This window comes from Saccostrea echinata, unplaced genomic scaffold, assembly GCF_033153115.1.
Source record: "Saccostrea echinata isolate AGI-Se365-2 ecotype Australia unplaced genomic scaffold, CSIRO_AGI_Sech_v1 ptg000033l, whole genome shotgun sequence".
Taxonomy (NCBI): Eukaryota; Metazoa; Mollusca; class Bivalvia; order Ostreida; family Ostreidae; genus Saccostrea; species Saccostrea echinata.
The window spans coordinates 32,720,601-32,772,563 of record NW_026889782.1 but is presented as its reverse complement, the minus strand read 5'-3'; the positions used below and the strand labels follow the sequence as shown (position 1 = coordinate 32,772,563).

The following is a 51,963-nucleotide window of genomic DNA, read 5'->3' as shown; positions in this document are numbered from 1 at the left end:
ATCAAATCTTAATACCCAATATTTACTGTTTGGTATTTTATTATACATTTTTAAAAGTTATAAGAAAATTTGGACGAGATATAAAAAAGTTCACTTTTATTTCTCTGAAACATGTTTTTATTCTTTTAATTCTTTTTTTTTCTTTTATTTTCAACAGATGAATATCTAAAAAAAATAGAAATCATAAATCAGAAGAAAGAGACAATTTTTAATCCATGTTGATTATGGGGTTCTATTGACATATTTTTTGTTTATTTGTTTGTTTTTTTTTGAAAAAAAATGTTTAACTTTAAGTGAGAAAACGTATATTTTTGAGGTGGGGGTGGGGTGGGGTGGGGTTGTGGATTGTGGTTGAACTCCTTTTTAAAACAATAATAATTGTTATTTTTCTTTACCGGATGTACCAATCAAAAGCTGTACCTTGTATGTGTTGTAATAAATTGGTAATAAGAAATTTTTCTTTCTTATTTACAAACACTGCCCCATGAAGATACTTGTACGGAAAATAACAATGACGATTTCTCTATTGTAGAGCATATTACAGTGGAAACTGTCTTATCTGACACCTGTACAATCCGTTTCACTGTAAATTCCGATATTGAATTTAATTCTCATTTCTCTTAAACACCATGCTCTTTACACTTGGCAATCCGATATCATCTTTATTCAGAATTCTACCACAATTATTGCCAAGATCAAAGAAATGCCGCGGACATTATTCTCCAATAAATTTGCCTCCCAGTGCATGTCGTATTAGACAGGTTTCATTGTATTAATTATATTCATTTTGCATAATTAGGAACATTTGATGTTCAAGTACTGCAATACCATATACATGTATCCAAGATTATTCTTTTCTAAAGAAATATTCCACATTTTTTGCCATGTGCAATATTTTCAAAGGATGAGAAAATATGATTCATGAATCCACTAAGCAATAATATCTTTGTTGGATTCTCTTGTTCCATCTTGTGTCTGTGGAATAAAATGAAGCTTAAAATTTGACGTCAATGGTACTTCTTTTTCAAATCAATACAAATGTAAATTGTACTATTAAAATATAGAAGAGTTGACGTTCCTACTACGCTCCCATATACACCTCTGTCAACAATTGGTAAACAAGACCTGTTGGGAAAAAAAGTAAATTAAAAATAGTTTTATGTCGTATTATTTATTAGTAAAATTAACTTATTTTTAATGTTTTGTATTTCTCTCTACGTTTTCTTTTTTTTTTTTTTTAAATATAATAATGGTTCCTAAATAACCAAGAAAATAAATCGTTTAAGGGAAAATAGTTTTAAAATAAACTTTCACGATTTGAATTTTAAATATTCACTTATTATAACTCTCACAAGAGTCTTGTACAGTGTGCGCTGAAAGAGTTGTTTGAAGCGCCGCTGAAGACAACTATGGATAGAGAATTAGATTGAAAAGGCTTAACTTTTTAAATATAAAAAAAGTAATGGTGCCATTTTTGTGCGACTGACAGGTCTTATTTATTTATTTTGGGAATACTATGAGGTCAAAGGTCAAATAATCACGTTTTCTAAAGGTCAGTATCGCATTTTGCTACAGGTATTATTTCAAAAGAAACAGTAGAGTTTTTTTCCGCTTTGTGTGTCGAAGTAGCGGCATGAAAAATTTATTTGGACAACGTATTTTTGTCGGGATGAAACACCAATAAATACACATTCTTTATTATGCAGTGTTTGACTTGTCAGATTTCCGAAAGAATTGTAGACTACATTTTCATATAGTCAAATAAGGAGAAAAGTTTTCAAGGAGATGGGGTAAAAAATGGTAATAAGACTTAGAGTAAGTATAATTTTCTACGTAACTTAAGGGGAGATTTGATTGGTTAACAATGTAGGTGTATGTACCCCTACAAAAATCTGAACCCATGTGCCGATAATGAGACGTCAGAATATACATTTAGTCTACATGCTAGCCCAAAAAAGTAAAAAAAAAAAAAAATGAAGCAAATAAGTTAATCAAGATACAACTACTTCAATATCAAAACCCCTAGATATTCTTACAAATGCAATAAATTAATATAAATTTTATTAGAAAAACATAGGTAATCAAAGATTACGAAGCTCACCTCGACGAATATTATCTACATGTAAGGCAAATTTCACATCATATTTTTTTCTAGTTAGGGTACATCCCAAGATCAATATCCATGCAAGTTTGATTTCATTATAGACCTGCTCAAAAAACTTTTGACCTGTTTAGTAATTAAGAAAATGTTGGTCAGTTCCAACATCCAAAGCAAGTCTGGAAGTTTTCATCCTTAGATGCACCAACTATGCAAGTTTAATCATAACAGGCCATAATATTATATTAATAGCTACTCCAAAAAAATTACCCTGGTCACTCATCTGGAAAATGTACTTCAGATTCAGAATCCAAAGCAAGTCTGGAAGTGTCCATCCCTAGATACATCATCCATGCTAATTTGGTTAAAATATGGCTAAAATTCACTCATGTAGAATTTCTAGGTCAGATCCAGCATTCGAAGCAGGTTGGTTAGTGTACATCCCTAGATGCATCATCCATGAAAGTTTGGTCCAGGTAGGGCTTATAGTTACTTGGGAACGAGACTACTCCAAAATCTAAACCTGGTCTCACATGTGGAAAATCTGATCCAGCATCCAAAGCAAGTGTGGTAGTGTCCATCCCTGGATGCATCATCCATGCAAGTTTGGTCCAGGTAGGGCTTATAGTTACTTGGGAATGGACCTGCTCCTAAAACATTAACCTGGTCACTCATCTGAAAAATCTAGGTCAAATCCAGCATCCGAAGCAAGTGTGGTAGTGTCCATCCCTAGATGCATCATCCATGCAAGTTTGGTCAAGGTAGGGCTTATAGATACTTGGGAATGGACCTGCTTCAAAAACTTTAACCTGGTCACTAATCCGGAAAATCTAGGTCAGATCCAGCATCCAAAGTAAGTGTGGTTGTATCCATCCCTAGATGCATCATCCATGCAAGTTTGGTTCAGGTAGGGCTTATAGTTACTAGGGAATGGACCTGCTTCAAAAACTTTAACTTGGTCACTCATCCGGAAAATCTAGATGAGATCCAGCATCCGAAGCAAGTGTGGTAGTGTCCATCCTTAGATGCATCATCCATGCAAGTTTCGTCAAGGTAGGGCTTATAATTACTTGGGAATGGACCTGCTCCTAAAACTTTAACCTGGTCACTCATCTGGAAAATCTAGGTCAGATCCAGCATCCGAAGCAAGTGTGGTAGTGTCCATCCCTAGATGCATCATCCATGCATAAGCTCATCTCAACTTCGTCGAGGTGAGCTAAAAATCATTAGTTATCTCCACATTTAATTCAAATACAACCTCTAGCAAACAATAGTAATATTGTAAACAATATTGAATTATAGTTATCGCGTGTGTTTTTTGAAAGTTTTGGAAAAAAATGTCTTTACCCTTTATTTTTTTTTAAAAATAATTCTTTTTCAATGTACCTTTACCCTTTATTAGAATTTAACACGCTTAATGCATATCTGAAATCGACTAGAATGTTGGAAGACTTTGTTTCCAAAGACATCGCAATCGTTGTCAATTCGAAATTTAAAACCATTTTATATATCTCCCTGAGAATACCTGCATAAAGATTTAGATTCTTAAATTTTTTTGGAATTTCCAGGTGTCCTTGGTTCATGTTCTGTTCACTGATTTATTTTATTTAGATTTTTTTTCCTTGAGATCGCCCTTTGATCTTTTCTGTACCTTTTTTCAAAGTCTTAATTTCAAGAAAAAAATGAAAATATTTTATTTAATCTGCATCTTGCATTGATTTTTTTTTTCAAAATTAATATCTAGGGTATCACAACAAAGAAGTGACATACAAAGATATATGGTGCTAAACTGCACGTATCAAGTGTTACTTAACCCATTGATAAAAAAAGAAGATGTTCTGAAATTACAGGGAAGCTCTTGATATAAACTTTATTAACTCGAATGGATTTTTGATTTGAAAATTCAACAAAAATAATGGAAATTGAAACATAAAATTCATTCCCTAATATATTGCATCAGTACAAATATGTTTTTAAATCTGTAAAGTGGAGGACATTAAAACGAAATGAAAAAAAGTGAAGTGACGAACAGTGATCGATCTAAAAAAAATCTACAATACAAGTTTGTGAAAGGGGCATAAAATATAAACCACTAGAAAGACCCTGTTGACCGGTCACATCCGACGTCATCTTCAAATCATGTTAAATGTGATTTCTTTTGCATTTAAATAATTTTATATAATACAATTTCTTCTTTCCGTTACTTTGAGAATAAAATTTCTGACACTCTTTTTTTTCTTATTTTCCCTTTCCTTTTAGATATAGATGGGAGGAAGATGGATTTTCGACACTAGATATATATATATATATATATATATATATATATATATATATATATATATATATATATATATATATATATATATATATATATATATATATATATATATATATATATATATATATATATATATATATATATATATACATACTCTATTCAACGTCCCCTTTTGTTTTGTTTTCATAAATTTAATATGAAATCATTGGAACAAATCTTTGTTTAACATGCTTTTTGATGAGCTTCTTTTATATTTCACTTTCTGTTTGATCAAGTTTCGCCTTGATAAGAAATGAAAATTTTTCCGAATTATAATTGTAATTAAAAGTAATAGTATTGCTAATAATAGTAAATTATTGTTATCTATAGTGTATATGCTTTGATTGAAAATTTTAGAAACAACTTTCTTTCTCGTCTATATTGTTTTTAAAATAAATTCTTTTTAAGAGTACGCATCCCCGTCGATGAAAGATGGCACAATCAATACTTATCTGAAATCTACTGGATTGTTGGAAGACTATATTTCCTAAGAAGTCGTGAATATTGTCTATCAGAAATCTAGCACCATTTCTAATATCATCTTTATAATACCTGTGCGACTATTCATAGTGGTTTTTTTTTTTTTTTTTTTTTTTTTTTTTTTTTTTTTTTTTAAAACCAAAACATATTATTAACATTTCCATGTGTTCGTGGGTCATGCCCTGTTCTGATATTTGTATTGTTTATTTTTTTTAATTTTTTTTATATTTGATATCACTCACTGATCCTTATCTTCATCTTTTTCAAAGTCACAATTTCAAAATAATACTACAATAATGATAACAAAAATACTATATTGAACTATTGTTAACTATAGTTTACTATATTATTAAAGAATTATTGTATCTTCACATATTCCATCCAAATTTTACATACCTGTTATCTAATGTAAGAGATTATAAGCTTTGAAATATCAAAAAAAGTTCCTGAGTAAAGTTTCATAGTAAATCAAAGTATCAAAGTTTTCACTACAATTAACTATGGTAAACTATTATTAACTATAGTAAATTTTTGTTAGGGTAATTTAATCTGCACTCTCATTGATTATTCAGGGAATGAACATCGAATAATGGACATGATATGATATCCGGTGAGAATCTGCACATTAGAGACAGGGACCACAATCCGTTGCCAAGTTCAACAGAGAAATTCCTACTTAACAAAATAGAATCTTTTACTTTTTTGTATTAAATCTTAACCTTTCGTGGTACAAATCTAGAAATTTTAACTTTACATATAGATTTATCTCTCTTTTCATATAAAATGTAACAGTCCATGATGTGAGAAATGAAAGTATAATTGCTCAACATAGTTATCTCCCTTATCGTATTAAGTGTTACTTAACTCTTGAATAAAAAGCGATGTTCTGCAAATAGAGAAAAAGATCTTGAAAACAAACTTAATAAACTCGAATGGATTTTTTATTTTAAAATTCATTAGAATAATATAGATTAATTGAAGCATGCATAAAAATTACTCCCTAATATTTCAATTTCTAATTGTTTTCTCTGTTTCTCCTCTTTGAAAGTTAGGTTAGTTGATTTCTTGATCATTCAACCGGAATGTTAATTTCGCCAGGTGAAAGGTCAGGTGCCTTATATGCATGCCATTCTCGAGCGGGTGTGATTATGTCTGACGTCAGTGGGCGGGACTATTGAAATTGACATGTGAGGCCTCGTGTATTTTAAATCTTTTTGATTTATATTTACAATTTTTATTTCATATGTAAATGGAGATATAAGGAATCACTGTCTATTTTGTTGGGTATGCCTAGGACATCAAACGATAGCTGGAAACTTGGGATAATAAATGGATAACGGGCTTCGCTCGTTATGCAAATTATCCCACGTTTCCAACTATCGTTGATGCCCTGGCATACCCAACAAACTAGACAGTGATTCCTTAAATATATCATATCAGTACAAATTTTTTCTTAATATTTTCTTAAAATCATTACAGTGGAGGACATTCAAGCGCAATGAAAAAGTTGAATTTAACAAAGAGTGACCGATCTAAAATAAAACTACAATAATACAAATTTGTGAACAGGGCATAAATATGGACCCTCGGAAATTCCCTGTTGACCGGTCAAACCCGCCGTCATCTAAAAAAATGTTCAATGTAATTATTTTTTAATTTCAATTCAAATACACATTACAGTTTCTTCTTTCCGTTGATTTTGAAAACTTTTAACACTTGTTTTTTTCCAATTCAGATATAAATGGCGGATTTTTGACACTAGATATTTACTATGTACTATTAAACTCTCTAAGACATATTCTAGTCAACCATCCCTTTTGTTTTATTTGTTTTCATAGATTTTATGTGGAATCATTGGATAATGTTTCGTTAAACTTCCTTTTTACGAGCTTCTTCTATATTTCATTTTCTGTTTGATCATGTTTCGTCTCGAAAAGATGTGGAAATTTTCCAAACTGTTACATTGAAGCCACTCTCTGCAGTTATTCCCTTAAAAAACGGGGTTTATACATAGGGTAGTGTTCATTTGAGGATAATGAAAAAAGGTTAATATAAACAAACAGTGTTCGATCTAAAATAAAACATCTAAAACAATACAAATCTGTGATCAGGTCATTAAATACAGGTCCTTGGAAATTCCAGAGGTGCCCGGAGTTTATCCATTTCATTGCATTACGCGCTTCAATACGTTACAGCTATTTTTACAACTTGACATATGTCAAATAAAACAAACCTAACCAGCATTTGACAAGTTAAATCTACGTTCTCATTACCAAAAAATCAATCTATCGACACAATAGCAACTGTGTCAAATTAATGCATCAAAGTATGAAAAGTTTATTTAAGTATAAAGCAGTGAAAAAATATGACTATTTTTCTAACGTTGTGTGTATTTAAGTTCTATTTTTGTACATTCATTTTATTTTGCCTCAATGGTCATCTAGAATAATTCGATCAGCTATATGAATCTGGAATTTTATATCCATTTTATTGCATTACTGCTGCGCGGCTCCGGAAGTGAACCGACAGCGAAATGATATCAATGTGACCGTGTTATATACAGAAGATGAAAAGAACACAACTGGTACTAGGGTTCAACTATTTGTTGGATCCTGTTCCACAGGAATAAATCGATCAAGCAAAGAATATTTAATTGGCCCTATAAGAAATAAAACACAATAAGTATATGGAAGCAACTAACATATTCAATTACTAGTATATGTAGTCCCCATAGATCGACATAGATTTTACTTAAAATAGATTTAAACAATTTTAGATACTGAGAATCCATGAATACGATAAAAGGGAAATAACTTTTACAAATTACAGAATTACCAAAATTGTGTTCAGATATGAATTTCCGTAAATATGAATAATTTATCAATATTTATTAAAAACGTACAAACAAGTTATAATTGCAATAGCGAACCAGTTTATGGAATTAGGCTTACTATGCACACAACAGGTATTCTGTCACGTATTAACATGTACAAATATGAACCTATATACAAACAATAATCACAGGTTCAGATGTGATAAACCTCAAGACGGTGGCTGATCGTAAAAATAATAAAATATACTTTTAGGTTACAAAATCTACTTATTGCGTTGCATGAACTTTATTTCAAATCTACACTAATTCTTTCGATTAAAGATATCATATTACGAGAAGATAGAATGATAAAGTAGAAAAAAAAGATAAAAGTTACTGAATGTGGTCTTTATATAGATCAAGGGAATTCTCTTTGTAAAACACATAAATTGTACTGGCCAATGGAGAAAAATTCTCCACGACCCGTCACGTTAGCTGTCTGTCTGAAAAGTGAGTACAATACCCCCGCGCACTATACTAAAGAACAGAAATTTTACTGCCCAAACCCTTGGCAACTACTGCAACATGTGTCAAAGTTCGACATGATCAGCCAGCCAGTAACAAAGTGGAAGAGGTAAAAGTGCAATGATGAGAATCACGAATGATAACTATAAAACACATCTGATAAAATAAATTATTATTCTTAATTTATTATTATGATAAACCCACCCTGTTACATCAATTTGACAGCTTTCTTTATTTACGAAGTTATTCGTATATCATGAAAGCTCACAATTCCTGGAGGGAGTATTTTATGCATGCTTTTTTAAAAAATAGTAGTAAGTAAGTCATACATCCATTTGTAGATGTATTTTTTACACTGTACATTTCACACAGAATGAAACTTTGCCATTAAGTCAACTGAATGTTCACTGAAAGTACTGGAAAGGTCACTAAATGACGGAGTTCTGGGATTTAATCACCTTACAGTAATCTTACAGTCACCTACAGTAAACTGAATGGCAGAGATTTATTCCGTGTTTTCCATTTCTGAAACAAAGATAGAAAGATAAAAAATAGAAAAAAAGTTAATACTTGCTGGACCTATCATAAAAAGTCATTTGATATTTTAATGAACTACTTTGGTTTTACACTATATGAGCTCAGAATTAAATGAAAATACTGGAATTTTTATTAAGATATATAATATTCTCATCACTTTAATCAATTATGGAAGATCTTTTTTGTCTCTTTTGAAAAATTTTAACACATTGAATTTTTTTTGTTATTCAAATTTATCTTTTATTAAAACTTCTCGCATTTTATTAATTTAGTTAACAAAACATTGTTCTTTAAAAATTCAATTTTAATTTCGGGTCGTATGATGAAATACCACCTCATTTACGTTCATTTTCAACACATTTGGGATTTTTCATGCTATAAAAGCATTATTTAAATACTCACCGTTCACGGTAGCTCAGTCGGTTGAGCGTTAGCTCCGTGATCGGGAGGTGGCGAGTTCGAATCTCGGCCGCGACAGACCTACGTAGATAAAAAATTGGTAGCAACTGTTCCTTCGCCAAGCGCTCGGCACTTTGAAGTGAAAGTTGCGGGTCCTTCGGATGAGACCTTAAAAACCGAGGCCCCGTGTCACGACAGGCGGTGGAACGATAAAGATCCCTCACTGCTCAATGGCTCTGAGTGCCGAGTAAATGTCAAAATTTGAAGCCCTTCACCTGTATATGGTGACGTCTCTATATCAGTGAAAAATTTTCGAATGGGACGTAAAACAACATACAATAAATACTACTTTAAAACAAACAAATGGATTCACAGATGCAAAGCCGGTAGGCATGGAAAAAGATCAAGGACTCTTATATGTGTGTACTGTGACGTGTATTAAATTATCAGTATCTCTTTGGTATTTTTACTAAACTTTCTTATTTATATTCTAAAAAATATGGAGCTAATGAACAATATTTAAGCTCAAAGGTCCATTTGAACAATGCAAATCAGAGCAGAGAAAAAGACGGACCTCTAAAACATCAGAGGTAGGATCAGGTGCCATGGAGGAGTAAGCATCCCGTGTCGATCGGCTAAACTCGCCGTGTGCTTCTTGTCATGATCGGTCAAACGAAAAATTCTAAAGACAATTGAGTTAGAAAATAATGACCTTATAATAAGCATGAAAAAACTCATTCAGCAGTCTACTTAATGGTAGTCTGTATATTGATGAGACGTTCATTATATCGACCATATAACTTGCAAAATGTTGACGTCAAACGAGACTGTTGATATTCTACATTCATCAACTTGTTTGTCAATAACTTGATTTAGAAATTGTTCGTACGTAGAGCATGCTCTTGCATATGATAAATGGCTATTGATAAAAAAAACGTGTTAGAAATAGGGCCATTCCTGAGTGACGTTAAAAATTGTTCAAAACCTAATTACCTATTAGGAATAAAAAAAAAAAAAATTAAAAGTCAATTATATATTAAAAACGTTTTAAAATACATGTTAGAAAAGGAAATGAGGGACCACAAGCTAACATGGTGAGAACTGGAGAGGGATTCTCAAGACAGAAAGAAGTGGTGAAGTCTTGTCCTTGCCCTTTGTGCCCACAAGGATAACAAGTACTAGGTCATAGTTAATGGTATAAAAATATCGATTTTATGATTTCATATTTCATAGGAGTTCCTATATATATATTTAAAAGTGAATTATTCATGAGAGTGTTGAAATACTTCAATAGAAATATTGTTGTTTGTTGGTGATATTTAAAAGAAACGACGAGTTCCGAAAATTTTAATAATAATAAAACAAAAGATTGAACTTTGCAAATTGACAGAGGTTCTTGAATTATAGCTCTGTGACATTTAAACAACATTTTAGTATACCTTGTGATTTACATAATTGCATTTTTAATGGATGGAGGACACGTTCTAAGTTAATTTCTTCTACAGAGTTAAATGACAGAGTTTGCATGTTTCTTCATATCATTCTTTGTTGTGTATATTTGATGTCAAATATCAAAAGATGACGAAGCAGGATGACTGTATTCTGTATTCCTTTTAACAAGAAAAATATTAAGCTTAGTGAAAAAGTCGCCAAACTAAATAAAAAAGCAAAAAAGAATATTTGTAGAAATGAATATCTTTAATCCTTTTGATTGAACAAAACATCTCTGAAACTTAACATGCTGTACAAACGAAATAATAGATGTTTAAAACGGATAGCAACCAATCTCAGTGTCCATTTAAACACTGACCTAAAAAAAAATCGACCAATCATTTCTTGAGGTGATGATACGAGAAAAGACTAGTCTTATAATCATTGGCTTAAATGTGACCTAGGTATTAGTAACGTCAAAACGTATAACCTTTGCAACAATGGCTTACGGAATATAAATGTTTTTAATTTAGACCCATTTAAACGGTGGATGAACGCTGAGTAAAGAGGGTAAAACGAAAAAAAAAAAAAAAACCGCCGAGTTAACGGTCTTTGAATGATGAACTCCAGTTTATGAACAATTAGAAAACGTTGAGCGGAGCACAAATGATAGTGCAAGGTGAACGGTGAACGCACGATGAGCGATTTATATGGACTGTCCTTACTCTTTGTGTATTCTAAGGGTATGTCCTATTTCATTTTTCGAAAATAATTTATAAACTAAGCTAAGAACAATTTTCTGAAGATAATTAATCTCTGTACAAATTCTATGCATTTTTTTCATTTCATCAGAATCTGAGGGAAGTACCACCAGACCGCGGCTTCTACTGCCGTTCCCAGTTCCTTACTATAGATTTAAACTTTATAAAGAGTTATAAAGAGTTTAAAAACAATTGAACTTTCGATATTTGTACAGAAATACCATCAGTAATTTGCCTCTAGTTATACCTCATTTCTATAACATTAAATAGGGTAAGACTTGCACCGAAGCCGTTTTTTCGGTGTTCTTTATAACATTGACCTCATAATATGCATGGTCTAAAAGTTGTCCTGGGTATCAAGCATGTATTAGATAGTTAGTTTTAGCCTTTTCTGTATTAAAGATATAACCCTTGTATATTTTAATTTCTTTTTTTTCATAGAAACATCAATACCTAGTTATAAAGCAAGAGAGAGAGAGAGAGAGAGAGAGAGAGAGAGAGAGAGATGGAAAGAGAGAGACACCGTCTTAACTTCATACCCACCCTGCAATTCATGTATCTGTAACAAACAAGTTTTCATCATGTGTAATATACACAGGCAACTTTGCCACATATGAACCACATATGTGTCTCATATGTGAATCATATGATTGGTTTCATATGAGAATCATAAAAAAAGGGCATCATATGTGAATCATATGAAGCAAATCATATGAAGCACACATGATTCACATATGTGAATCATATGAAAAGAACTTCATATGATTTGCACATGAAAAGTTTAAGTGTGTTTCAAGTCATTTACATATGAGAATCATATGAAAGGGGCATCATATGTATATCATATGAAACATTTATGTGTTTTTTTTTTCATATTTATCAAAAGAAAATACACACTTGTACACATTGAAAATCAGGTATTTCTGCTATAGATGAAATTTCAATACATTCCAATGATCTGTTAAATATCTTAATATTTGAAAATGCTTGCACAATTTTCAAAAATATCTTCATCAACAGAAATAACTAATTTCACACAGTGCAACACTTTAAACAAGAAAGTATACAAACAAGTCAGTAGCATTTGTCGATACATGTATTTTACATATTCTAAAATGAGTACAAATTATTTGAAAGGATTTCAGCAAAGTGATCAAGGAGATGAACATGTATACAAGTACCAATGAATAAAATAATTAGATCATGTACTTGTATAAAAATACCATATGACATGGAAGTGTCCTTCCTAAACTTGAAATATGTGCAATAACATTTGTCAATATATGTAATCTCTATTGTAAATTTATGACAAATCATAAGTAATTCAGATTACATGTACCTACAGCATACCTACAGCACATTTAACACAGATGATGTCTCGATCTAACAAACAAAGATACATATATACCGTACATATATATAGTTTTTCATAAAAATGTTTATGTATTTATGTATAAAGCATGAAATATAAAATGTGAATACATTACAATGAGATTTTACAATCAAAATGATATTCCAGTATACATATAAATATAAAAAGCCTTGCATGTCAAAGTCTGACAAGATTAAGTACATCCTCCCCATTCATAATTATTCCAGATATTTCCTAATTCTTTTTTCTTCTTTCTCTGTCAACTTTTCCCATTTGTCCTCCCTCTGATCTTCCATCACCATATTGAAAATTCTTTGAACTGTACCCAAAATGCAAATCCACCAATGTCCCCTTTCTGAACAATTTGGTTGTGGCAAAGAAAAAATCTCTAATTTTTTTTTTTAAATAATTAGCATTAATAATAATAACAAAAGGTTCAGTGACCACATTGTTCACCTAAGCAACAATGGCAAACTCACTTAACTCTGACACAGGTGGCTTTTGTGAAATACAATACAAAAAAGTGCTGGAATAAATTGCAAAAGTATTTTTTTTATATTTGTTCCATACTGATCAAATTTACTCAAGATTCCCTCCTTAGGCCCCACTATTGTAGCAATGTAGAATTTCTTAAAAAGACTTAATATTTTCCTATACACAAGTATAAATTACTATGTAAAACTTTGCATCCCTTCAGGGGCCCCACTGGTGGTTTAGTGGTCATTGTTTCAACAAACTTGAAACAACACTGCATATGGATGTTTACAAAATAATATCAAAAATTGTAGTGTGGTAGTTCTTGAAAAGCAGATTTTTAAAGACTTTACCATATATAATCTATAGGTTGAACTTTGAACCCCTACTGGTACCTTACTATTGGTCCTCTTTGCCAAGTTCAGTTGAAATTAGTCCAGTGGTTCTGGGGAAGAAGACTTAAATGTGAAAAGTTTATGCCAACAACCATGATGATGGACAACGGACAATTTTGATCAGAAAACTTCACTTGAGCCTTTGGCTCAGATGAGCTAAAAACAAGTACTTTCATTTAAAATTAAAGTATTTGTTTTTAGCTAATCTGAGCTGAAGGCTCAAGTGATTTTAAAGATGAATATGATTGGAAAAATTGTTTGTGACATCCAACAAACAATTTAACATGAATTAATTTTCTATCATTAATCATATTTACCAGCAAAGATGTCCTTCCAATAAACAAATATATATCTCAAAATTTTAACATTAATGTTTAACATCAATATTTTTACATTTTGAAAATGTTGAATGCTTACTGTTTTCATACTAGCATCAGTGTGAAGTATTCCCTCTCTGGATTTGTTAGCATAATTGTAAGAGGAAGGAAACATTTTCATCAATACTTATGTAGAGACTTAATGGAGGGACCCTCTACATCAACTTCTTTGTTACCCATCACCTAAACCTTTTTTTTTCTAAACAATTCAATTCACAATGTATAGCTTAAATGGATTGCAATGCAAACTTCTGTTTTGACGAGGTAATTCAATTTAGCAATAGACTTTGATACTTCCAAGAATGATATGTAACATATATAAATAAAATGTGTGCACACCTTTGCTCTGATCCGATTTCTGTAAATATGTGAATTTAGTGGAATCCAAAGCTAGACATAACCCCCATAACATTTCATGTCCAGCCAGCCTTCTTTGCCAGATTGCTGAGCATATCCTGAATGAATAAAGCAATGCATTCATTTGTTTTAATATACATCAAACACATACATTCTTCAAGAAAAAATGGTTCACTATTATACATATTGACTATAATTTTATTAGTTTCATATAATATGACGTACATGCTCATGCAGTGCATCTACTTAAATGCTCAATTCTTGCAAAATAGTTAGCAAGCATTTATATTCATCATACCTGTACTTCTGTATCCTTAAAAGAAATCAAGGGGTTGATGCTAAATCTTTCTTTAAGCCAATTGACAATCTCTCTGCAAATTTTTAATTTATAAAAAAAAATAATTGATATATTATATTTACTACTGGTAATGTTTTAAAACAGTTGTTGACACCCTATATTATTTCCAAGACATTTATTTCACTTTTGGAAGACATGCTTCATAATAAAAGCATAAAATTTTAAAATCAATAACTTTTTTTCAAAAATTTTCACAATTGAATTTGGAATGTTCAAATAGTATATATAATTCAGATTGCAAAAAATTAAATAGATTCCATTTTATTAATGAGAGAGGCTGACTGTATATTGAACCTATATAAATTATAAAACAAATATTCACACAGTAAATATTTTCTAGACATATATCTAATCAAACTAAAAGTTAAAAGAAACTACAAAAGAGAGTGAGTACAAGTCTTTAGGTAAAATTCTATAGTGTTGAAAAAAAAATCTATAAATGTCAAATTATATACATGCATGTAAATATAAATCAAATGAAATTAGCTAATGTATACTTTCAATACAATACACAAGTAATAGTACCTTGAATGTCTGATTAAGGTAAAAGTCATTATCCCCAGAAGATATTGTATAGTTTTATAGTTTTTCATAGTTTTTATAGCCAGCAAGTTCTATAATCTATGCCTTACATATTTTCATATGTTTTCCTGCTTATACTTAATTATAAGTGTGCTGGATTTGTTCTGTAGAAAAAAAAAGAGTTGGGTTAATTTTGTTTTTGATATATGTTTAAGTCATTACTTATATATACTGTGATGATTATTGTATTTATTTATTTATTTTTACCTGCATTGTGATAATGCATCGTCTTCCAAAACAGCTTAGATTTCAAATCGTCGGTCAAATCAGCTTCGTGTTCAATCGTCAGTCTAAGCAGCTTTGGGGTTCAAAAAAAAAAAAAAAAAAAACAAAAAAAAAAAAAAAAAAAAACAACACTGTGACTCGTACTGAACTCCAATTCTCATTAATTTGATGAAAGAACCGATTGAATAATGATCTCAACAAACATTTTACGTTAACTGCTATACCAGGTTTCTACTTTCACTTTCATATCGAATATAAATATGCAAGCGTAGCTATTAACAAAAGGGAAACAAATCTGAAAAATTAGTGATGCTATATTGCCTTAACATTCATCGTTAACAAATCCAAAATTATGCTACTTATTAATCACTAGGTTTATCGGCTTTTTACGAACTGCATTAATTTAACAATTACGTACATACAAGTGATGAGAGTACTAGAAAGTTTATACGGATCTGTAACCGTAATGAAATGATCTAAACACAATGAACTAGCCTTTAAAAATTCTTTTAAAACGTATCTGACATCACTTACTTTTTCCAACACCCAACTCTTGTGCTGCAGTAGTGACGTCAAATATGACGTACACTTTCATCTGATAAAAACCGAAACCGGTCCGTAAATAAAATGTGGAATGATTTTAATTTTCATAAAATAAACCCAACCATAACGGTTTTTGGATAAAATACAAAATAATTTATTCTTGATGAATTTTGTTTTTCAAGAAAACAAATTTTGAATTTTATGAAAGGATTTTTTTTGGGGGGGGGGGGGGAGTAACAGAGTACTTATTCCTTTTTTATCCAAGCTTCTTAAGGAAATGAACATCTTGATTCTTTTGAATAAATATACATTTAAATTTACACATCTTGATATATGTTTTTGAAATGATGAAGAAACATGAATTCGATATACAAGTATTTCTTTCTAAGAATTTTTACTGCCCGTGTAAAGACGAATAATGACCCTCATAGAATAATGACCGGGGGGTCATTTTTCAACGACAAAAAATGACCCCCAAGCCGTAGAAAAAATTAATTTTTTGTAGAAAAAGAGATCTAGGGGTCATTTTTTTTTTATATGTGCTTCCTATGAAAAATTGACCCCTCCCCCGTTGAAAAATGACCCCTTTTCCAACAGAGTGATAGAAAATTTATAACAGGTGATTGATGCCAAGGTTTGAACCTCAATGTTTAATTCTTCTTTATATCCTTTTTGACCAACACTGGACGAACGCGCAAATAAAATGCAATAAAACAGCATTACATTTACATGCATATTTCTATTTCTTAAGCCTATTGCGTTCTCAGCACATACTGAAAACCGCAAAATGGTTACTATTGGTTATAACTCTTAACGTAATCTCCCTTTATGGCTGTCTTCTATTTGTTTCATATTTGGATATTTGACTGTTTATAGACATTCATAGCTAAATAAAAGACAAGCGGGATGTCCTTGCTTTTCAATGGTAAACATGTCTCTCAAAGTATTCAGCCTGCTTTGAGTGCGAAGAACTTTTTTTAAAAAAAGTGAAGGAAAAAAATGAATGAGATAAATTTTCGGAAATAAATACGGAAAGTTATAAAATGAAATATTTAAGGAATGTTTTAAAGTTTTATGTGAGTTATTGGTGTGTAAATCACACAGACTTGTCACGAAGGCATATTTCACGAAGCGCACTAGCGCTTCTTGAAAAATATGTCTACATGTACGTGTCAGTCTGTGTGATTTACACACCAATAATTCACACTAAACTTAAAAAAAATCTTATTGATTATGACGTCACAATAAACGTTACCATGAGTATATTTTAAAACATCATGAAGAAGAAATGAAAGCGCTTATGTTTTACTCGTTCTCTGTGTTTTTATATGTTTGAATATTTTTCATATTTATCACCGACCACTGTGATTTTTCTTGGATTTATCTATCTATCTATCTATCTATCTATCTATCTATCTATCTATCTATCTATCTATCTATCTATCTATCTATATATATATATATATATATATATATATATATATATATATATATATATATATATATATATATGTTTTTTGAATGACGTAAAAAGTCGTGTGCAAATGAGGTAGAATGTATTGATATGACATGATATCTCGTTCGAACGACATACTGTGGATATATCTCCCTAATGAAAAAAGTAACGAACAGTGATGATTTTAAAATATCCACAAACAATACAATTCTGTTAAAATTCTGTTGAAATGGCATAAAAAAGGACCCCCGAAAATTGCAGAGGTGAGATCAGGTGCCTAGAAAGAGTAAGCGTCATCTGTTGACCTGTCACACCCGCCGTGAGCTCTATGAATAAATCAGGTAAACGGGACATTCCGTTGTCGAATTTAGTATAAAAACAAAGGCCAAACAATTGACCCAATTATAGGTTATATTTGTTGACAGGGTCATTGACGACCATTGAATTTACGAAATGCTAACTTTAAACGAGGTTGTTGAAACACCTGTAACATCAACTTACATGTATCTGTAAGTAGCCTGCCTTGATTTAAAAATTAATCGTGCTCTTGGGTATCGAATAAGTTGGTAAACGTACATGTAAATATCCTATGCAAATGATAGCGGAATATTACAACATAAATAAGGAAAGTTGACGATGGAAAAAGCTGAAGTTATCCCGTTTGTCAAACAATTTAGGTTTTATCGTCCATAATTAGTAGAACGTCCAAATATGAAGCAGACTTGGAAAACATAAGAATGACATATAAAATATCTGTATGTCTGAACTATACACAATCGTATAATGTGCATTTTTATTTACAAACAGTGATCTATGTAAATTTATTTTTAAATATATAGAAGTAATAAAGAAGAATCCCAATATAATGTACATTCAAGTCTGGTCGTCTGAGAATAGGATACATACATGTAAGAGGAATAATTTAAAAAAAAATCCACTTCAAAACAGTGATACATTTGTCAAAACAAAATATAGAAACATTTCAATACAATGTATTTTGAAGTAGATAAATGTTTCCAATTTATCATTAAAGACAGATCATTTTTTTGACATTCCAGGTGAACATAAGGATTAATTTTTCCTACATTGAACTAAAAATAGATTGAAAACAATTCTGAAAAATTATTTCACCTGCATCCGAATTCCACTCAAGTGAACATAATATTCAGGTACAAAGAATCGGGGAAGTGTGAGGGATTGTCCCCCACCCCCACTTTTTCTGAATGTAAATATTAGCAATTTCTACTTTGAAAATGTTCATTGAAAGTCTTGTAACCACCCCCTCTTTTTTATACAGTATATTTAAAAAAAAAACTCTCCTACTTGAGAGGACAAGGTGAACATAATATTCAGGCGCATAGAATCAGGGGTGGGGTATCCTCCCCCTTCCATTTTCATGAACTTTTTTTTTTGCTCTTGAAAATGTTCATTGCAAGTCTGGTTGCCCTACCCCAACTTTTTGAGACAGCAGGGTAAAAGGAAATCCCCCTTACATCAATAAACTTTTTAAGGGGTTCATCAAAGATATTTCTAAGCTAACTTGTCATTTTTGCCTCTTATAATGCTCCATTTTCCCTTTCAATGCTATGCCTGACATTTATTTTTTCTAATGTACATTGCACCAAAAATAGATTTCAAATGCAAAATTAATACAGGTAATGCTTATGTTAACTCCGATTCTCTCACTGTGTTTGGCTAGGACCTGAGCAAATAAACAAGAAACTTGACATGTTTGCTTAATCAGTTTGTATCAATTTAATCGTTGAATCATATAATAAAACAGTTATTGCTGTTTTTTTTTCTGTCAGTACAATGATTTTTCCACCATTGAAAAACAATGTTCACCTCGCCCTTTGGGCTCGATAAATTTTTACTCCTCTAGATTCTGAATCATCGCATTGACCTTAAAAACAGCTATAATTGTATAATGTAATGAAATCAACATATCATCGATTTATTCCCAATTTAGCTCCGGTGAGCAATTTGGCCAACAGGTCTCTTGATTTTTTTTACCCCTAAAAATTTCAATTTTTATCCACTGGGGGTCATTATTCTACGAGGGTCATTTTTCTTCACGTAGGGTATGCAGATTTTTAGGGTGATGACACTTTTTCTACGGGTAAAAGGGTAATTTTTCGACGTCGAATAATGACCGGGGTCATTTTTCGCCGTTGAATAATGACCGGGGGTCATTATTCGACGGCGAAAAATGACCCCAGGTCATTATTCTATGGGGGTCATAATTCATCTTTACACCGGCACGTTCAATTGTCTTTCTAAGTACTCTTTATGTTTTGTGGCAGAAATTTTTTGTGCATTAACTTCAATAATGTTTATTTATTATATTGCAATTGCTGAATACGACTGTCTTTCTATAAGTTACGTAAAATGCAATCTAAAACCACAAAAACACAAGAAGCAATTTCTGTATATCTTAAATCCATCAAAGTATGTCCTTTTTATATTTACACATCTGGAAAGTCTCCGTACACATGATTATAGAACTCCCGCATTTAATAGGTTGGTCAGAACATCAATATTTTCAGACTTTGATCCACAAGTGCAGGTGCGACAAAACTCCTTCTCCATTTTAGATTTCTTAATCCATCCGAACACTGTACGGCTGAAAAGGCTTGTCTTTTCAGGTATCAAAACCTTAAAAATAAAAATTGATTTTTTAGCGACTTTTGTAATGAAGCACAGTTTTTCCTTCGCCAATTCCATGGTAGAGACCATTTATTAAAAAAAAAAAATTAACTCAGCTCTGTGTAGTAACCACGGTTTCTTTACATATTGTTTTTGATCGATCACTGTCTGTTATCTTCATCCTTATTTTATTAAAAGTAAAGTTCTTAGCAAATATAACTGTAACCACAACCCTACCGTTTTGGTGATTATGAGTTTTTGTTAAATAGTACCCCTAGACTGTAAAAAAAATGCTTATGGAACTGTTATGATAAACCGTATGTTGCAATACTTATTGTCCAGTGTAAGTAGCTGAATCTGAAAAAAATGAGGGTCTTAATTAGATTGAAGGGCAAACATAAATGATTAAAACATAGGTTGGATATTTTTCATGTAAAGTAGAAAAGCTCACCTTTTGACTCTGAAAAATGGATGTTTTTTTTTCGTGCATTATAATTTCTATTAAATATTTTTAACCACGCTATCAAATTGAATGTGCAATATATCGAAGGTATATCTAATTTTTAGATCTATTTGTTATACGTATTTCTTAAGAAGGTAAAAGACGTGAAATGAATATTTTCGAATTTATTCTGAATATTCCTAATTGATTGACTTAGATTATTATCTTCCAATCCATAATTTGTCGTCTGTAATGAAACGTGAAGATAGCAAACGTTGATTGATCTAAAAAATCTCCAACCAAAACAAATCTACAAAAAATACAAATCAACAAACAATACTAATCTATAAACAATACAAATCTACAAACAATACAAATCTATGAACAATACAAACCTACAACAATACAAATCTACAAACAATACAAATCAATAAACAATACAAATCTACAAAAAAATACAAATCTATAAACAATACAAATCTATAAACAATACAAATCTACAAAAAATACAAATCAACAAACAATACAAATCTACAAACAATATAAACCTACAACAATAGAAAATCTACAAACAATACAAATCTACAAACAATAAAAATCTTTAAAAAAATACAAATCTATAAACAATACAAATCTACAAACAATACAAATCTACCAAAAATATAAATCTACAAACAAAACAAATCTTCAAACAATACAAATCTACAAACAATACAAATCTCTAAACAATATAAATCTACAATGATTCAAATCTACAGACGATACAAATCTCCAAACAATACAAATCTACAAACAATACAAATCTACAAACAATAAAAAACTACAAACAAAACAAATATACAAACAATAAAAAAACTACAAACAATACAAATCTACAAACAAAACAAATCTAGAAACAATAGTTAGTTTTGAAATTTATTTGAATTAATACACAAATGAATTCAAAAATTTTGCCGACTTAGAAAATGTTTTGAGCACATAATGCAGTTTTTTGTCCATGTTTTGTTTGATACCTCGATCAAAGGAAAAAAAAAATTACGATTCTTAAATCTTTTTAAGTAAAATTATAAAACAAAGCAGCAATTTAAGTTAAAAATTGAATGAAATATGCATGTTAATGAATAAAGGACACCTTTGCCGAATCTGCGATATGTTTTGAGGAGACAAGCAATCTAAGGTATATGTATTTCAAAGAGGAAAATTGCGCAGTAGAAAAAAAAAACTTAATTCGGTATGAATTTCTAAAATTGCAACCTAACTTAAATGAAATACTAAAATAATTAAACAAAGCACAATTATGAGAAAAATCATTATCTTTTTAATAACCATGACTTAATTACACTATATAACTCTATTCAAAACCAGCAATTACTTAGAAAAAGAAATCATATGTAATCTTATCATGCAATGATATTCTTTTTAAGTTTAATGAAATATGTGGAGATAACGAACAGTATTCGAGCTCAAAAGTCCATTAAACATTACAAAATAGGTGTAGAGCAAACACGGACCTCTAAGACATCAGAGGTGGGATCAGGTTTAATATTTAGCTCTACATCATATTTTGTTATTCATGTTGAAGAGAGGTCCAATCATTTTCGTCGACAAAATTGATATTAAAGCAAGTGGAAAATACAGAAAACGTAATTGGCTAGCCAATCACCTTTCTTGAAACATAAAGGCTCTGTTATTTAAACCAGATCAATTTTCAAAATCGTACAGGAAAGTAGTCGTTATTGTTAAACATACCTAGCAACATGACTAGTCTCCGTGTTATCTATTTTGTTGTTGTCATTTTCAGGCTGTCCCAAGCTACCTATGTTTCGAAGAACTATACTGCCAAACCGGAATTCGATAATAAGAAGTCAAATGACGAACTTTTAGGAGAATACAGTACTTACTTGTTGTGTGAGTGTTCTGCTATGTGTCAGAATGACTGTGACTTCTATGGGTACAATTCTAAGCTGAAGAAATGTCGTGTCCACAAGAAGATCTTCAATTCCGCTTCCGGAATATCTGACGAGGCCAGATGGAGATATTATTCTCGTTGTATGCATAACCTCTCTCTCTCTCTCTCTCTCTCTCCAAGAACACACTCATACAAAGTCCTGCACACAGTCACAGGCACGTTAAAGTGAACATCACTATTGATAGTACTTTTAGCATATATATTGAAGTGATTTATCAATATTTATTTCCAGAAAAACTTCAAAAATGTATGTATAAATGTATGTATAAGTAAATATTTTAATATCTTTTTTTTCTGTGTTCATAAAGAATGATATATTCTGTAAAATCATTTTTTGTGCTTTAATATTTCCTAAACAAGGCCGAGTCTAATATTTTCTACCCCATATATTTTGATAACTTTTCTTGAATGAATTTTTCTATTTTATTCATTGTTTTCAGATTAAATAATCGAATGTTTTCCATCTCCATTTCTTAGGGGGTCCTCTCAAAAATTCTCAAAATCTACTATAGGACCCTATGAGAATTTGTTGGAAAAACGCCAAATTATCATATTTTTCCTATATTTTTCTCTGCCCTAGCGAGTTCCTTTTCAGTCAAACATATAAATAATATTGTAAAAATAACCAAATATTGAATTTTTAAAAAAAGACCATCTGGGTTGGTTTACTACAAAGTTTTGGTTTTGTTGTTTCTTCAATGCTTAATGCCTCTAAATTTACCATATTGTTGTATATATATAATCGGCGCAGATTAATTATTTTGGTCAAACATAACAATGTTTCTTTTGATGTTCTGTCAACAGTATTTACGCAGCACAGTTAAGGCTGCAGTAAGGAGGCGGGGCCTAATTTATACGGGAAATGCTTATTATGAAATCACACATAAATATAAGTTCTTCAAATTACCACAAAATGAAATGATTTGCTATTTTAAACTGTTGAATAGCTTTAAACTGCATCAATACTAACTAGTGCATGCATTATTGTCGTTGGTTAAATCCCATACAGCAATATATAAACAATTCACTAATCGCAATGCACTTGTCAATGTGACGTCATATCGTAAAATTTGACGCAGTTTGTATGCAGTGAGAGGCGGATCAAGTTATATTTATACAATGAAAAATGTATTTTGTAATTAAACAGAATATAAATTGTAGATATATAAGAGGTCATTAACATGGATGTGATGTCTATTTTATGATTTTATTCATATACTTACCGTACATTCCCTAGACAAGTGACACTGTCGTATATTTGTATGCAGATTCATTGAAGGCTAATAGAAGGATCGTAATAAATCGATATATTGCAAGGGCATACCTTCAATGAATTATGATAAGCTTTTACACATAAACTCAAGAAGTATGAAGATATTTGAAAAGTGCTGCGAACCTGCTGAAATCATGCAAATGAATTAATTATATCTAAATCTAATGTACTTGACCAGCAAAATATTCAACATACAGTCTAACAAATGTAATTTTAGCAATTAGATAGTAGATTCTATGTAGGTTCGCAGCACTTTTTACAAACTACAAAGAGTGTTGAAAATAATTATATGTTCTTAAACTTAGATTTTTAACTTGGTTATGCTTTTGCAATATTAGAATTTATAGATGAGCTCAATACTTCAGGTATATTTGCTAAAATCACGTGAGTGCCAAATCACGTGACAAGTCTAAATAAGAAATCTAATCGTTCTCAACATGTAGTTTTCAACCACATTGCATTTGTCCGATAATAATAAAGTCCTAAAAAGAAACACCCATCCTTGTAAAGAATGTATTTTCTATCTAAAAAATTCGCCGATATTTCCATTTGGCACCCTAACTGTACTGCGTACTAAAATGTAAATGGACGTCTTGAATACACCAACGAATCATGTGTGATTCTTCATCGTCATGCATTGCTTACAAAACCGTGATGTCGTTGGAGTTTTTTTTTCCTTATTTTTGTCTTAAAAGCACATTTTCAGACCCATAGACGTTATAGATAATCAGGGTTAGGACAATATTTTGGAAAGGAGTAAAGTCGCACCTACAACTGCATGAAAAAAAAAGCTGCGAAAATTCATGAGCACTTGAAATAAACTCGACCTCATAAGTCTTTACTTTTTGTTTAAGGAAAACTTAAGGTTAAGATACAATGGCTATATTTACATAAGGTACTAAATGTCAAAAGGTAAAGGTACCGCAAATTTTAAGTGTATAGAAAATATAGCATTTAGAAAAATGCAAAATTGTTGTTTGTAAATAACTTGAAACAGAAAAGAAATTGAATATATATATTTTTAAACTCGTTAAAAAATAATTACTCATTAGGACGTAAAATCACATGATCCAGGCATCAATGCTGTGGTCATAAAATCAACAGAAAATTGAAGATTATCGAAGAAAGTCTGTAACATAGTTTTATTTTGATTTCACAATGCACATTTGCAATGCGATATGTGTATATAACGAACAGTATTCGAGCTAAAAAGTCCATTAAACATTACAAATTAGGAGTAGATTAAACACGGACCTCTAAGACATCAGAGGTGGGATCAGGTGCCATGGGGGAGCGAGCATCCCCTGCCGACCGGTCACACCAGCCATGTGCTCCTTGTCATGATCGGGAAATAACGGAAAAATCCGTCGACAAGTCAGTGCGTGAATAATGGCCTAACAATTAGTATGAAAAATATCACTCGGCATTTGACTTAATGAAAGATTGTATTTGCTGGCAAGGTCATTGTATCGACCATAGAACTTGCGAAATGATGACTTTAAACGAGACTGCTGATATTCTTGTTTTATCAACTTTTTTGTCAATAATTTACTTGTTTCAGAAGTTATTCATACGTAGAGCATGCTCTTGCGTATCGAATCAACTGAGAGATATAAACCCCGTGTGCAGGTGTTGAAGGTATATTGCTGCATAAGTAAGGGAAGTTGACGATTGAAAAGTTAAAGTCATCACGATTGTCATAAAGTTTTGTTGTTAGATTACCATTAACGTCCTTTTCTAATAAAATATCCAAATATGAAACAGATGTGTCAGACTCTGTGGCATCTTTTATCTCAAGCTCACTGGGATATATCGTGTCGACATAAGAATGGAAATAACCATTGTTAATTTACAATACGTCGTCGATATATCTAAATGTCGAGTTGAAGGCCACAGCAAGTGTTTTCTTCATTTCCAATAAAAGATTTTTGAACAAATTCTGCTTCATATGAATACAAAAATAGGTCTGCTAATAATGGGGGCGCAATTGGTACTCATCGGAAATCCAATAGCTTGTTGAAAGACTTGGTCTCCAAAACCGCGATATATATTGTCAATAAGAAACTCGAGCATCTATTTAATGTCAACTTCAGAGTACTTGTGTATAAAACCCAATTACAATGGATTACAATGGATTTCTTTCTTTAGAAAAAATTGGCACATCAATCAAAAGTCCGTAATATCAAAAAACAACTTTTCTAAACTTAATACAACCACTCCTAACGATAAATTAAAAACAAGGCTTTTTAATAACATAAACAACTGCTTCTTCACTAAAATGGAGGTCTGAAATTTTATATATTGTGATTAGTCGTCTACACAACTACATTTAATCAAAGTTTCAAAGTTTTTACTATAGTAAATCAAAGTTCCAAAGTTTTTTTTACTATAGTTAACCAAAGTTCCAAAGTTTTCACTAAAGTTAACTAAAGCTTCAATATTTTTAATTATACAATATCAAAGTTTCAAAGTTTTTACTATAGTTTATCTATTTATTTAAGCATTTTAATATTTGTTTTTTTGGGGGGTGGAGGTGAGGTTGGGTGGGGCTTAGGGTTGTTGTACATCTTAATTCAAATTTACAAATTAATTTAAATGCAATATCTACATTTATGTTTACTGAAGTTGATGGAGCACGTAGTTTGGTTCTAAATGACGCAAATTTCAAGAAATCTAATAATAAAATATATAATTCCACGGGTTTTACTATAGGGAATCAAAGTTTAAAGTTTTTACTAATCAAAGTTTCAAAGTTTTTACGATAGTAAATTAAAGTTTCAAAGTTTTCCCTAAAGTAAATCAAAGTTCGAAAGTTTTCGCTATAGTTTATCAAAGTTCCAAAGTTTTTACTATAGTAAATCAAAGTTCCAGATCAAAGTTTTTTACTTTGATACTATTGTTAACTACAGTTAACTATAGTTAACTATAGTATATTTTGCTTTATTTAGAATCACTCTGATTCTACACACAAGTACTCTGAAGATGATATTGGGACGATGCTGGAGTTTCCCATTGCCAACATTTATGCAGTCTTCGGAGACCAGGTTTTCGAACTAACAGTTGAAATTCCTATATCCACTAATTGCGCTCCTACATGTATTTGCCGACGTGTGTTATATTCCAAGAAGCAAAATGTATTAGAAAACCTCAATTTGAGTAGACAAAACACATTTTAAGCCTTCATCTCCACATATAGGTATGTCGACGACATATTATCAAATAATAGTTAATCAATAGTTACTTTCATTCAAAGTCGACTCGATATATCCCAGTGATCTTGATATAAAAGACACCACAGTGTTTACCACAACGGTTTTATTTTTTTATTAGGATGTTTTACTGACTCTGGACGACAAAGGCCAACTAACAACTAAATTGTATGACAAACGAGATGACCTCAGTTTTTTCCATCGCCAACTTTCCTTATTTAAGTAGAAATATTCCGTTATCACTTGCATATGGTGTTTATGTCTCCCAACTTATTCACAATTCAAGAGCATGCTCCGAGTGCGATCAATTTTAGAAACGAGGCTAAATACTTAGAGAAATGTTTATGTTACAGGGATTTAAGCAACTTCGTTAAAAAGTCAGCATTCTGTAAATTCTAAGGTAGTTAAAATAAACTTGTTAGCAAAAATATATTATCACTGAGTCGTATTTTGGCTAACGTGTTTCATACGAATTATTAGACTTTTGTCTTTTTTTTTAAATACCAAATTTGACATACTTATAGTTTTCCGTCTACATGATCAATACGTACGGCTCCCGGCACCTCTGACCGGTCATCCGGGGATGCTTACTCCTCCTAGGCACGATCCTGCTTCTGTCATTTCAGGGGGTCCGTGTTTTGTGCCCTCTTCAAAGATTTGTATATTTCATAGATTTCTTTAAGATCTATCACTCTTCGTTATCTTCTCTTTTCCCAATATTATTCCCCTAATTACAAGGATTAGTGGTTTTAATCCTTTCATACAAAATTGTCCATATGCAAGAAACTGCACTTTAGAGTTAAACATTTATTTTCTGTCCTTCAGGTATTCTTATAGAGTGTAAGAAATTTCGTGAAAATGGTTAAACAAAATCAGGTGTGCACGAAATTTATCCCTATAAGTCAGTTGGCATTTTTTTCTGTTTCAGATTTCCCTATGGATTGTAAAGAAATTCGTGAAAATGGTCACACTTATTCAGGGGTGTATGAAATTTCTCCCTTTGGGACCAGTCCTCTTATAGTTTACTGCGACATGGAGACTATGGAAGGAGGATGGACGGTATGTAATATATTTCAACATTAGGGTACATTGTATAATTTGCACTCAGTGTCTTTGGTGTTCATATGACTGAATAAAAAATGTCTTTCTTGCATACTGATCATACACATAGTATAAACAATGCTGATTGATTAAGTATGCATGCTCATCTTTAAAGGCAATTCAGAAACGTGTCAATGGATCTTTGAGTTTTGACAGGAATTGGTCGGAATATAAGAATGGTTTTGGTTCACCGGAACAGGATATCTGGGTTGGTAAGTATAAAAACTCTTTCAAATAGGACCTTTCATCCGATTTGGAATTTTAATAAATCGTTTTGTTGTAGCACTTCAAAATATATAAACATATAGAAGATATTATATTATTTAATGAATTTTTTAAATCGATCAATACCCATTATTTTTCCACCTTTTATGCCCCCGTAATCGAACATTCGGGGGCATAAAGTTTTTTTTCTGTTCGTCCATCCGTCTGTTTCTGTTTGTCTGTTTGTGTTATTTTCGCAAAAATATTAACCTTGCCCGTAACTTTTGTTTGGTTTAGAGCTATGGCTTTCATATTTCACCTGGTGTATTCCTTATGAAAAAGACATTTTCCTGGGACAAATATTTTTGACCACTTGACCTTGGAGCTTGACCCACTTTTGGGAAATTTTTATCAAATTTTAACTTTGGCTATAACTTTTGAACGGTTAATGCAAGGGATTACATACTCCTCATCTGCATTTCTTGGGAAAAGACAAGGCTAAAATTTTTTTGATACTTTGACCTTGACCTTATGATTTTGAGCTACTTTTGAAAAACTTGACCATACCTTTTAATGGTTAGTGCCAGGGCTTTAATATTTCACAGATTTATTTATTTTGACAAGAGCTTTCCTTGAGTACAAACAATTTTACCCCTTGACTTTGACCTCAGAGTTGACTTACTTTTGAAAAACTTTAACCATGACCATAACCTTTGTATGGTTGATTTTATGGCTTTTTAATATTCAACAGTGTATTTCGTGTGAAAAAACTTCCTTTGGGCGCAACTAATTTTGACCTTTTGACCTTGACGTAAAACCTTCTTTTGACAATCTTTATCTTTGGCCATAATAATTTTATCCACTACATGTATTTCTGTTTAATTTGTGTGAAATAAGAATAAAATTTGTATTTAAGTGTTAAATAAGTATATTTTGTACACTAAAATTACACCTGAATCTTAAAAAAAAAAATTATTCATGCTTAAACATTTCGAAAACTTTTTAAAATAAAAAGTGCACCAAATAATGGCACTTTTGAGGTATGAGAAGTAACTCATGATTAATGAGAATATATCAACATACACTGTATCATGTTTACAAAGAAATAGATATTAATTTGCTTTGATAGTTAGACAATATCAAATTTTCTCTATATGTGTATTTTATTTTAAGTTTGATATCTACTTTAAGCAAAACAAACGGTTTCTATAAATCTTAGGCCTGTATATATGATTCGTTGAACCCAGTTCAAGCCAAAGTGAAAGTAGAGATATCTAAAGGTTAGAACTTTTACCCTTTGTAATCTAATGGACTAATGGGAAATAAATATTTTAAAACACCTGTACCAATCTTTTTAACGACAAAATCAGACACATTCTTTCTCTGCAGCTTCGTCAAGCAACATCTTTAGGTACCTACAGTCCTAGTTGATGAACATCGAAACGAAGGAAGATAACTGAAATTTTATTTCTTCCAACAAAATTTAATTTTCATTTTTTATTTTATTTTTTTGGTTTTAAATATATGATATAAGCAACATCACACCACTGTTTTGATCTCCTCCCTGGTATCAGCCATTGGATGGTCTCGGCCCGCGCCCTCCGGGCTTTGGCCGATACCAACCACTCGGGCTGATAACAGGGCCAAGATCAAAACAGCATGTGATATTCTATATTACACAGGTGTATTCATTGTGACGAGATCTTTCTTTGGTAATATTTTTTTAATTTCTTGACTTTTAGTTTGGAGTATGACTAGAAACGTTAACCTTCGGCATAAGCTGCCACATGGTGGCGTCATTATTTCAGGAACACATTTTGTTCATTTAAAACTAGAAAATGTGTGCTCGACGATATCCACTTATTGTTTTTAATTGAGCTGTAAAGTAAATTGATTAAAAAATGATAGCAAGAGGAAGAAAGAATCACTCAGTGACATGATCTTTTAAAGTTAAAACGTATAGCATAAATGTCTATTACAAGTAAAACATTTCATAAAAAATTTCATCAAGGTATATTTGAATTAATTATAAAACTGATTGTATTTCAATACACTCAATCTTTATACAGGAAATGACGTAATACATCAGTTAACAAAAGAAAACAACTCGTTTCTATATGTCTCCATCACTCTCCAGAATGGAACAAGGCTGTATGAAATGTACGATCGATTCTTGGTTTCCGATGAAATAGAGAAATATCAACTCTTTCTTGCAGGACCTGCTACGGGATCCTTAGGTGCGTGATAGGTAGAAAAAAAATTTCTTTAATCATACTTTAAAAGTCTAAAACGTCTTGGACTTATATTAGAAAAGATGCTATGTAAATTGCGCAGTGTATTGTTGCATTGTATTTTATTTATATTATCCCTCTTTACAGGGGGGAGTATGAGAAGCCCTGGTCTCTATGGGCAGCACTTCAGAATCATTGACAATAAGATTAATGTGATATGAATCAGTCATCTCTGTGATATATTTTCTCTACAGGTGACAGCATGTTAAACATTCCTTCCCGCTATAGACTGTCGGGGATGTACTTCAGCACCAGGGACAGTGATAACGACAGGTATATGACTGGAGGTAACTGTGCTGCACAAAGTTACTATAGGGGAGGTTGGTGGTTTAACTGGTGCCACCAGGCCTTCCTTAACGGTCAGTGGTCCCCGACAGTCTGGTCTTGGCCTTGGTATCCTACAGTAGAGAGTGGGACATCGGTGATGGAGACCATGATGCTAATCAAACGTCACTAGGTAAACATCATTAAATATTAATAACCAGAATTTACTTTTTGGTATTTCATTGAACGTTTTAAACAGTTATAAGAAAAAAAATGTAAGACGTATAAAAGGTTTGCTTTTATTTTTTGAAACATTATTTAATTCTTTCAGACTTTTTCTTTATTTTCAACAGATGGATATTTAATGAAGTAGAAATCCCAGATTGACGAAAACCCATCAAATGAAACATTTCTGATAAAAGAGAGAATTCCAAATTCATCTTGATCATAGGGTTCTATTTATCCTTTTTTGTTTAAAAACAAACCCTGACATCTACGCATGTGAGTTAAGGCTAGGTATAGGCGTTTCTATGCAAATGAGCTAATAAAAACGCATAAGAGGTATATTTATTATTCAGAGAAAAAGTTGATTATTTCTTTATGCATACTTAGTACACACGATATGTTATAGCCAGTACACATTATGACGTCATACTATGATGTAACTGATCTTACCTGCTGGAGGTAATAAAACTCATCAACAAAACAGCTTCGTGGCAAGGGATTACTCTATTACTTATTTTTACATAAAAAATGTAAAATGCTAAGGAGAAAAATCCATAGATTAATAAAACTACTGCACAAATCCTAGGCATTTTCTCATTTGATCGGAATTTGAGGAAACTTATACCGGTCTGTACATTTTTACCCTTATTCAACTTAAAACTTTACAAATAAAAATTATACAACAGATCTGTTGATATTTTTGCAGCAATACCAGCAATCTTTGGAAGATTTTGCTTCTAAATATACCTTGTTTCAGTTAAAGAAAATGGAGCATGCCTTTGCGCCGAAACATATTTGTTGATATCCAGTTTAATCTTGCGTAGTAAAGAACAATAGTGTCATAATATGACGTCATAATGTGTATTGGCTATCTCATGTCGAGGGTACCATGTATGTATTAGATAAAAAGTTTTAACTTTCTCTGTATAATAAATATAATCCTTAGGCATTTTATTTAGATTATCTGCATAGAAAATGCCTATAATTAGCCTTAACTCACCTGCATAGTGAGAAAACGTGTAAACGATTATGTTTTGAGGTGGTGTTTTGGTTGAACTATTTCCTAAATCAATATTTTTTTTGTTTGTTTTCAGTTACTGAATGTGCCTAGTAAAAGTTGCACATTGTGTGTTGTAATAAATTGGAAAATAAATTGGAGTGAAGATTGCTCTTATTACATTAAAAAATGTTCTATCCGACAATTCGACTATTGAATATCTGAAACATTATCCTCCTTTTATGTTCATGTTTTTCTTTATCCTACAACTATAGTCCTGCTAGACACCCTATTACTGGTGACATAAATATAGCTAATAATGAGGACCTTGAATAATTAATTTTAAAAGAACCCAAATTTAGGGAACCCCAATTTTTTAACTGGCGTCATAATTAGATAAATATTATGGATTCTGTGGACGTTTACGCCAGGCGTAGGGCCAGACATGAAAAAGAAGACCTTGACACGTCGTCAGAATGGATTAAATGTATCGGATGTTTGTAAAAATCTCGCATTAAGTGATTGAAGGCAAAATGAAAACCAACTATCCTTCTGTGTTCAATAATACAGAAGTGAAAAAAAAATTAAATAGATTACATGATCAGTATGTGAGGACAAAGCAGGTAACAACATTGTTTTTTGTTTGTAAGACTCATTATTTAAATTGTTTTTAGAGGAACTTGAATTTAACTCAACAAGTGGTAATCCAACTTATACCCATAGCTCCCTTTCTAAGGAAGAAATTCTTCAAAATCATATATCAGTTTTAAATATTTTTAATATTCCCAACAACCGATATAAAATTGAATTACAAAATCTATATTGGATTCCGAAACTTCATAAAAATCCTTACAAAGAAAGATACATAGCGAGTTCCAGTAAATGTTCTACCAAGCCTCCTTGTTAACTTCTCACTAAAATATTAACAGTAGTAAAAAGATAAACTTCAGGAATACTGTGCAACAATATATTCAAGAAGTGGTGTAAATCAGGTTGGATTCTTAAAATTCCAAAGAACTTTTGGAAAATTTGAAATCAAAAAACTTTACCAAAATCAACAACATAAAAACGTGCGACTTTTCAATTTTATATACACTCAATCCCCAAGATAAATTAAAGTTCAGGCTTTCTGATATCATTGACAGTTGCTTTTTCAATAAAAAATGGAACTCTTAAATATACTTACCTTATCATTGGTCATTTGCAAAATCCCTTTGTTATAAAACATTCTGATTGTTCACACAAGTACTCTGAAGTTGATTTAAAAAGATTCTTGAGTTTCTGATTGACAATATCTATGTGGTTTTTGGAATTGCGCCCCGTTATTAGCAAACCTATTGTTATATTCATATGAAGCAGAATTATTTAAAAATCTTATACCTGAATAGAAGAAAAAAAACTTGCTGTGGTCTTTAATACGACATTTAGATATATCGAAAAAGTAGTGTCAATTAACAATGGCTATTTCTATTCTTATGTGGATACGATATATCCCGGAGAGCTTGAAATATAAGATACCACAAAGTCTGACACATATTTAGATATTTTACTAGAAAAAGACGTTTATTGTAATCTAACAACCAAGCTTTTATGATAAACGTGATAACTTTAACTTTTCAATTGTCAACTTCCCTTACTTATGCAGCAGTATACCTTCACCTGCGTACGGGGTTTATATTTTTCAGTTGATTTGATATGCAAGAGCATGTTCTACGTACGAACGATTTCTAAAACGATGTACATTATTGACAAACAAGTTGATGGAACAAGAAAATCAGCAATCTCGTTTTAAAGTCGTCATTTCGTAGGTTCTATGGCCGATACAATGACCTTGTCAGTAAATACAATTTATCATTAAGTCAAATGCTGACTGGCGTTTTTCATACTTATTGGTAGACCGTTATTTACACACTGAATTGTCGACTGATTTTCCCGTAATTTACCAACATGACAAGGAGCACCCGGTGTGATCTTTTAGCTGGGGAGACTTACTCCTCCATGGCACCTGATCCCACCTCTGATGTTTTAGAGGTCCGTGTTTGATCTGCTCTTAGAGTTGTATTGTTTAATGGACATTTGAGCTTGAATACTGTTCGTTATCTCCATGCATTTCATGAAATGTATACGCCAATAAAGAGACTAATACTATAAAATTTTATACAAACAGGCTCTAATCAACGATCTCTTCTTAATCACTTATTTCTATTTTACTTTGAATCATTGGAATAAGGTGTTTTTGACTTTAAGTGTGCTTCTTCTTGGTTCCACTTTTTTTTGGAATACTTTTAGTTTTGAAATATATAGGTTTCAATAACGAACAGTTATGAATTTTAAAGATGCAATATTTAAAACGAATCGTTAACAGGGTAAAACACGAAATCAAGGTGAGATCAGGTTTCCTAGAGTAGTAAACATCCCTTTTCGACAGGTCACATCCGCCGTGATCAACATGTATGGATCACGTTGAAGAAGTCAAATAAAAAAAAAACCCAATGATCTACTAAATTGTATTCAACATGTCAGAGGAAATATGGCTTAATAAAATGTTATATAAAAAGTAATTAAAGTGGCTGCAACGTTAATATTGACAAAGTGATCGCGAAGAATTGTTCGTGAAGCATGTCTGTCCGTTTGCGTAACGTGAGAGGTCATTCTCGCGGCGTTAGTAATTGTGAGTGAATCGGTTTTAATCGTATGCGATCCTGCAGGAAAGTCAGTGTCGGGATTAATCATTCCTATCATGTGATCGTTCTTGTATTTTGTCCACAATGATTTTGCAGTCACTGCGTAATGAACGTAAAATTTGTCAAAGTCTTATTTGAAACGGGGATATTGAGTTTTTGAAACATCAGTTTATTTGTCAGTAGCTTGTCCTTGTTTACACATTGCTCGTATTTAAGGTAAGGTTTGCGATTATAGGGAGACAACTCTCATGAATCATGAATAAGTGTTTGAAACCGACGAAATTTAAACCAGCGATACTAAGCATTCAATCGCTAATGAATTTCGACTGTCAAACACCATGACATGAACATGATGGGAACAAAGGACATTTCCAGTAGAGAATCGTATAACAATTTAAAGTGCAGGAATCTCAGAAGAATTTAGCAGACAAATGTAAGACGTTTAGCGTGATGCACGATTGATGACGCAATAAAAAAGGACTAGTAAGTTTATTTTCAGTACGGAACTGCGCAAGTTGCACGGTTATTCAAGTCAGTAGGAGCAAAGAATCAGAAGTATTGTAAATCATGCACTTCACCGCTTCACTTAAACATGTTAAATGACATCACGAATGAAAGAAAGAATAGATGTGGGCGCATCCTGTTACACTCTGCATGGTGTATGCAGTACAGCTGCAGTATGCACTCCGAACAGGGAAGACAAGTCACGGAGCATTTGACAGTTTTATATAGTTGCATTAGACAGGTAGTTATTTAATTGTTAATTTTTTTTAGTATTCGTACTTCATAATCGCGTATTACAACTCCGAATTACGGAAAGTTGTCAATGACCTAAACGGACATAAACAGTAAGGAATGAACAGATCAGGGTGCATGTTAATCCGAGATTCCTCTGACTGTAAACCCTGCTTTTATCTGTTTATATTGTGACATGTGCAGCCAATCTCGGATTAGGTGCATGTGACTAAAATCCCGCACTGCAGAAAAAGTTGTCATGCAACTTTTTTTTAAATCTCTCTCTCAATTTTTTAATAGAACCGGGAATGCATTTTCATCATTTTTTTTTTTATGAAATTGTTTGAATTATTGATTCACACATTATTTTCCACTGAGAATTAGTTCTCATAGAAAAAAAAAGTGTGGAGCCCAAATCCATTAAAAAAAATATCAGTCTTGAATGCAGTAAACAAATGCTCTAAATCTTTTATTCAAAACACAGGTTGGAATTTATATGACATAATACAGGTGAGCTTTTCTAAACTACAGCTTGTATTTATTTTTTCCTCACCAAGTGACACATTAGTATAATTTGGATCAGGCCCGTACGAAGCAATTTCAGCTTGCGGGTGTGGGGAGGGGGGGGGGCACAACGAAACCCAAACATTTTCAGTTGGGGGGGAACTACCAATAGTATTAAAATTCCTTGACAAGCCAAAAAAAAATGTCATCGGACGTTATTATTGAGAGGGCACAAGCATATAGTAGCTATGTTTTCTAGAGTATTCTATATACAATGTATCGGCAAATTACTGGGGGCGGGTCTACACACCCCATCCCCCACCGGCAAAATTATTGGGGGCAGGGGTAAACCCCCCAGCCCCCACCGGTTCCTACGGCCATGTGGATTGTTTTAATTTAGATTGAATGGTTTTAATGAGGGCATGGGAATACTTTCTCTGATTAAAGTTCAATTTTTATTAGTATTTAATTTTTTTAAATAAAAAGATCCAAATTATGCCTGACTATTTATGAATAATCTTTGGGTGTGTTTAGAAAATTCACTCATCAAGCTTATATAATTGCATTCATCTAATTCAATCTGTAGAAATGTATACATTTATTTTTTATAATAGTTGTACCATTATTAGTTATAAAGTGAGTAGGTTGGAAATTCATTCATTTCATCCTTTTTTTATTCCTTTTATTAATTGAAAATGAACACACAATTTCAGATTATGGATCATTAATTGGAAAAGAATCAGAAAAAGTACTTCAGTTCTTGCTTAGAAGATCTGAACCATCTGTTATAGTAAAGACCGTTATATTCCAGCCCATTTCAAGAAAGTTGGTTGGATCGAGCAAAGGTATGGAACCAGATGTGCCAATACCAGTGACCCAGGATTTGGAGGAGACTGGTTACCCAATAAATGTTATCCATGGAAACAATGATTCCACAACAACATTGTATCTGTAAGCTGTTTTCCTTATATTAAAAAAAAAATAAGCGTCTTGAGATGATTAGAGTACATTGCTTCTCCATCTTTGAACTTGTATTCACTAAAATAAATGTATGCATCAGATGTATTAATTGAACGTGGCATATGTCTGCTTAACAAGTTTCTATGTAGCATTCAAAAAGTGTTTGTAAAATTTCATGTAAATTGTAGCAAAATATATCCATAGATAATGGACAGAATAAATATCTGTGTCATTATGGCATTGTTATCTTTTTTTCCTGTTCTTGTCCAATATTCAAGACGGTGTAATAACTTTGCAGAATTTTACAATTTGACTGATATTGGACGTATTTGCACTGTAAACTCATTAAAATATGAATTTGTAACTCAAAATCCAGTGTTATTGTTTTCTTACATACAGCTGCATTTATTCAGAATCTGGGACTGATCAAAGTCGCCCTCATGGTGCAGTGGTTAGAGCGGTTGCTCTAGAATCACGGTTGAAGGAGTTGATCCTTGCATTGCGGGTTGAAATCCCACTGTGGGACTTCGAAACCGGTATAGACCATATAATCCGAAGTCCCCTATCGCAGTATTTGCTGACACAGAAAACATCCCTCGCTGATCAAAGGCCATAAGTGTCGAGTACAGTCTAAATTTGCAGCCCTCCACTAGCAAGTGGTGGCGTCTCACTATGAGTGAAAAAGTATTAAACAAACAAACGAACAAACTAATAAAATGATTGACATGTAGATATATAGTACTGCCGTTAAGATAGCAGCTACCTGGATACAATGAGTGCAACATTTCACTCAAATGATAGCATGTAAAGCCTCACCAGTTATAGATGAGTAAAGACATTAGGTAAGGGTGCCTAGAAATTAATACATGTAGTTGAAATCTTTTGAATGATTATATCAACATGAGGTCAGAAAGCTTTTATTGGTTTACTTAAACTTGTTTTCCAACAGCAGCATATTAAGAATTAAACCATGATGAACAAATACATGTACATGTATACACCTCAAGCATGTTAAAAATACATGTATTTCTAAAAGGTGTTGAAACATAATTCCATTGACTATTTCATCAATAACATTGTAAAGACCGTGCTTTAAGTAGGACATGTATACCAAGAGTCTTTCCATGAACTGATTATTTAGTAACATAGAGGGAGAGTTGTTGTGGTCAACTTTTTGCCAAAAAACAATTTCATATAAAATTTAGTTTGACGAGTACACTTTCTCAAAATCGTATCAATGTTCACTTTAAAATGCAGAAAAATTTTCTGATTTTTATGTACAAATCCCCTTATAAAGCCTTTGTTTCCATGGAAACAGTACTCGGGACATACATATTTTTTTTAGTTCATTGAAATGAAAATAACCCAGTTAACAATTTCTTGGATTTTCGTGGAATCGGTAGATATAGATAGTGGTGATTTTAATTGTTTGTTGCCATGGCAACGGTTTCACTTTTTTATGGAAAATTGAAAAAAAAACCCTCTTTTTTACCCATTTTTTTTTTTTTTACATTTTAAATAACAGAAATAAAAAATTAAGATTAATTAAGCATAAAATATAATTCATGCCATTTTAAGTTACTTTATTATGATAATGTATAAAATAGATCAATTTTTTCAATGAATATAATTAAACATGTAAAACGTCAAATACATCAAATTTGGCGTCTTTTACACAAAAAACGAGACGGGCAATGTCTTTTAAAATCATGTTAAATGATGAAGCTATTCTTCCCAAACAAAATGCTGTATGACATATGTACATTTAAAAATAAAAAAAATTGGAGGGAGTCGCAATCCTTACCTTAAAGCATGCTCTTCCGTATCTGTAACATCTGGATAAACTGACATTAAGACCATATGCAGGTGAATTATTACATAAATGATAGTTGCCGATGAAATTTTCAGCAAATGTTTATAATTTTTTATTGCATCTTAATTATATATATATATATATATATATATATATATATATATATATATATATATATATATATATATATATATATATATATATATATATATATATATATATATATATATATATATATATACATATATATTTCGTCAACATTTTATAAAGAACAAATAAAACAACTATGCAAAATTTCTAAATTATAGGATAATTAAAATAAGTCCCGGTAAAATTATAAATAAGCAGATATCTATTGACCTGGAGCAGCATCGCTACGTCATTTTTACGTCACGTCAGCCGATATTTTCTCATTGTGAAATGATCGGGAAGCGTTCAATCTACTTCTCTGTCATAACATATAACATTCCTAAATTTAAACTGTCTCTTATGATTCTTAAACGATTCTATAACGATTCTATAAAAAAATTAAAATAAAATTTATGCCGTTGCTACCTCATGCAGTGTAAAATATACACGAAGTGTCATATACAGGTTGACTTAGTATCATGCATTACCGAGTTATGCAACGCGGGTCAACGGTATTTAGTCCGTAATAATTGATGGTCGTCCGTTACTCTGGTTGAGTTATTGGTAAGAAAAAATATACCAATGAAAAAATAAACCCTTAGACATGTTTTATTGCATTGTTATTGTTTTAGCAGATCGTTTAGTCTCGACAAGAGTTCTCAATACCGCTGCACAAATTTGTATGCTTGCTGCTCCCCTTTGACGTCAAAATCCGTTGTGTCGTCGTTACTAGATTGCTATACCGCGCTTAAAATTATTTTGATGATCTCCGTATAGTTGACCGAAAATCTAACAAACTAGCACAAAATGAAGCCAAAATTAAATTGAAAAATTATATATATATTTTGTTTTTTTTCGCTCTTACTATGGGTCCACTGGGATTTGTTACGTTGGTGTTAAATAATTTCAGTATCTGATTTAGTGACTGCGCCGGGGATTCCTTACCACTGACACAGTAATATACCATTGGAAAGAAGAAATAAAAATTTTTTTGAAATATTTCTTGCTATTATTAATTTTTAGTGTTTGTCAAACGTATATGTAAATTTTCGAACAGCCCTCGTATATATATATATATATATATATATATATATATATATATATATATATATATATATAGAGAGAGAGAGAGAGAGAGAGAGAGAGAGAGAGAATAAAGATTTTATTGTACTTGCATGTGCTCAGGGTAAGGTCCTACGGCGCACGATAAAAAAAACAGGGATTCATTAGCGAATACATAAGAATAATTTGAAAAAAAATGTATTAAATAAATAAGGTTGGGGAAAAATAAACCCTATCTTTAATTCACTATCTATTATTTCGTCTTTTTTTAAAATTTTAAGGCATTTGCTTAATTTTTGGCAGTTTGCCGAGTATTTGAAATGGGAAAGTGGTAAACGCAACACACGAAAAAAGGCGACGTCTGATGACGTTACGGCGCACCAGAGAGCAGTTCAGTTTGATTTAGATGTACTAATGACGCCCCAGAAACTTAAAAAGAATACAGAATAAAACAAAATAAAAATATCACTATATCTTTAGTATACAAGTGAAATGGTAGTTTTCTATTTTCGGAAGCTTTTTGATCGGGTCCCCGGGTAGAACAAAACATACGGACAAATAGTTTCTGTCAATAGGGAAAATCGGTGAGAGTACTGTCAATAACTTAACTATAATAAATCTTCAGAAGGTCCAAAGTGTGTGCGGGATTGGTTCCTCGACTGTTTATGGAGAAATAGAGGGATACTCAGGTATGTGCATCAGTGAAATCCCCGAATTTAATAAGGGCTTATCCAACATTTTTTAGCAAATAGGAAACGTGACGCTGCTTTAGACACTTTGCCGTTATAATCTTACTCCGTACACATAACATAAAGTCTCATATTTTGTTTATTTGAGCATATATCTATTTGAAATTTGCTATGTATATTGATGAAAAATGTACTAAAAATTAGTGAAAATTTTAGAACGCTATGATGATTGCTTTTTACTTTACACAACTTGTCCACGATTTTACCGGACAACCCTCGTATTTTTAATTGAAAGATTAAATGTAATTTGTGCTGATAAATTTTTCAGGAAAATGTGCATATTCGCCACTGAAAGTATGAAGACAACAAATTAATCCAAAGGTCGATTTGTATTTAGTGATGAACTTACATTTAAGGGGAAAGTGTTGATTAATGAATATGTTATTTTTCCAATACATCAGGTGAAAGTGGTGCATTAAAAATGCTCCGATTTTATTAAGCTAAGAAATATATCTGTACATTTCATTGTTTTTTTTTCTGAATACAGCATTTTGTGTAATCATTATACATAATGATTGAAAAGCTAGTTTCCACAAACAAAATGCTCTGCTTGAATCAGTAGAATCTGCAGATTTGCTTCTTTAATCCTCGGCAGAAATGGAAACAAAGCATCCGAAGTACAATATGTATATATAACAGCATTTAATAGAGTTTTAACATGTAAAGAGATAATATCAATTTATGAAATTGGTAGTTTTAATTTTTTTGGTCGAAAAGAAAAGAGAACATACAGCAACTTTTATAAACTGCAGAATTTTATACGAAGTATTTTTTCCTGCAGTAAGCCTAAAATTGACTGTCTGTAGAATTGGAAGTGTCCCGTCAGCGGTGGTAAAAAATTTGTATAGAAATTACATTTTGGAAGAAAAATTACTGGAACATCATTTCGTACTTTTTTGTCGTTTTGAATGGTTAACTTCGTATTGTATTGTATACATTTTAAATATACAGTCTTTATCAGATAATATTTAAAATATTCAGTTTTTTGTAATAATTTAAGCAGCATTTATTAAATACAGTATCGGCTTTTTTAATCATAAAATGAAAGTGTAATAATGTCCTTTATTTATAAGGATAGCACAATTAGTTGTCAAAAGTAGTTACATTGTGGTCATTTATACAGACAGCAAAATTATATACAGAAATAAATAAATATTAAAGAATTCGAAAAAAAGCGTGTAGCCTTATAAAATAAGGTTTACACATGATGTAATGTAAACTTTCCATAAAACTGAAAAATGAGATGTTTGGTACATTTTAGTCAATTTGAAGACTGAAATATTTTCTGATAAATGCTGATTTAAATCTTTTTGTAATGATGAACGACACTTTAAAAATTCTCGCAATTCTGGCAATTCATTCCATATTTGCGAGCCGTAAATTGTAAAAGATCTTAAATAATATTCTGTTTTTGCCCTCGGAATGTACAGCGCATTGCTTTGGCTTAATCTAGTAGATGAAATATATGGAGATAACGAATAGTATTCAAGCTCAAAAGTCCATCAAACAATACAAATTTTGTAGCAGAGCAAACATCAACCTCCAAAGCATCAGAAGTGGGATCAGGTGCCATGGAGGTGTGAGCATCCCCTGGCGTCCGGTCACACCCGCGGTGTGATCTTTGTCATGATCGGTAAATAACGAAAAAATCTTTCGACAATTCCGGGTGTAAATAATGGTCTAACAATTAGTATGGAAAAAAGTCAGTCAGCATTTGGCTAAATGATAAATTGTATTTGCTGACAAGGTCATTGTATCTACCATAGAATTTACGAAATGACGACTTTAAACGAGACTGTTGATATTCTTGTTTATCAACTTGTTTGTCAATAACTTACCTCGTTTCAAAAATTTTGTTACGTAGAGCATGCTCTTGCGTATCGAATATAGATATAAACCCCGTACACAGGTGATGAAGGTATATTGCTGCATATGTAAGGGAAGTTGACGATTGCAAAGTTAAAGTCATCACGTTTATTATAAAGCTTTGATGTTAGATTACCATTAACGTCTTTTTCTAGTAAAATATTCAAATATGAAACAGATGTGTCAGAATCCGTGGTATCTTTAATTTCAAGTTCTCCGGGATATACCATAGCGACATAAAAATGGAAATAACCATTGTTAATAGACAATAAGTCGTCGATATATCTAAATGTCGAATTGAATACCACAGCAAGTGTTTTCTTTTTTTTCACGTATAAGATTTGGAACAAATTCTGTTTCATGTAGATACAAAAATAGTTCTACTTATAATGGGGAGCAATTGGTACCCATTGGAATTCCAGTAGATTGTTGGAAGACCTATTCACATAAAAACCATATAGATATTATCTGCTGTTTATGTCATATACATATATAAAAACATCTAAATTATTTGGAGCTAATCCATGCAGGACTTTCATCAAAACAGGTATGACAGTAGTTCTATATATAAAATAGTCATTTAGAGGCATCCATTTGAGTTAAAGAAACATTTCTGATGTAGGTGTTTAAAAGGTTTTATGTAAAATTACCTTTTGATATTTCAAATCACAAAAGGTGATATAAAATCATGAGCAGCCGTGATCTGTTTGGGACGTACCTCGGTCGATAAAATTGACATTTAGATTGAAGTGATATTACCATGAAGTTCTTTTGAAATTTATGCAGACAGTAGGGAAAACGACAAGCTTTAGAATAAACAAAATAAAATAAAATTATCTAAAAAAAGAAGAAAATATCAAGACAAACACACTCTCACGCAACCTCTCTCAAAAAGAAACAAAATATAACTTAAATTGCAAATCAGATAAGATTGGCAATAAAATTAAAATTTAACTTTAACAACAATTAATTGTAAAAAAAAAAACTTATATTTGTTTCAAAACATAAATTATAACAGGAAACAATCAAATAAAAAGGTTCAAAACTCTATTAAAATTCCTCAAAAACAAATCACTTTTGATTAAAAAGTATCTGTAAATATGAAATCCGTTAAATGTCAATACGTAATTTTATCATTGTTTTATTTCTTTAAACAGAATAGGAAGTTTGAGTTTTGGCCTTTCAATTTCGTATAAAAACTGTTACATTAGACTTTACACCACTGAGCGTCAATACAACAAACACTCCGTCCCTCTGATTCCAGCCCTGGACTCACAGGTCTCCCACTGGACAGCTTTAAAATTCACCAGTTCTCTATACGCACCGTCATTATACTGTCTTAACCTGCCACCAGTTCTCTATACGCACAGTCATTATACTGTCGTAAACTGTCACCAGTTCTATACACGCACAGTCATTATACTGTCGTAAACTGTCACCAGTTCTCTATACGCACTGTCATTATACTGTCGTAAACTGTCACCAGTTCTATATACGCACTGTCATTATACTGTCGTTAACCGTCACCAGTTCTCTATACGCACAGTCATTATACTGTCGTAAACTGTCACCAGTTCTCTATATGCACAGTCATTATACTGTCGTAAACTGTCACCAGTTCTCTATACGCACTGTTATTATACTGTCGTAAACTGTCAACAGTTCTCTATACGCACGGTCATTATGCTGTCGTAAACTGTCACCAGTTCTATATACGCACAGTCATTATACTGTCGTAAACTGTCACCAGTTCTCTATACGCACTGTCATTATACTGTCGTAAACTGTCACCAGTTCTCTATACGCACAGTCATTATACCGTCGTAAACTGTCACCAGTTCTCTATACGCACTGTCATTATACTGTCGTAAACTGTCACCACGTTCACCAGGCCCTGCGTCACCAACTTGTTTTTGTCCCCATCTCAACACACGATCCGAACTCCCTCTTGAGGTCCCAAAACCTACTTCAGCCCCGGGTTTATAATCATAACCCCTCCGGACTGAAACAATTATTACTTCGTTTAAAACCTCTACACTACTCACTGAAACTGCAAATGGTAAAAACAGACAAAATACCCTTAAATTTACAACAAAATCCACAAAATATCTACAAAAAAAATAGCTTGCCGACTGGAGAAAGAAATATCCATGCAGTAAAATTACCTACTCCTTGGCTACTCGTTTACCAGACTAACTTCTGTAATTTGCCATGGAATATCGACTATAGGACAATATCAAAACGTAGCTGCACACATGAAAAACAGACTCTCTCACTGACCAAACCGGTTATACTAAAAATAGCCCAATTTACGAACACTCTCAACTACGGAACCAAACTAGGAATATAATTACAACTATATACACATAAGATAACAAAACTAATTGGCAACATAATTCAACTTCATCACAGATACGAGTCAATCATTTCTGTAATATATTTTCTCTAATTCTACAGGTGATAGCATGATAAACACAGGGTACTTTTACCATGATCTGCCAGGGTTGTACTATGGTACACCAGACAGGGACAACGATAGGTATAATTATGTTAACTGCGCTGCTGGTAAGAATACTAGAGGAGGATGGCGGTTTAACAACTGTTACCGCGCCTTCCTTAACGGTCATTGGTGTCCGGCAGTGTGGGGAAAAACCTTGGCAGCCTACAATTTGGTACGGATCATCTGTGAGGGAGACCATTATCCTAATCAAACGTCACTAGGTAAACAACATTAAATCTTAATAACCATTACTTACTCTTCGGAATTTCCATAAACGCTTTGAACGGTTATAAGAACATTTGAACGAGATATAAAACGTATTCTTTGATTTTTCTGAAACATTATTTAATTCTTGTAATTCTTTTTCTTTTATTTTCAACAGATGAATATTGTGGACCATTGTCTGAAGTAAATTTTTCATGTATACCATGTCTTGCAAAGACTTCTTTGCATTTCGAGATGATGGTGGGACTATGAGTATTTGTTAGTCTGAAAACTTCAACATACCTACTGTAATAGTCAACAAATAGAACATAGTCTTTGTCATCCCAAAGAAAGAGATCTGAGGCAATTGTTTGCCAGGGATATGAAGGAATTTCATGAGACTGCAAAGGTTCCTTAGAGTTGGAATTCCTAAATTCTAAACAAACATTATACTTCAGTATTAGGTCTGTCATGTCTTTCGTAAGTCCTGGCCAGAAAACTATGTCACGAGCCCTTCTCAGGGTTTTTTCAACACCAGTATGTCCCACATGTAATATTTTAAAGAGCTCAGTCCTGAGGTCACGGGGAATGATAATTCTAAAACCCTTCATAATGAGCCCATTCTCTACTGACAATTATCGCGGAAGTTTCAGTATTCCTTAAGGGGCAATCTCTGCGCGAATCTGGCCATCCTTCCAAAATATATTTGGTTAAGGTTTGAAACTGGCGGTCTGATTCTGTAGACAACCTAATCTGTTCTAGACGACGACCACAGACCTGTATGTTTTCATGAACCAAATGTACTTGAGCCTCAATGCCCTTGGAGAGCTCTGGCATTGTATAAGGTAAGTACTTCCTAGAAAGTGTATCTGCTACAGGGATCTGTTTTCCTGGATCATGAACAAGCTTAAGGTTGTATCTCTGCAGTTACAGAATCATGCGCTGTAAGCGGGCAGGGGCAGTAAGTATAGACTTCTGCATAATAAATACTAATGGCTTGTGGTCTGTTTGAACGCACACCTCACGCCCATATATGTGATGATGAAAATGCTTACACCCAAACAGAATGGCTAACATTTCCTTTTCTGTTTGTGCATAGTTGATTTCTGATGGGGTAAGTGATTTAGAGGCATAAAAAACAGGCTTGCTTTCTTGTAAGAGAGTAGCTCAAAGACCAAATTTGGAGGCGTCAACTTGCAATACAGTATCTTTGCTAGGATCAAAATAAGCCAATACTTGTCCTGGTGACCTTGTTATTATGTCCTTGACCTTAGTAAAAGAATCTTCTTGGGCTGGGTCCCAAACAAATTCAGACCTTTTTAACAACAATTGTCGCATGGGGCTAGTAATATCAGCCAAGTTTGGTGCAAATTTGGATAGGTAGTTTACCATACCCAGCACTGTTTCAAGTTCGTTACGATTTTCGGGTGGTTTCATGTCTTTAACCGCAGAGATCTTTTTTAGGATCTGGCTTGATGCCATCTGCAGAAAGCAAGTGACGAAAGTATTCGACCTGCGACTGAGCTTCTCATCATTGAGCTTGATGCCCTATTTCTCTTGTACGCTGTAGAGCAGCTTTCAAGTTGCTATCATGTTCAGCACATGTCTTACTGTACACAAGAATGTCGTCGACTATAGCAACAACACCTTTGAAACCTGCATAACAGTAGTCAATCTTGCGCTGAAATTCATCCTGCGCAGATTTAAGACCAAAAGGTAACCTGAGGAAGGGATACCTACCGTAGGGGGTATTGTAAGTGGTAAGGTAGGTAGAATCGTCGTCAAGCTTAATTGTCCGATAACCTGATCATGCGTCAAGTTTGGTGAAATAACGTGCACAGATAGCTCAAGTAAAATATCATTGAGAGTTTTAAGGGGGTAATGGGGTCGATGAATGACCTTGTTCAAATCTCTAGGGTCAAGACAGATTCGTAGAGCTCCAGATGGCTACTCCACAACAACCATGGAGTTTACCCAACATGTATGGGTATCGACCTTAGTGATGACCTGTAACTTCTCCATCCGGTCTAACTCAGTTTTTACCCTGTCACCCAAAGCTTGTGGTATTCTACGAGGGGGTGGACAGCATCACATCGTATAGCATCAGAATCTATATGGATAGTACATTCCCCTTAAAATAACCCTAACCCTTCAAAGATATCCTTAAACTGTGTCAAAGCAGTCTCCCTGTCTAGTACACTGTCTGCAGTGGAGTCTGTTTTAGTCGAGTTTACTGTCACCGAATTAACAAATCTAACAAATCCCATGTTCATACATGAAGAAAGTCCAAGGATAGGTGCGGCTTGCCTACCGTCAGGGTCAACAACATGAAACTGAGTGTGAAATATCTTGTCCCCAACCTTAAGAGCTACTTTATAAGAACCAAGTGTTCTAACGGGGAACCCTGCATAACCCGACAAATCAGATGATAGACTCAATTGATCAGCAATACCCAGTATAAATTGGTATCACATTAACTTGTGAGCCAGTGTCAAGCTTACATTTGACAGGTACATTATTTGGACCTAATGTGACATGTGTAAATGCTTGATTTTGTTCATACAAAACATCAGATTTGTTAAGAGCATGAACTACACTGATACAATCAACAAAACAAATCAGTAAAATTGTCATTAGAGCTGTGTAAAGGATATTCTGCTCCAGTTGGCTCACGAACTTCATGAACTTTCTTGCTACGGCAAATTTTGGCGAAATGGTTCCATTTATTGCAAAGCTTGCAGGTGTTCCCATACGCAAGGCACCTTTCCTTTTTGTTATGTTTGTATCCACAGTTCGGACATACATGTACGGGTTTACTGGACGCATGGCTTGTGCTTTGTCACTACATGGTCTTAGTACAGGTTGGCTGGTGCTATGTCCGGTCTTGGACGTCCTGTGGGAATCGCGATTTCCTGGCCTAGATGTAACAGCGTGAACTTCCTGTGATGTGGTGCCCATTGACTTAAGCTGCTCCTGCGAGTATTCATAGTTTTAGGCAATTTGGATGGCTTTATCCAGAGTCAACTTTTCCCCTTCATTAAAAAGTTTCTCACGAATCTTGGCAGAATTTGTCCCAAACACAATCCTAACGCGGATCATTTCGTAGGTATCGTTATACTGATAGTCTTTAGCTAACAAACGAAGTCTTGTGACGAATTGTTCAACAGATTGTTGACCTTGAACTTCATTATTAAACTTAAATCTGCTAAACACTGGGTTAAGCTTAGGCTGAACGTATGCCTCAAAACGTTTGTAGTACGTATCTACAGACTGTAACTTCTTCTTTTCGTCGTTCGTCAAATTCCAAGTATTATACACATCGCGACCCTTGTCGCCTACCCAAATAAGTAAAAACTTATCTTGACAGTGTCGTCTTTCTCCTTCAAGGGACCGTCGAAGATGAGTTGCACGTACCGTTGAAACTTTTTCCAGCTGTCGACTAAGTTTGTCGATGTCCAGTCTAAGCATGGCGTTGGGATGCCTGTAAGATCTATTTTTACGAGATTTCTGACACCATGTCATGTTTTCTATAAATATGCAAAGATCCAATACACTGATAAATGATAACAAGTCGAGGAGCACGTTTTGTATAGGTCTCTGTATTTCAGAATGGAAATTACAACTGGCGCCTTGCGCATACTCAAACCAAGTATATGTAAAAAATCAATAGCTAAGGGGGATAACCCTTATAACAAAATTAGCAAGATAATGTAACATTTTCAAATATATAACTAACCGTTCACGGTAGCTCAGTCGGTAGAGCGCTCGCTCCGTGATCGGGAGATCCTTAGTTTGAATATCGGCCGCGACTGACCTAAGTCGATAAAAATTGGGTAGCAACTTTTCCTTCGCCATGCGCTCGGTACTTTAAAGTGATAGTTGGGGGTCCTTCGGATGAGACCTTAAAAACCGAGGCCCCGTGTCACGGTAGGCGTTGGCATGATAAAGATCCCTCACTGCTCAATGGCCTTGAGTGCCGAGTAAAGGTCAAAATTTGAAGCCCTTCATCGGTATATGGTGACGTCTCTATAGGAGTGAAAAATTCTCGAATGGGACGTAAAACAACATACAATCAATCAATCAGTCAATCAATCAAAGATTTAACTGATAAATTGTAGAAAGTTATCAATTTTCAAGAAATGATTTGTTAAGCTTGTCTGTACAAATCTCCAAAAAAAAAAAATTGCATTAAAAGCTTTCTGTATTAATCTGATCAAAGTCCACCCAAGCTTGGCAAATCTTCTTTTCAAGTCTTGTATTGTTTGTTCATTCAAAACATAACAGGTCCTGCGCGGAAACCCAGACATTCAAAATTGCAGCCTCCTTGTGGTGATAGGATATCCTTAAGGTATCCGACCCATATTAAGACCTAATTGTCTAACCTTAAATATCCATCCTGTATTAAATACTCTGATATTAATTCAAAGCATTTTAGCGTATTAAAGGATTTACCAAGAGAATTTTTCAAGAATATAATTACCTAAGCAGTAATTTATTAATGAAGATTGCATTGATGTCGATGGGGACAAGCAAATTTTTGAAAATAAAAACTTAAATACTAAGAATATCAAAAAATGCTGTGGTTGGAAGATGTATTTAATTATAAGGAATAGATCAAAAACCAAAGTTGTACGAGATAGATTATTTTTAGATTTGATGTTTATTGTTTAAAAGCAAAGAGGGATAACTCTTCAAGGACAAGACAAGGTCAAAAATTAGGACACATTCCGCTCTTACATATTGATACTAAAACCAATATATATCTGTTATTCATTAAGATTAACCGAATCTGAGGCTATTATGTGTAAGATACCTTAAAAGATCTTTCTATTAACCATAAAGCATACTTTGCACGAAGATTATAAAGATTATAAAAAAGAAAATATCATAATCTCTCCCACGTAGACAAATATAATCAATAAGATTAGGAAGCATCCATTTAATTGAAACAGCCTTCTATTCTAACTCGTCAAATTAACACTTCCATTTTCTCGAAGAATAAAATGATAATGGCTGCTAGTGTTAACTTTTAGTTAAAAAATGGAAAAGTATATAATAGAACCTTAACTCAGCTGAAAACAATCAAACAAACAAACAAACAATGCAGTTATGTTAAGGCTGAACGAAGTGCAGTAAAAAAATGTACATTTTATATTGATGTAGATTTCAATTTCAATTTGTAATATATTTATGAAATTGCAACAAACTTGTGATAAACGTTCAATCAGGTATTATATTAAAGCATTTTTGTGATGTTACATGACTTTGTTGATCTCATGACGGACGATTTCTTAAATGTTGCACAAAGTGAAAACAAAATTATTGTGAAAAGTTTTTACAAAAGTCAATTCTTCGAAATCTCTGGTACAAATAAAGTGCTGGGGGCAAGTCTGAATTTTACTTCTTAAGAACAGACGATACGTTCCTCAATAATATATCATTTTTTTCCAAGATTTTGTCCTAGAGCTATTGCTACTTTAACATGTTTACTCACAAAAAATAGGTACTTTACCAGGCATTTGTGCATGATACCAGAGGGTAGTTTTTCTTCTAATTTTTTTTGTAAGAAACTTAATTTACCAATATCATTTTTTTTAATGTTTGGACTTTTTAAAGACGTTTAGAAACTGGTTTAGAAATCAGAAGGTAATTAAATTTTGAACATTTTTCATACATTACAAAGATATACAAAACAGATATTTGAGGAACGTATCGTCTGACCTTAAGAAAATATTTCACAAGAAATCTAACTTACCCGCAAAAGAGGAAGCATTTTCGACTCTTTATCGCAATTTATACAAAATAGGATATATTACAGACAACACCCCCCCCCCCTCCCCAGCAAAATTTAGAGGACATACTTCTCATGCAGATTCACACAGAATATCTTCAATTTATCCCTATTAATCACTTGTGCCAGTCAAATATATACACGATTTTTGAATTATAACTGTCAACGGACCTGTGAGGGGAGCGCTTTACATACATTTTTTGTTAGTATTTAAATAATTATGTGCATATTTAACAGGCCAAAGGAATGACGATATTAAATTGTAAATGTTCAACATTATAACAGCACACTGAAGCTGAAAAAACAATCACGACACTTGAATTAAACAACACCGCAAAAAAAATTCACAAGTTATGTAAAAGTAATATAAAAGTTATGACACGTCCCCGTCCTGTAAGCTTAAGTATGCAGCGACTTGACGTTCACAAATATATTTTGCCAGTGATGACCCACCTGCAAATCAATGGGGAGATGCTAATGTGGAGGACACAGGGAGAAAGTAAAACATGTCTTGAAAAAATATTTTTAGTTAGTTTTACCCTTTATATATAAATTGCATTTTTTGTAAGAACATTTGTCTGGTCCTTTGGATGCGATTGTAAGACTGAGGTCCCGTGTCGCAGTAGCTGCTGGCAAAACAAAACAAAAAAAAAATAATAATTAAACAAACAAAAACCCAACCAGGACAAAAACACCCTCACCTCATAATGGCCCTGACTGCCAAGATTGGTTTTGATGCTATGAAATTTAAAACAAGCACAAATTAAAATCAACGAATACAAATCTACTTTTTTAACTTCGTTAGAATTCAAGGAAAATTCCCAAATGATGCTGACAAATTTTAGA

The 51,963-nt window shown here is 32.6% G+C and overlaps 1 protein-coding gene and 1 pseudogene across 1 annotated transcript; one reads left to right on the top strand and one right to left on the bottom strand.

The window, feature by feature from the left end:
* Positions 1 to 12,950: 12,950 nt before the first annotated feature.
* LOC133198446 (uncharacterized) lies at positions 12,951 to 15,247 on the bottom strand (annotated as a pseudogene).
* Positions 15,248 to 22,344: 7,097 nt separating this feature from the next.
* Positions 22,345 to 36,998, top strand: LOC133198445 (fibrinogen beta chain-like). The gene is made up of 6 exons (XM_061334538.1): positions 22,345 to 22,636; positions 27,967 to 28,097; positions 28,255 to 28,351; positions 30,413 to 30,580; positions 30,829 to 30,993; positions 36,757 to 36,998. The coding sequence occupies exons 1-6, from the start codon at positions 22,345 to 22,347 to the stop codon at positions 36,996 to 36,998; spliced, it is 1,095 nt and encodes a 364-aa protein (XP_061190522.1).
* Positions 36,999 to 51,963: the final 14,965 nt, after the last annotated feature.

Excerpts from the sequence above, each read along its gene's own strand:
- LOC133198445 (XM_061334538.1), top strand. The coding sequence starts at position 22,345 with ATGACTAGTCTCCGTGTTATCTATTTTGTTGTTGTCATTTTCAGGCTG. Across the intron at positions 28,098-28,254 it reads CTATGGAAGGAGGATGGACG|GCAATTCAGAAACGTGTCAA; the intron begins GTATGTAATATA and ends TCATCTTTAAAG. Across the intron at positions 28,352-30,412 it reads GGAACAGGATATCTGGGTTG|GAAATGACGTAATACATCAG; the intron begins GTAAGTATAAAA and ends ATCTTTATACAG.